This window comes from Medicago sativa, chromosome 4, assembly GCF_051527215.1.
Source record: "Medicago sativa cultivar Bolivia chromosome 4, Bolivia_mono, whole genome shotgun sequence".
Classification (NCBI taxonomy): Eukaryota; Viridiplantae; Streptophyta; class Magnoliopsida; order Fabales; family Fabaceae; genus Medicago; species Medicago sativa.
In genome coordinates, this window is record NC_140752.1 from 95,968,325 (window position 1) to 96,028,929 (window position 60,605).

The 60,605-nt window shown below is 34.1% G+C and overlaps 5 protein-coding genes, 1 long non-coding RNA gene, 1 other non-coding gene and 2 pseudogenes across 25 annotated transcripts; 2 read left to right on the forward strand and 7 right to left on the reverse strand.

Moving 5' to 3' along the window:
* Positions 1-493: 493 nt before the first annotated feature.
* LOC146934194 (puromycin-sensitive aminopeptidase-like) lies at positions 494-9,250 on the reverse strand (annotated as a pseudogene). The gene is made up of 30 exons (XR_015007684.1): positions 8,154-9,250; positions 7,854-8,010; positions 7,668-7,740; positions 7,515-7,591; positions 7,146-7,259; positions 6,951-7,025; positions 6,742-6,849; positions 6,452-6,664; positions 6,279-6,337; positions 6,104-6,131; positions 5,939-6,025; positions 5,801-5,826; positions 5,630-5,694; positions 5,446-5,526; positions 5,226-5,273; positions 5,128-5,146; positions 4,949-4,953; positions 4,842-4,853; positions 4,702-4,758; positions 4,476-4,585; positions 4,327-4,407; positions 3,994-4,178; positions 3,558-3,706; positions 3,306-3,444; positions 3,060-3,206; positions 2,870-2,951; positions 2,435-2,610; positions 1,717-1,954; positions 1,045-1,105; positions 494-928 (listed from the first exon to the last, which is right to left on the reverse strand). The product of XR_015007684.1 is annotated as a puromycin-sensitive aminopeptidase-like (transcript).
* A 1,860-nt stretch (positions 9,251-11,110) lies between these two features.
* LOC146934195 (cytochrome P450 89A2 pseudogene) lies at positions 11,111-12,765 on the reverse strand (annotated as a pseudogene). The gene has a single exon (XR_015007683.1). The product of XR_015007683.1 is annotated as a cytochrome P450 89A2 pseudogene (transcript).
* Positions 12,766-18,664: 5,899 nt separating this feature from the next.
* Positions 18,665-22,910, forward strand: LOC146934196 (Disease resistance protein (TIR-NBS class)). Of its 3 annotated transcripts, none has more exons than XM_085706064.1 (3): positions 18,665-18,863; positions 19,103-19,186; positions 19,779-22,910. In XM_085706064.1, exon 3 carries the CDS (start codon positions 19,839-19,841, stop codon positions 22,818-22,820), a length of 2,982 nt encoding a protein of 993 aa, XP_085562190.1. In that variant the 5' UTR covers positions 18,665-18,863; positions 19,103-19,186; positions 19,779-19,838; the 3' UTR covers positions 22,821-22,910. The 3 variants fall into 3 exon arrangements, with proteins under 3 accessions (XP_085562190.1, XP_085562191.1, XP_085562192.1); XM_085706065.1 differs by having other exon boundaries at positions 19,103-19,182; XM_085706066.1 differs by having other exon boundaries at positions 19,103-19,178.
* A 1,915-nt stretch (positions 22,911-24,825) lies between these two features.
* TRNAT-UGU (transfer RNA threonine (anticodon UGU)) lies at positions 24,826-24,897 on the reverse strand. The gene has a single exon. It is a non-coding gene; the product is annotated as a tRNA-Thr (tRNA).
* A 1,251-nt stretch (positions 24,898-26,148) lies between these two features.
* LOC146934198 (ubiquitin-conjugating enzyme E2 4-like) lies at positions 26,149-29,776 on the reverse strand. The gene is made up of 6 exons (XM_085706083.1): positions 29,668-29,776; positions 29,479-29,558; positions 28,856-28,970; positions 28,590-28,642; positions 28,331-28,459; positions 26,149-26,539 (listed from the first exon to the last, which is right to left on the reverse strand). The coding sequence occupies exons 1-6, from the start codon at positions 29,709-29,711 to the stop codon at positions 26,409-26,411; spliced, it is 552 nt and encodes a 183-aa protein (XP_085562209.1). The 5' UTR covers positions 29,712-29,776; the 3' UTR covers positions 26,149-26,408.
* Positions 29,777-29,924: 148 nt separating this feature from the next.
* Positions 29,925-33,298, forward strand: LOC146934199 (uncharacterized). The gene is made up of 6 exons (XR_015007693.1): positions 29,925-30,399; positions 30,538-30,634; positions 30,826-30,967; positions 31,056-31,100; positions 31,490-31,560; positions 32,687-33,298. It is a non-coding gene; the product is annotated as an uncharacterized LOC146934199 (long non-coding RNA).
* A 1,725-nt stretch (positions 33,299-35,023) lies between these two features.
* On the reverse strand, positions 35,024-36,012 carry LOC146934200 (uncharacterized; the record flags this gene model as incomplete). The annotated part of the gene is made up of 1 exon (XM_085707886.1): positions 35,024-36,012. A coding segment is annotated over one exon (918 nt), but the record flags the coding sequence as incomplete, so codon positions are not given.
* A 64-nt stretch (positions 36,013-36,076) lies between these two features.
* Positions 36,077-39,560, reverse strand: LOC146934201 (ubiquitin-conjugating enzyme E2 5-like). Of its 15 annotated transcripts, none has more exons than XR_015007687.1 (6): positions 39,146-39,541; positions 38,965-39,044; positions 38,279-38,393; positions 37,791-37,887; positions 36,569-36,744; positions 36,077-36,434 (listed from the first exon to the last, which is right to left on the reverse strand). XR_015007687.1 is itself a non-coding variant. In XM_085706080.1 (5 exons), the coding sequence occupies exons 1-5, from the start codon at positions 39,193-39,195 to the stop codon at positions 36,429-36,431; spliced, it is 348 nt and encodes a 115-aa protein (XP_085562206.1). In that variant the 5' UTR covers positions 39,196-39,541; the 3' UTR covers positions 36,077-36,428. The 15 variants fall into 15 exon arrangements, 7 of the variants coding, with proteins under 7 accessions (XP_085562206.1, XP_085562207.1, XP_085562202.1 ...); XR_015007685.1 differs by having other exon boundaries at positions 37,791-37,892; positions 39,146-39,536; XR_015007689.1 differs by having other exon boundaries at positions 39,167-39,533.
* An 11,395-nt stretch (positions 39,561-50,955) lies between these two features.
* Positions 50,956-56,299, reverse strand: LOC146934202 (AT-rich interactive domain-containing protein 2-like). The gene is made up of 6 exons (XM_085707887.1): positions 56,136-56,299; positions 55,949-56,028; positions 55,508-55,622; positions 54,611-54,640; positions 53,073-54,477; positions 50,956-51,759 (listed from the first exon to the last, which is right to left on the reverse strand). The coding sequence occupies exons 5-6, from the start codon at positions 54,021-54,023 to the stop codon at positions 50,956-50,958; spliced, it is 1,755 nt and encodes a 584-aa protein (XP_085564013.1). The 5' UTR covers positions 54,024-54,477; positions 54,611-54,640; positions 55,508-55,622; positions 55,949-56,028; positions 56,136-56,299.
* Between the last annotated feature and the right edge of the window lie 4,306 nt (positions 56,300-60,605).

Consider the following 60,605-nt stretch of genomic DNA (forward strand, 5'->3'; position numbering starts at 1 on the left):
ATAACTCTAACAAAATTACAATCTTAGTAGCAACAATCTAAAATTTAGACCAAGCTTGCACACAGGTTCATATACTTATAAGTCTAGTGTGAACTAGTGTTTCATATCTCCCCACTTTGGGCGAGTTATGTGAGCCGTTAAATGTGCGATGTTCTACAGATTTATCATGATGGAAGGTACGCTCCAGTACCATGAAATTGATGCATGAGTAGTTTAGAGGTTCTCTTCCTATTTAAATCCGCTTTCCGCCATAATAAGCTGAATAAATAACAAATCTCAAGACCTATTTCATAACAAAGATCCGGGTGACCGGAGTGATCAGCAGTAGATGAATGCTGTGATTGACAATGGTTTTTTAATATAAAAAACCTATTTAAAGGTAGAACTATGGTACCAACGAATGCTGTTTCAGCGTGTATGTTTGGATTCAATATAAAGAATACCGTAGTGATTGTGCCTCCTATAAAATATGATTTCGATCGATACACATATGTTCTGTTGCTGTCAAACATTATTGATTGTCTCTAATCCTCGATTAAAAGTGATAAAGAAATATTTTGCTAATGATATCAACAACATGACTGCAGAGGTTTCATAAAAATAAAAAAAATAAAAAACAACATAGTTATCACAGTCTAACTTTTGTTATAATGCTAAACCCCGAGAAAACTAATAAAGGTAAACTTGCATTATACATCCTTGGATGATCTGTATAAAACTCAAGTAAAGGAAACCACTCCAATACAAGACATGCAGCATGTGAACAGCTACCATTGGCGGAAAGCATGTACAAGATATTTGGATCACGTATAAATAAGCCAGAACAGGTTGAAAGGCACAGCTTGGTACTTTTTCTTACAGGCCATTGGCACTTTAAGCAGCTAAGCTCTTTGAAGCAATTAGTAGACACAATCTTCTCCAGCTGGGCCTGCAACAATATAACAATTATTTTAAGAAAATCATGACAGCCAGAATTAAAATTATGTTATTCAATAATAATTTAAGAAAATTACAGCTAATGTAGCAAAATAATAACTTTATTACCTTTGCAAGTTTTTGTCTGATATATCATAACGCCTCCATCTTGAGAAGTTTGACACCATGTGTGAGGCAGTCTGCAGTAGAAAAAATCCAATCCAACATAAGGACCATCTAACTGACAATACACACTGTCACCAACTAATTTTTCCCAAAATATTTTATAAATGTTTTCTACCTTCATTTTTTATTGTAAAACCACCCGTTGGTTTCACTCAATTTCATTTATTGTAAATGTTTGTATAGCCAACAGTGCAAACAATTTTGTTTTCACATAAAAAAATTTAAGCAAGAAACAAAATGAAAAAGAAAAAAAAAAACGAAACGTTTTCTTAAACAGAATAAGCAAGTGGTTAGATGAAAGCATGTGAAAGTTTTATGTTGTTTCATGCTAGAGCCATTGGGCTTCAGATATGGATAACGAACACGGATTATGAAAGACACGAGAAATGCAAAAATTACTTTAAGCGTGCATTGAAGGGAACCAATCTAATCTCTTCATATGCTTTCGTGTTTTCAGTCTTCAAAAGAACGAGCATTTTCTTTGATATTTAACTTTTTTTTTTTAAAAGAATGTTATGAGCCAATTATCCCAAAAAAATTTTAAGCTTTTAGGTGAAACGCAAATTTTATATATAACATGTGAATAGAAGAACCCATAATTTAAAGACGGGTAATGTGAAAAGATCCGAGGGTTTATTTTGTCAAGTTGCAGTACAATATCTCCCAAAAACTTGTAGCCCGACCCATCCTTTGTATGGAAGTTCACAGGTGACCGACAGAAACCTCCAATGAGAGAGTACACGTTGTTGGGATTGTGCAAGTCAAATGCTGGATAGTTTAACAGTTTCTGCACATTCTCAACATTACCAGAAATGTCGGACATTGCTTGAAGAAAAAACCATTTGTTCAGTACCTGGAAAGGAAGATCACTATCAATCTAAAATACTCCACTATGTAATAACACAAACTCACAGGTTGGACAGAGCAGTTTTATAAATAAATAAAAAACGGAACTGTGCATATTTTTGGGGGAGGCAAGTACAAGAAATTGCAATAGCAGTCAGCAAGTCAAAACATAAAATATTTTGCAAAGCTATAGGTGTCAAGAGAGGAATGGTGCTCATCCTAGATAATGTGCCAAAAAGGAGGAGAGCTTCTCTTCATAATAATGGTTGGGAAATAGCTGTGAAAGTGCACATTGAGTGTGTAATCAAGCATCACTATCATCTTAAGAAGTTACATCTTACTAACAATGATATGTTGCCATAGAATAGAGGAAACATGGCTAACTACGACTAACACATAATCGGCTAAAAAGATTGAACAGCGTCATAATCCTAACAGAATAATATCAATATTTATCTTCAAAATAGTCGTAGAGATGGATATTTACCAAGTAATTATTCTGCCACTTGTCATAAAAGTCAGCAAGAACATCATCACGAGTTTTACCAGGGTTCTGAGATAGGGAAGCCAATGCTGCAAACTGCTCGGTCATATTTGAAGCAGTTTTGTATTCTTGAAGTGCTAGGTTCGTGAATTCTTGATCCTCAAGGGATGCAAGTTAAGCTACCAATCAGAGAAAAACAAAAATTAGAGATGACCTGCTACCAACATGAATGAAAATTAAACTTGTATGTAAAATTGTTAAAAAAATATATAAAACCTTTCTATTTATTATATGATTAAAATCATAGCTAAGGATTTTAATAGCAAATTATATCAATTAGCATTATTGTATTTATTCTAAATGCTTTATACATAGAGGTGAATGTGGTCTGATTTAGACACACAGAGATTGCAAATTCTAGAATAATAAAAGGTATACCAAGAGCAACATTCTTCAAAGCTCGTCTGGCCATGTTTGAATGATCGAACACATATTGTTCTGAGCTCCTATTATTTTCTACCTGCAAAAAGGTAAACAAACATACACATTAATTAAGAGATTCATATACGGAAGAGTAGAAGTTATTTTTTTTAATAATTCCAGGCAGCTTCAGACAAAAAGGCATTACTATATTAAGGAACTCTGATCTCAGTTCACTCGCAAGCTGCTTCCTGATGAAAGACTGAACAGTATGAACAGCATTAGGGTATGCAACTTCCATCATGTCCATTATTTCTCCCTCACCAGGAAGAGTTATTGCCTTAGCCACAAATTCCTAGATAATAAAAGAGCATAATGTCCGATCAATGCAATCAAATGCTAAAAAATCCCACACGAAAAAACTGAAAAACTTAAAACAGGTTCCTTAGCATACTTTGTCCAGACTTGAGTCAGATAGTATACGTTTGAACCCATCAACAAAACAGGAATTCAGAACCAATGGTTTGTTATGCTGGAAATCATCCACCGAGGTTAGCATCAACTTTCGTGCCAAAATTTGTCCAGCGTCCCATCTACATAATTTAAACAAGGTTGTAAATGAATTTCCACTATGCTACCAAATCAAAAAGAACAAAAATCCAATGTTTTCTACAGATAACAAAATGCAACTTTGAAAAACACAAACCAGTTGAATTCATCATAATCGTTGGCTAATAGGAAAAACAGGTCAGCATCAGTGAGATCAGATTCAAGATGAATAGGAGCACTGTATACCCTCAACAAAGATGGAACAGGCCTCTCAAAGATATCAGTGAATACAAACTCTTCTTCTTTCTGCAGTGAATACAAATAAATTTGTCATTCACATGAATGATGAAAAGGCTCACCACCATGATCGACATTTTATAACATTTCAACAAAAATAGTAAGATATTTCTTTCAGAAACTTTGACGAGTGAAGGGACATGTGACATGGTAATATAATTAACTGATATGTAGTAATATAATTTTTCCAAATTTGGAAGATATGTTGTTGTCAACACGGGACATAAAACTTCTGTTGTTGGAGAGCTGCTTAAAACATATGAGAAATTCATATCAAAAGAAAAGTTTCAAACCACCTTAGTGACTCTAAGGATTGCAGTAGAGACTGATTGGTCATTGCTTGAAACAGATTGCAAAGCCCCGTCATGATAACTAGAGGAAAGAGGAATGTCCTACCCAGTTGAATCTAGCAGACCTACTGCAATAGGAATGAACATGGGTTCCTTAACCCTACTGCCCTGGAGTTGGCGGTATCTCTTGACTGCAAAAATGTCCCCATCAAACATGTTAACAGAGATAAATAAATGCCCTGGAGAAGTTGCGCATCCAAATATTTTTAAAAATGTCCCCATCAAAATTTGGTTACCTTCAACCCAATCAAAAAGAATGAAAAGTTAAAGTTCGTATACCTAATTTTCAAAGAAAATGTACGTCCTTCTGGATTATAAGAAGTATTTACTTTGACAACAGGAGCCCCAGCTTGAGAGTACCTGTCCATTAGTTGATCGATCAGTATGAAATTAGCATAATGCTAGAAAAGAAAACCCAAAATACAAACCACAATAAGAAATTTGCAAAATCTGCATTATTTGCATCTCTCATGGCAGCGTAAAAATCATCACACATTACGGCTTGCCCATCATGTCTCTTAAAATAAAGATCCATGCCCTGAAGTACATAGAATCTATGTGAGTTCAATTTTATATTAAGCACATCAGATTGCTAGTAGCATGACATTGAAAGGACGCGATTAATGTAGGCATTGGATAAACAACCAATCTTACTTTTCGGAAACCTTGACTCCCCAACAAGGTTTTGTACATTCGAATAACTTCTGCCCCCTGATACATAGGTCGTAAGAACAATCTGCTCGAGAAACTAATGGAGATGGAGGGATTGAAAATTTTAGAAGTAAATATCACACCTTCTCATAGACCTACAAAAAAAGGTATCATTATGAACATGTCCACATCTTGGTGAGAGAAACTGAACCAAGCTGGTCTAAATCTGAAACAAAAACCGCAAACATACCGTAACTGTATTTTAACATTCATGACACGGTCGCATCAGAAATTAACCATGAAAGGTTGTCAAGATAATAGATAAATTAGCAACAACAGAACAAGAAATTATCATACAGTTGAGTAAAATTTCAAAATTTCAAATATGATATTGACTCAATCTGAAATTGTAAAAATAAAGAAGCTTACATGTGTAGAAGTTGCGCATCTGCCAAGGAGGAAATAAAATATGAATACAAACTTATAAGGCATTTATCAAGGGGTTGGGGGGGTATCCAGATTCTAACCTGGATGTAAGAGTGTGGCCGCACCGGATGGGCCATGGGACCTGCATCCTGGTAAATCAGTATAAAAATCTGAGAACTCTAGTTAAAGAATAGTAAAAAGTATTAATTATAATAATAATGATGACAATACAGGTTAAAAATAACATCGAGACATGAAATCCACGAAAACAGAACTCAACAAAGCAATAATTAGAAATGGAAAATGAAAAGGATAAGTAACCTCTGGAAACTGGTAATTTCGAAGTCTTGAAACATCATTAATACGCTTTACAGTGCGGCTTCCCATGTCAGATGAGAATTCCTGCCGATAATTAAAGCAGCTCGTTATATTAAAATACTCAGTGGATGAAATTTACTGGCAATGCTCCAATTGAAGCATAGCAACTGAGATCAAGAGTTGGTACCTGATCACGAAAAACGGTGAGACCTTCCTTCAGGCTAAAGCTGGAACCAGTCGCGACATGTCACTCTGTAAAAAAGCACCACCTGTTGAAGCATTATAAAATTAAATGACCAATAATAAGAGCATATAAAACCCTTAGTTGAAAGGACAACAAGAATATCAGAAGCACCACCTGTTGCAAGTCCAATTATGGAAATACTGCATAATAGATAATAAATAAGCTTCAGTTACAATTAACAAAAGCCAATGAAGTTGAATGTTTCAAAAATTAAAGATCCCCCACATTTACTGAAATGTGATAGTTACAAACCTCGTGACCAACAACTCCTAATATTAAATCATAATCTGCATCTGTAGCAGTCTCGGGAGAAGCTAATAAAACCCGGGAATTGAAAATCTACAAACAAGTCAAAGGAAGTAAAAATGGCAGGGTTTAGCAAACAGCCCACCAAGACAAGCAGATGAGGAGACATACATTCAAGCTTTTGTTTTCCATGGCGCCCCTTACCATTACAAAACAAGAAAACAATATTACTTTCTGCAACCTAATCTCTTCGTGCAATCTCATCTCATAAAATGTACAAAGTGCTCGCAATAAATGCAAAGCTACATTAAGAAATTCACAAAAACAAAGGGTAGACAACAATTACGCTTTAAAATCGATGCCAACAACATTGAAGAGATCCAAGTCATATTCAAGTCCAAAAACCTGTTTGCAACACATACAAAGAGATAGAAAAATTCTTCAGAATCTGAAACCGTGTATTTGTAATCTCAATAGCTAATCTGATCAAATAAAAGTGAAAACCAAATAATGACTGACATCTTCATCCCACTTCATAGCTGATTTTAGAGAATACATAGCATGTGCAGTCTTCGGTATATCCTCTGCAGACGTCCAGATCCTAAGGGACACCTTCCTTCCTGAGCGGGTAGTAAATGTGTCATCTCTGCTCTCCAGTTGCCTAGCGACAAAGGCAAACAGATAACAAGGCTTTTTGAAAGGGTCCTCCCAAACAGCATAATGTTTGCCGCCCTGCAGAAAACATAATTAATGTCAATGAATAGTGAACTAACCACCAATGAAAACTATGCAATTCAACAAAAGATCACCTCCAAGTCACCCTGTCCAACCAGGTTTCCATTAGACAACAATACTGGATACAGTGATTTCTCTGCCTCAATATGAACCGTATACTTTGCCATTATATCAGGCCGATACTGTTGGATGAAAGGTTATTATGATACATTAATTTGATGTGGAAATAAATTTTAAGAAAGTTAAGATCTGATCATCACAATAACTTCTCTAAGATGCAAACCTGATAAAATGTAATTTTACGGAAGCCTTCAGCCTCACATTGAGTGCAGAAATTCCCAGATGACTTGTAAAGACCCTACCACAAATCAAATTCATAGTAAGTAAGCACATCCCCCGCCCCCTCTGTTCAAACGCTGAATTGAAGTGACTGAAGCAGAAAATAATACAATTATAAAAACCAGAAAATTTCATTTACCTCCAATGATGTGTTTTTCTGTGGGAGAATCTCGGTTACAATTTCATGATCATATTTACCACTAGGAGGTGATTGTATTGTTAAATGGCGTGCATCCAAATGATAATCTTCCTCCTGTAGATAAACATAAGAGAATATGTTTAAAATAATTATACTCAACACTACAATCATCCATGATTGCTACTCATGCAAGTGTTTCCGAAGTGAACAACGCCTAAGGTTTCAGATAGGAAGCATACAATTAAATTCATAATATTCAGCATAATGAAATCAGGAAATATAAAGTAAACAACATTGCTTGATAAACTAGCAAGATGGCAAAGAAATTTCATCAGATGTTCAAAGATATATATATATATATATATATACCTTCAAGGCCTTGCCATTAATATGAACTGAAACTAAAGTCAATTCTTGTCCATCTAAATCTAGCGGGGGAGTAGAACCTGTTTCATAAAATAGGATGACTAATACTGCATATATAAAAAGTTACAAGTAAATAATGGAACTATAAAGAGCTACCTTCGACACGAGGAAACACGGAAATTTTAGAACTAACTATTGTCTTCTCTCCCAAGGAAAATTTTAGATCCACCTGCAATTGTTTGATGCAACATGGGACAAAAGAAATGTAAAAAAAAAAAAAAAAATTAAATTTGTCAATGACAGTGTGAACGAAACATAATCTAAAAACTCCTATAAACATACAGTTTCGAAGTAGTAATCGGGAATTTTGTAATCCTTCAAGAATGTTTCTGTTGGCGTCGTCATTTTGGATTCTTCAACTTGTTTTCGTTCAGTTAGTAACCGAACAAATTAGCTTGCTACTGCTTTCTTGATCCTCTAGTAAACAATATACAAGAACCTAAATAATAAAGTAACCAAACACAAAAACTGTACATAATTGCATAGTCTCCTAAGGTTTAAACATTAATCAATCAAGTACAGTCATGAACTAAAATTAAATCATAAAATCATTTTTTTTAATAAAAAAAGAAATGAAGAAACCTCTGATGCAAGAAAGTGTCTGTATCTAACACTACTTTTCAAGATATTCCGGAAACAATTATCGCTTCAATTAATATGAAGCTGCAAAAAATGAAGAAAATGAACATCAAATTCCATAATAAACTCAGTAATAAACCTGATGATAGGGAAGGGAGAAAGTGACAGGATGGATGAAATGAATAACGTTTTTATTGTCTAAAAAAAGGAAATAATTTTATTGAGCATAAAAGTCATTAAATAACAATGTCTCATTTTATTTTCTCTTAATAGCCGCCATTAAAAGAAATCAATTACTCCATATCAATTCTTTGCGTTTCAATAACTTAATTACAAAGCTTTGCAATCTTCGGTACATTCATAAAATAAACTTTATTACAGAGCTGATGTAATAACTAATACCAACTGATTTTGCTGAAAAATGCGACAATTTATTTCCTTTCAAAGAACTCGTACAAAAGTCAACCAAATCAAATGTACCGAAGACATCATTTTTATAGAAACACTTGCTAAGCTTCCAAATTGAATAAGATAGTCGTAAATATGCGAATTAATGGCCCACATCCCACAAACATATGATCAACACTTCCTCTTTCCCACAACCACTCGAACAACCGTCAAGCAAACAAAGAAACCTTCAAAAGAGACACTTTGTTCCAAACTAAATCATAGATGTCGGGAACGATCAACGTGCTCCACAATAGGCAGCATATAGTAGACGCCTCCAACAATGTAAACCTTTGTCGGGATCTATATTTCAATCTCATTTGTCTTCCAGACCATCCTGCCAAAAATGTTAGATAATAATATAATATACCGCACTCCCTTATCTGCTCCTCCTCCAAAGCTGATAAGCTCCTTTGCCACTTCCAACCAAATGAATCTTAATTCAAAAAGACGCATATACCTACTACACAAGGGACCACCCTCGAACAACTGATCTAATTTTTAAAATTTCTTTCATTTTTTCTCTCATTGCTTATAAATTTTTTATGTAGAATTTATCAATTATACTTTTTCTTTTCAATTACTCATACTTATTTATTTTCAATAAAACTGAAAATAGTTTTTTAGAGAAGAAGAAGAAGACACACGGGACCTCATCCTTGCTCCCTGGTCTTCATACAGCAATGACAAACGGTCCAACAAGAAGTAGAGAATGACTGAGCTTCTGGTGGGACCAATATATCCTATATATTTGAGTGGATTAATCCAACTTAAGAGATGGTGAGCATCGTCACTTGTAGGACCACTCCGCTTATACGAGACTACTCATATACTACAAATTGTCATCTGCCTTAAAAAAAATATGGAAAAAATCATAAAAATTAAAGTGTATTCCGATTCGAACCAAATAGTTTTTTTATTTGGATAATTTTGCTAGTATTTCATGCAAGAGGGGGTATTTAAAAAAGGACTTATAACAAGTATCTCATACACTCTTTAAACATTCTAATTAAAAAAAATTAAAGACTTCAATTTCCAATCAAATAAATTCACAACTTTATAAAATCTTATCATTTTAAATGCTTACAGAATATGTTCAGAATTACTAAAAAAAAAAGAATATGTTCAGAAATACTCGTTAACATTTCTCATCTTTTATTTATTGGTATTTCTCTTAACTTCACATGTCAATGGAACATTATACATACCATACTCTTGTATACATATAAGTTAAACACTTGTATGCTATGATTAGGACTCATGTAACATTGTAAGATAACACCATGAATAAAATAATGAAAATACTCTATTTTTCTTGCTTCTCTATTTCTCTCCTTCTTCTTTGTTCTTTTAATTAATACAATGTTATGTTATAGTTTTTTTGGTTACAAAGCAAAGCAAAACAGGAAAAAAAAACACAGAAAAAAGAGAGAAAAAAGCTACGCCCTTGGGAAATAAGTTCCCATAGCGTCGGTCCTTAACAGCTCCATGAGATCAGATGGAGGAGAGGAGTGAATAACAATGTCAATATCAGAAGCAGCCCCTAACTTTGCCATAAAATCTGCACTCTAGTTACCTTCTCTGAGAGTGTGATGAATTGAGATGTTATGTTATAGTTTTAGTTAACTTCAAAACAATCGTATATAATTCGAATTTACTTAAAGAATATTTTATTTCATATTAAATATTTATAATTTTGTTTTTAGTTCCGTCAAAAAATTGCATTTTTTAGTCCCTCTAACATTTTCATTTCACGTCTTTAGTGACCAAAATGTTAACGGAAAATTTTATAGAAACTAAAAATGCAGATAAATTTTTTTACTGAGATTAAAAATGTTAACGGAAATTTTTACCGAAACTAAAAAATACGATTTTTTTAAGGACTAAAAACGAAATTCTAAATATTTATGGAGACATTTGCTTGATTAAGCTTAAAAATATCACAAAAACAATAGACAAACATCAATTACCTATTTATTTTATTAGATATGCTAAAGAATTAAGATCTTAGCAATGGACATATTTATTTTTACGATGATGATGATGATAATTTTTAAAACATTTCACGCTCATTGGCACATAATTTTTTATTTTTCAAACTCCTCGTTTACCTACATCAAACCAAGGACCCCAAAGTTGAGGCATAAACATCAAACCAAGAGATCACATAGAAGCAGGTAATGGCACATAATCTTGAATACACTATTGTTGGCAAGGCCGAGCATCTAGGTAGGTTTTGCACAACATTGAAAAAAACACCATACATTAATTTTACTTCGACTAACAACTGAATCAAAATGTTATTATTATATAGGGTTATGTTACAAGACACCTTCATAAAAAGTAGTGTGGTGTCTTTTATCAAGTCACACCTCAAGGTGTGATTTTCACTTTTTTAGTTATAACTTTGATAAAAGACACCTTCATGAAAAGTAGTTGGTGTCTTTTAACAAATGCCCATAGAGTAACTTGATAAAAGACACCTTCACAAAAGGTGTCTTCTATCATAACCCTATTATATATACCTGCTCAAAGAGTACAGGCACACATCACATAATTTAGATCCTAGGAGAAATATGAACTTGCAGTGGATTTTTCATAACCACGGTGAATTCAGTTTTTTCCGACAAATCAACATGCCCTCCCTCTGGAATCTTCCAATTAAAATTCCAAACCAAATTAGCCACAAAGTATTCCAAATGGAGCAAAGCTAAATTATATCCCGGACAAATTCTCCTCCCAACTCCAAATGGCATCATCTTTATCTCTTTGGTTCCGGTAATATCAAAAGCCTCATCTTGCAAAAACCTTTTTGGTTTAAACTCCATTGGATCTTCCCAAACACGAGGGTCTCTTCCTATATCTGCCACCATGAAATTCACTACCACATTTTTAGGCAGCAAGTAACCTTCGAAAACCACATCCTCCTTCACCGCGTGGGGCAACACAAAGTGCCCCGGTGGGTGACGCCTCAACCCTTCCAAAATCACACATTTTAGATAGGGTAGGTTCTGCAAGTCTTCCTCTTTAATTTCCTTATTCTCTTCATTTCGATCAGCGCCAATCACCTCTCTAATCTCCTCCACAATTTTGTCTTGCACATGTGGATGCTTCACCAAATTAGCCATGATCCACTGCAGCGCGGTGGAGGTTGTGTCTGTGCCAGCATTCAAAAACTCTGAACAAAGGCTGACCATTTCATCTTCACTCAGCTTGCGTTTCTCCTCGGGCAACTCCAATTCCAAAAGAGTGTCTGCGTAGGAAACAACATTGTTTTTGCTCAATCTCCTTTCCTTGGCTTCCTTCCTCGCTCTTATTAGCGGAAGTAGAACATCTTCTTGATCTTTTCGCAACTTCAACAATTTCTCCCATCGTTTACGGAATAAAATCCGAGTCACTTTGGGATAAATATTCAAAATGTTGAATTTGTTGAGACCTAACAGAAGTGCCCTTTGTACACGTTCGATGTCGTTGATTTTATCATCATGTACACGTTCACCAAAACACATGAAAACAAGTAAGCAAAACATTGCATACTGAAGGTGGTCAACAACTTTGATCGAATCAGTGGATTCTGAAGATAATTTCAGACGGTCGAGGAGGGTTTGCAAGACCCACTTGCGAATTTCGGAGAAGGACTTGGCACGAGATGGATGAAGCATCTCAGAGGCAAGGTTACGACGTAGGGTACGCCATGTAGGTCCATAAGAAGCAGTGTTGATGGTGTGTTGATTACTTGAAATGAGATTGATATTGGGAAGTGGTATAGGGCGGTCAGAGAAAACAGATGAATTTTGGATTAGGGCATGGTGGGCAAGGGATCGATCAGCAATGAATACGATTCGACGGAAAATGATTTGGAGACTAATGATTGGACCATGTTTTGCATGGAGGGTTCGAAGAAAGGGTACAAGTTGGGTTTGGGTGAATGATTTTCTAAGCCATAAGAGGGTTGTGATGATAGGTATGTGTGGAGGGCCAGGAGGGAGGCTCACACTCTTAGTAGTGATGGAGAGGGTGGCTTTGATCAACCAACACACACATAGAGAAACTAAGACGATGAACCATGTCTCCATTCTGGTTTCTGGAATATACAATGTTGTAAAGTGTTGGTGATTCTAAAACAAAATTGATAAGGATGAGGAGATAGATATGTGTGCAAGTGGAGTAAATAAGACACACCTTTGAGTCATATAAATAAGGATAAAGACACACCTGTTTTTCTTGGAAAATTCTACTATGGACACAAATATAAATAAATAGTGTTTAGGCACACATACATTAAAATATTTTTTTTAATAACAAAAAACAAATTGATAATAAAGTGATTTAGTAGTTTGAGGAAAAGAGTTGTGATGTGTGTGTGCCCAAACACTATACATTTATGTTTGTGACCATGTAAGAATGTCTCGTTTTTCTTTTTGTTACAGATAAATACACACCTTTGAGTCATATAAATAAATAAATTAAATACTAATTGATTGCACAAAAAGTAGTAGTTGACGGTGATAGCTGTAGATGGAAATAATTTCAACCATCGAAAATGACACATATGTTTGATATTTCTCTCATAAAAGAAACTTTGATTATTTCGTTAGCTATTAAAAAACTAGCTAATCAGCTATTTTTTTTTTCGGTTACATTTTGAGAGGGTTTAAGAGTTAATAAGCTATGTTTATTAAAAAAAATGGATGTAGACATATTTGTAATTTCAAACCAACTAACTAATTAGTCCTTCAAAAAAAAAACTAACTAATTAGTCAAAAAAACTAAACTAATATAATTTTTTTTAATGATCATAACTTCCTTCCATCAAAAACTAATATACATTTATATATGCGCGAGTGTGTTTATTTAAGAATAAATTTATCATTTTCAAAATTAGAAAAATACCTTTTTTTTCTAGGAAATTAGAAAAATTAAAAATACTTGACTTTATTTCGTTTTTATAGTATACTATAATTTAACATTAGGTAGGATTTGATTATATTTCATTTGAAATAATATTGTAATTAAATAATTGTATTTATTAACCAATTTTTCAATAACCTTATTCAGGAATTTCAATAAATGTATCCACACTGTAATTCTGGTATGATTTGATTATATTTGGATTTGAAATAATATTGTAATTAAATAATTGTATTTATTAACCAATTTTTCAATAACCTAATTCAGGAATTTCAATAAATGTATCCCCACTGTAATTCTGACTTGAATCAAATTACAATATTGGAAAAATAATTGTATTTATTATGGAATTTTAATTGTATTTTTTCTTACTTAAAAAATCCAGTGTATAATTGGAAAAATAAATTACTCCTAATCAAAATTATAGTGTGAATTAGGGGTGTTCAAAATCGAAACAATTCAATAAAAAAACTGCAAACCGAACCAAACCTAAACTGAAACTGCAAAAAAACGGATTTTGTTCGGATGTATTCAGATCATTATTTTACTTAACCATATGGTTTGGTTTGGTTTGCGGTTTTTATTTTACCAAACCAAATCAAACCGCAACATAAGAAAAATATCAATTAAATATATGTCACTTAAACCAATACTTATAGAAACTCGATGAAAACTTTTATAAATGATATATTTTTTCTTTTGATAAATTTCTTCTTTGCTTTTTAATTCAAAAATGTATTTGTGTACTACTTGAACTTTTAGTGAATGTTAAAATCTTAGTCTTTTGTAGTTCTTGCAAAATAAGATTACTTTTTGTTCACATTTTATGTTTGGTCTATGTAGTTGGTAAATTTTTATAGTTGAAAATGAAACAGTAATATTAGATAAAATTTAAAACATTGCTGAAAATATTTTTTAACTTGATTTTAATGTTGTAAAAAAAATTGTATTGTCTCAAAAAAAAACTACACCAACCGATCCAAACCAAACCACATTAATTTGATTTGATTTGGTTCGGATTTTATTCTAAAAGTCAACCGAAACAAACCAAACCGCTTGTTTTTTTTACCTTACGACTTTTAACCTCAAAATCGAACTAAACCGAATCACACAAACACTCATGTAGTGAATACATTTGATTACGTTATTTTGACTTAAAATTTCTAAACACTAAGCACGAATTTGCCACATCATACACGTAAGCACGAGTATGCCACATCATAAACTGTGACGCTGAATTCATGAAGAACGCGAGAAGATTTTTGGACCTAAATTTGAATTATGTCGCCCTTTTAACTGATTTTATTTTGATTTATATGACTCATAAACATGAACACTCAACACAAGTATGCCAAATCACACAAGGCCATATCACTAAAAGTTTGCAACATCACTTTTTAAATAAAAACATAGCACTACAAACCAAAAACAATAGTTTTTTTTTTGTAAAAAACAATAATTTATGATATTGCGTGGTTAAAAAAATAAATACAAGGACAAAATCAAAGTTCACTAAATTGAAGTTCTAGCTTTAGAAAGAGCTCCTGCGCGTCATTATTTTAGCTATTTATTAGAGAAGGTTCAAAATCATTTAACTGGATGGAAAGCTAAACAATTGACTTTGGTTGGGCGAGTCATTTATTCAGGTTATCCTGGTGTATCCTATGACGTGTATGAGTATTCTGAACTGAAGAGTATTCTAAAATAAGATAAATTGAAAGAGTATTCTAAAATAAGATAAATGATATTTGTACATCCATTTTTTGAAACTTCAACAATGATTTTATTGGAGTGATAGTGAAGAGGGAAGGGAAACACATACTATTGTGTGGAAAAGTTTAACGTTACCTAAACATATGACAGGGTTTGGGTCTTTGTACGTAGCTTACCCGTTATAACTATGGTATGTGTTATAAAACTTAAATGGTCATTGAAGACGGGAAATGCAAGTCTTTGAGCTCATGTTATGAGGTGGCAGAATGATTTTGAGTCTTCATTTGGTAAGCCATGCACAACATGCTATTAACTAATTTCTTACTTGCTAAATGAAGTGTGAGAGAGCCGTGTTGCAACTATTGTGCTAATTGGGATGAAAATTTACTTCGTGGCTTGAGAGATTGTCCATTAGCTACTTCTTAAAGGATGACGATCGAGCTATTTTTGTTGTTGTGTGATATTGTGAATTGATTCAAACTCAATTTATTTAGCCAGATTGATCGGATGGATGGTGGTAATTGGATTGAAGTGGCTACAACTTGTTATTGGTTATGGAGGTGGTGTAACCAATAAGACTACTGTGACCCTCTCTATGTGTTTGTCAACGACCAATATGTGATTTTGTGCTATCTATAATGACTTATTGCCATCACACTAAGCATGTTGATTGATTGTGGTATGATCAAGAGAACCAAACCTATAACCAGTTGATTTTGTTTGAATACGGATGGAACATCCAAAGGTAGCAACAGGCTTTCTAGCTGGGGTGGACTTAAAATGTGCGATTTTACTAAAAATTTGGGGAAAACTAACACATTTATGGCATAAATATGGACGTGCATGAAGGCTTGAGTATGATTAGGAGTGAATATATTTCAAATTTGATTGTACAAGTGAATTAGGAGGTGGTTGTTCGTAGTACCAACAATTGCAAAATTGGAAGTTCTATAGGATGAGGCATCACGAGGAAGATTAAATGTTTGCTTTCTCTAAATTTGAATGTTAGATTTATGCATATTTACGAGGAATCAAATAGATGTGTTGATGTGTTAGTCAATATGATTTGGGTGGTAGATGCAAATTATCTATATTTTCGGTCGACGTCTATTGAGGTGTCTCGTTACCTCACCTAATAGCAGGGCCGACCCAACGTATGTTCAGGCCTAAAGTGAAAATTTAGATGAGGCCTTTTCAAAATAATAATAAAGTTTTTTTATCATGTTATTTAATTTTATTTCTTGAGGCAATAATGAAGATGAATTACAATAACTATAAATTATAATGATGATATAAAAAAAATTATAATGAATCTCGACTTATTAAGTATGTATAATGAATGTTGTCAATAAAAAATGAAGCATTTTCTCCTTAAAAAAAAATGAAGCATTTCTATTTCTATAAAAAAGTGAACTTTGTAATGACATAGTGTGAGTGTCGATCCTGTGACTTGTCTACAAAATAGAGGTAGTCTATCACTATGCTATTGATTTTTTTTGTCAATGACATGGAACGAGTCTATATATTATTTTAATTGGAGGCCGATTTTTAAGACACAAAAATTTGGGCCCTAAAGCCGTTACTTCACTTGTTTTAGGCTTGGGTTGACCCTGACTAATAGACTCTCTGGTTTTTATTTTCTTTTGAGTTTCGGCCCCTTTGTATTGAAAAAAAAAAAACTCATCCAAAAATGAGATTTTCTATAAACAAAATAAAATAAAATTGGGATTTCCTTTCAAAAACATAAAATAGAACAATGGGATTTGATTTAATTTAATTATTATTATATAGCAAGTTATAAAAGAATCTGTTGTCAAATATTCCAATGAGAGAAATTTTATTATGAGGGGCAAAGAAAAACCATAAAATTATTATTCCTCCTTTAGAACCTCAGAGCTCTATGCATCGCAAAGTACAAAACAATTGTTAAAAAAAAACGGAAGTAAAGTACAAAACCCCACGTTTTGCTCCAGACTATCGTAATCAAAGCTTATGCCTTTCAAGCTCCCATAGAGACACACAAATAAACAAACAAAAGGATCCCGAAAAAGGAGAGAGAGAGGAGTAGGTTACCAAATTACCCCATCACAAAAAATATAAAGTAAATATAGATCATTTTGTTAGTTTCTTATCGAACTGATCAGAAGGTGACTATCGATGTTGTGTTTTAGGGTGGTTGCTTCCTCTGAAACGGTGGGGTGTGTCGTGTGTGTACCTGTTGAGTTTTAAAACAGGGGTTAGGAGAATAGAGAGAATATAACCTTGGGGCTTGCTAAGAGTCCCCTTTATATAGTGTGGAGGTGCAAGAACCGTCATTGTAAGGCAGACATGGGCGGTTACGGATTCGTGGGTATCGTAACCGTAGAGTGAAATTCGCAGGAGTCATGGGAGGAAACGTTATCATTCGGTTTGACCGAGTCTCCGTTTGCTCAAAGCACCCCCCCCCCTCCCCGCGTAAGGGGTGTGTTGCGAGTAAAAATGGCACAAACACTAGATTTAGACCTTTTGGTATTGGGCCTATTGAAATGCGCACGTTTGCTCGGTCCATAACAGTTTCTAAAAATTAAAAATACAAATTTGATTATTAAAAATCTAAAACATGGATAAAATTACTAACAAGACAAGATTGAGTTTTTTTTTTTTTGTGGTAGCTGAGATTCGAACACCGGACGTTGCATATATTATACATTGTCCATACCAATTGAGCCAAGCTCACGATGACAACAAGATTGAGTCTATCAAAAGAGTTTAAACTCCTTTCTTAAAAAAAAATCTAAATTCTTATAACGTAACGAATCAATATTTGAAAATATTTGTATTTAATATCAATTAATAATGCGTTAAAAGAAGTTTTTTTTTTTTTTTTTGACAAAAAAGAAGATTATTTTAGAAGGCCTTAAATAAGATTGTTCCGAATACATAGAACCAAAAGAAATTATAGATCAAATTAGATTTTTTAAGTTAATTTTTAGAAACAAATTTATTCTCTATCAGAAATTAATTTGATTTATATTTGATAATTCATCAAAATAAGTTGATTTATATCTATATAGAATCAAATAGATTTTGTTGTTGTCAACGAATATCAACTCAATTCATAAAAAGTTGATTCAAATGATATAAAAGGCGTGTTCAACTTTCACTATCAAACATGAACATATTTTTTTTATTGTTGATCTATTCATGTTGATTGAACTTTGATGTCTGACCTAGCCGGATGAATCTTCCCAACTCAATTGGTCTAAACTTTGTATTATAAAAATAAAATAAAATAAAATAGATCTAGTTGTTTTGTGTTTGTACCAATTTAGACATTGACACACACTAACTAGAAAGAAAGAAAAAAAGTGTAACACAATGTGAATCCAAATGCTAAAATGATAGTGGCCATCATCAACATTTAACACTTGTATATAAATAGTTGTGGAGCCTACTTCGTTTTCACCATACCCAACTCAGTCAGATCCATTGCCTTCTTCTTCTCCTTCCCCCCTTTCTCACCATTTTCTTAATCAATCAATCAATCTTCCATACACAAATCATCATAACCAATCATAAATAAACATTCAAATATTTGTTTATTTAAATCAAGAAAAAAAAAACTAGACTTTTTTTTTGGTTTTTTCTCCGTTTCTTATAAAGGTTAGTGCTTTTGCTTTCATTATCAATGAATTTATCGTTTTCTATTAATTTTATTAAATGGGTCATTGAGTTTGACATCATTGTTGATTTTTTTCACTCCACTCATTGCCATTGTTAACGTTTTTGACAATAATAGTAATGTTATACTTTTTCTTAATTTTTTGTTTTTTTAGTTTGTTTTGAGTTAGTTGTCACTGTTTTGTAATTTTATTGTTTTTAATCTGTTTTGACCTTTGCAGAGATTCGTTCGTTGGTTTGTTGGTTGAAAGCAAAACAGTAAATGTACGGTCTGGTGTGTTACAGTTTCTCAGACTAGTAAGTAAGTAAGTATTATTCAGATCTGAATCATAAAATGTAGTTGTTTTTTTTCTAATCAATTATATTAGTATCATATAGTTTTTTTTATTTGAATTTGGGTGGTGAATGAATTACTTTACAAAGATTTGTGTTTTTATGATTTTTGTACTCATTTTGTGTAATCAACAACAGTAAATGTCTCAACCTGATGTTACATTTTTGTTTGATTGTACTGTTTAGTTTCAAACTCCTTTTTCTAAAGTTAAATTCCATTTGAGTTGACTTTGTTGTTTCCCACTAATGATAATTACTGTTTATGAATTGACAGTGTTCAATTTTCTTTTTCTTTTTGAAAATTTGGAGATCTATAATAAGATTGATTTATATAACCTTAGATGATGGTTGTTGCACTATTAACTTTTTGTTAAAAGACCCACTTTGTCTGGCTTTTTCTTCCTTCTTTTACTTTGTTCTTTTAATAATGACTTATTTTTTAAGTGACAATGGCAACATAAACATAGTACAAAAGTAGAACATTCAGTTTTTTTTTTTATATGGTATGTTGGATGATTGAAAATGCATATCATGACACTGATGAAAACATTATCTCAACTACAGTTGGTGCATGGGATTTGATATCTTCCCTAATTGGGAGACAGATTATTTGCAACCGCAAGTATGGATATTCAAGAAGAAAGTTCCTCCACCTTTGGACCTTTGGCAGCAATGAGTTTAAGGAATATGTCTTCGTCGTCTTCGGCATTCTTTTCAGCCAATCAGTCACCGTTTTTCTCTCCAAGAACGTCGTCGTGTCATTTATCAGATACTTTGAGACCTGAAGCTTCAAATGACAGAATTCATCTAGATGCTGCTGCTGCTGCTGCTTCCACTAGCACAAGTTCAGTGGTTCCAGAACAAAAATGTACTATCTCTGATGTGGCTGCTGCGTCTCCAGCTGTCTGTACTTCAGGTGATATGCAGAGACTCGACCGTATATCTTCCTCGGTAGGTATCTCTAGTAGCACCATATCTGGTTACTGCCATCCCTATGATGATTGCTATTCTGGACAGAAAGAGAGGCGAAGTAAGAAAGGTAGAAACCAAAAATCATCGTCAACACCACCAGGTTCAAGATCAATTTCTTCTTACAGATTGACGAGTTGTGATGTTTTCATTGGATTACATGGGCGAAAGCCTCCTCTTGTAAGATTTTCCAAATGGTTGTGTGCTGAGTTAGAAATTCACGGTATCAGTTGCTTTGTATCAGATAGGGCCTCATGTAAGAACTCCAACAAGCTTGTCATTGCAGAGAAGGCTATGGACGTTGCTTCTTTTGGTATAGTAATTATAACAAAAAAGTCTTTCAAGAATCCATATACCATTGAGGAGCTGAAATTTTTCTCCAGCAAGAAGAATTTGGTCCCGATATACTTTGATCTGAGTCCATTTGATTGTCTTGTAAGGGATATAATTGAGAAAAGGGGTGAGTTGTGGGAAAAACATGGAGGAGAACTCTGGCTTTTGTATGGAGGGTTGAAGCAGGAGTGGAAAGATGCTGTCCATGCCCTCTCTCGGGTCGAAGAATGGAAGTTGGAAGCTCAGGATGGAAACTGGCGAGATTGTATACTTGAGACTGTCACATTGTTAGCAATGAGGTTAGGCCGAAGAAGTGTCGCCGAGCATTTGAGAAAATGGAAAGAGAAAATTAAGGAAGAGGAGTTACCTTTCACTCGTAACGAGAATTTTATCGGTCGAAAGAAAGAGCTTTCTCAGTTGGAATTTATGCTTTTTGGTGATGTTACTGGAGATTCAAAGCAAGATTATATTGAACTCAAGGCAAGATCGAAAAGAAGGCATTTGACCATTGGTAGGGGCAAGAGTAGTGTGTTAGATGAAAGAAATGAAAGTAGCAGGGAGGAGAAAGAACCAGTTTTGTGGAAGGAGTCAGAAAAAGAGATTGAAATGCAAAGTGTTGAGTTTGCTCAGCGGCACTACCGTTCGAGGCTCAAACGCAGTGGTAAGTATAGTAGGAAGAAAAGAGGAGTGAAGGTTTTGTATGGGAAAGGTATTGCATGTGTATCAGGAGATTCAGGAATTGGAAAAACTGAACTCATTCTCGAGTTTGCTTATAGATTTCACCAAAGATACAAGATGGTGCTATGGATAGGAGGGGAGAGTAGGTATATAAAGCAAAACTATCTAAACCTCAGGTCATTTTTAGAAGTTGATGTGAGTGTTGAGAATAGTTTGGAGAAAACAAGTATAAAAGGATTTGAAGAGCATGAAGCAGCAGCTATTTCTAGAGTTCGCAAAGAAATGATGAGAAACATTCCGTATCTTGTGATCATTGATAACTTGGAAAGCGAAACTGATTGGTGGGATCACAAACTTGTGATGGATCTTCTCCCTCGTTTCGGGGGAGAGACTCATGTGATCATATCAACGTGCCTTCCTCGCGTCATGAACTTGGAACCGCTAAAACTTTCATACTTATCTGGAGTTGAAGCAATGTCTCTAATGTTACCAAGTGGAAAGGACTACACAGTTGCTGAGATTGATGCTCTGAGAACAATTGAGGAGAAGCTTGGAAGGTTAACTTTAGGCCTCGCCATTATTGGTGGAATTTTATCAGAGTTACCTATAACACCAAGCAGACTCTTAGATACCATAAACAGGATGCCCTTGAAGGAGATGTCTTCATGGAGTAGTAAAGAAGCTCACGCCTTCCGGAAGAACACTTTTCTTCTGCAGCTCTTCGATGTTTGTTTCTCGGTATTTGATCACGCAGACGGCCCTAAGAGCCTAGCAACAAGAATGGTACTTGTAAGTGGATGGTTTGCATCCAGTCCCATTCCAGTTTCATTGTTAGCACTTGCTGCACACAAGATACCGAAAAAAGATAAGGGAACTTGTTTGTGGAGAAGATTGCTAAAATCCTTAACCTGTGGTTTCACTTCCCCACACACCAAAAAATCTGAATTAGAAGCATCTTCACTGCTGCTAAGTTTCAACATTGCAAGGAGTAGTGCTAAGAAAGGATGTATCCAATTCAATGAACTCATCAAACTATATGCTAGGAAAAGAGAAGTTATTGGATCTTCACATGCAATGGTTCAAGCTGTGATCAGTCAAGGGTCAATATCTCAACATCTGGATCATTTGTGGGCTGCATGTTTTCTGTTATTTGAATTCGGTCATAACCCAACGGTTGTTGAGCTCGAGGTTTCTGAGCTCTTGCATCTTGTGAAAAAAGTGGTTCTGCCTCTTGCAATTCAATCTTTCATTACATACTCTCGATGCACGGCCGCTCTCGAACTCTTGCGACTGTGCACAAATGCATTGGAAGCAGCTGACCAAACATTAGTTACACCGGTCGATAAGTGGTTCGACAAATCACTCTGTTGGAGATCCATTCAAACTAATGCTCAGTTGAATCCTTGTCTTTGGCAAGAGCTAGCACTATGTAGAGCCACAGTACTTGAGACTAGAGCTAAGCTTATGCTAAGAGGGGCACAATTTGATATAGGGAGTGATCTAATCAAGAAAGCCATTTTTATCAGGAGTTCAATTTGTGGTGATGATCATCCGGATACTATATTTGCTCGCGAAACATTAAGCAAACTCTCTAGACTAATTGCAAATGTTCAGATTCATTCTTGAGATTAGATTTTGCATTTTTGTAAGAAACTTCAGAATTATACAACAGATTTAATTGATAATAAAACTACCCATTTATACTGTTTCATGGAACTTTCTACGGCTTATTTTATAAGTCCAATATGAGATACCTTACATTTTTGAAAGCGTTTCATCTCCTCTTGATTTGGTTGTCTTACATGTTTAGTGTGTCTCTTTTTTCTACCAATATTGCAATTAACCGTCGGCAGATGTTTTTTTTGTCTATTGCTATGTTTATTCCTACTGTTAGTTAATGAAACACACTGGACCAAGTAATATATATATATATATATATATATATATATATATATATATATATATATATATATATATATATATATATATATATATATATATATATTTTTTTTTTTGTTTTGAATATTATTTTCATCAAGGCTCGAACTTGGGCACTCTTGATTGATTCGATTTTAATGAAAGCCGGTCAAATAATTGTATTTTATGTCGGGGAATTTGAGGCATTAATGTGCACCATCAATGTGCATCACATGTCTCCTTTCAATGGAGGTTATCTAATTGGAAAAGTGATTATCCAAAAAAATATAATTATAAGAGTCGCCAGACACTAAATTTAGCCAACTCTTACGGTATCAATTCAAATAGAGATTTGACATATTGTAAAAGACTAACTCCTTCCACCAAATCAACTTATTGTTGGTGCTATGTTGGTGGACTGTAGGCGTTGTTGTACACTAACATCTTCATATTTTTATGCATTTTATTGATGTCATCTTTGCTATGTAATTTTTATCTTGGTTATTTTAACATATGCTTATTTCCTGTTTATAATAGTTGATCTTTAATGTATGTCTGTTTTGAGAAAACATTATCTCTCTTTACTTTTAATTACAGTGTTTTCTTATGCCTTTTCACGTACACACTTCTTGAAAATAATATTACAATAACAATCATGGCCCCTCTAATATGGACCACATAAGAAACGTGTGCCATTACTCAACTAGCATGTCTTCCCAACTAAGATGGATTTTTGTGCGGCAATAAAAATAGATTTTGAATGATTTTAGCTAAAGTGAATTGAATGTGAAATACTTTATGTTTGGTTTAAGTGTGAGTTGAACAATAATTTTTTTTAAACAGCATATATAAATTCAAATGTAAAAATCAAGTTTAAAGTCAAAAACTACAAATTTTAGAGAATCAATTCTACTTAAGAATATCCAAACATATAAAAATAAATTCTACTTTTTTTCTTGAGCAAAATAAATTCAACATTTCTAAAAAACAATTTTACCCTATCTAAAATTAAAATCAAACATCCACTAAAGTTAAGGTTAGTTAATATGAACTGACGGTACTTGCTATTTATAAAGAGAACAATTATCGGTGGAAGTTTATGAAATCTTGCCATATAAAATAAGTAAGGGTTGTGTTAACCAGTGCCCCGGGGGCACTAGTTAAGAAAGTTAAAAATAATTATTTTTTTTAATTAAAGACAATAACTTTTTGACTTTTCTAAAGTGAAACATTCCTTTTTTCATCATTTCTCAATGCAAAGTTTGCATATTAATCACCTTAACTAGTATCCCCAGGGCGGACACTAGTTAACATTTCCCAATAAGTAAATAACCTTAAAACAGATACTATGTTGGGTTTCTGAGTTTTCTCCTTTGTCTCAACTCAAGAAACCCGAATGGTAACATATGCTACGTTGTACATATTACTGTATGTATTGTTAATGTTCCTGATTAGAATAGAGGTAGCTTTTTGGTTAATAACAAAAGAATAGAGGTAGCTTTTTGGTTAATAACAAATAACCAAAATAATTCTTAAGAGTTAAATAAACATAAGCAATGCACACAAAGGCCAAAGCTCAAAGCACAAGAGCAAAATATTCAGAGAAATATTTCACGTTTAAGTCTTAAAAACAGAAGAAAAAAAATTAAAAAAAGGAAATGCCCTCACGCTTTAAGTCTTAAAAACAGAAGAAAAAAAATTAAAAAAAAGGAAATGCCCTCACGCAGGATCGAACTACGGACCTTCAGTTTACAAGACTGACGCTCTACCACTGAGCTATAAGGGCTTCTTGTTTATTACGGCTACCAGAGCAATATATGAATCATATAATAGATCGTGTTTTTCGTTCACCAAATAATTTGTTATACTTTTTATACGCAGAGGATTCTTTATTTTGTTTTTCCATGCATAAATCCATATATTTTTATTTGATGATGAATATTTCAAATCGCATAACATTTGTATCTAATTTACGAATTGCACCGTTCATAATCTTTCTTTAGTACATAATTTTCTCATGATATAAGTGAAAAGCAAAAGAAAACTATGAGCGCATAATATAAGTAAATAAATTCATAATTTTACATTTTGGTTCTTTAACTTAATTTTACCAAATAAAAAAGATAAGCGATTTAGTTTGTACCAGATAAAAAATATAAGCGATTTAGTCATCTATATTTTTTTCATGTAATTTTTGTCCTTTTAATTTGTTTTGTTTTGCATATAAATTTTCAAACTTTAAATCTAAGATTCATATGCAAATATGAGTGAATGACCATAGATATAAAATTCGAGAACTCGTGGAGAAAATAAATAGATTTTAATCTTAAAAATTCATATGCAAATTGACTAAAATGATCAAAATGAAGTAAATAAATAAATGACCAATTCGTTATCTAAAATTAAGTTGAGGGACCACGAAAATCTATGTTATGTTTGCCAATCCCTTTTATATTTGTCTTTAGATGTGGATGAGATAACAAACACCACCTAAAACTCACAAACATAACCGTATTCAAGTCTAAGTGAAGATGTCTATCTTTACAATATTGTCAATGTCGGTTAATTCTTTGTGCGTGTATTCTTAAATTTATTTATGATTATGACATTTTTTTTATATTGTCATGAAACTAGTCAATTTTTTTTTTAAACTTCTGTGTATATTTAATTGCAATTTTTTGGCCAAACCGTTGTAATTAGAATCTTTGACCTCCGATAGGCACCTCAAGGTATTCAAATGGCTTAGGTGATTTGGTTCCGTTATAAGACTAATCCTCGAGTATGCAGCATGACATTTGATTTATTTATTTTTTTGGCAGCACAACCAAACTACCTGCTAAATGGAAAACTTCAGAAATTGAACCCAAGTTATTTTCCTGGGAGAGTCATGTTGGTGGTAATACTATCCCAGGTAAATACATCTCTAACTACTTATCTAGAAAGTATATCGTTTGAAAAGAACTTTTTCCAAACACAATATAGTAGAGAAAGTCATTGACATATATCTTCAAGTTTTCAGGAAAGTTGAACCAAGAAGGGGAAAAGGTCAATGCATTCATATGCAAAACCAGCTTTAAATAACTCTTCTGAATTTGGACCTTGTAGTCACAAAAGTAAAAATATGAAACATTTAAACAATCAATAAATTTACACAACCACCAAGGAATAGAAAGATAGAAAGGTGAGGGTTTTTCCTTCAACCTTCAGAAATTGTCTCTTTCAATTCCAATACTTTCAATATCTTATCATGTAGACATGTACAATCATGACTATAAATAAGGCAGACATTGTAACAATCTAGGGATCAGGTTTGCCAGCAATGCCGTCGTCACTCGAGGCATAATCATCTTCACTCAGCTCATCGTCGCTAGAAATTTCCTCATGAGAAGCTCCAATATCTTCTGGCTTGGCATATTTTTCACAATATTCTGTTCATTGTCTCGCCCAAATTAATATATAATTATAGATGAAAATAGGGAAATAGAATAGAACAAAATTTTGAGATATGATATTAGGCTTGGCATTTAATTGACATGCACAAACAATGTAAAGTCTAAGAGGAGACACCTGGCATATTCCTTAAAATATTTGACTCTAATAATATCAACCTTAAAAAGTTTACAAAGGATTGTTTGTTATTGGTTGACAGTGTAAAAAAAATTACACTGACACCGCATCAAAATTAATCTCTTAGACTGTTATGTCAGTTTCTCCATTTAGTCTTCAATTAATGTCTAACTTGATGCAAGGTCTTCGAATTATACTTCCTGAGCATAAATATACTAGACTACAACATCTAAGGTTTATGCGACCATGATTTACCCTATACAAAAATACATGTTTATATGTTTAAGCATTAAATTTTCTTAGACGATCCAGCCTTGCAAAAGGGAACAATGTGACTGGTATATCAATGACACAATACCAACTTAGAAGCTATAAATTTTAATGAATGACAGAAACACGGTCAATGAAATTGTGTTGGCTGTAACTAACTTTCCCGCATTGCTTCTAAAGCTCACAGTGTCTTCCAATTAGTTAATGGTAAATCTTTGAGCCATGGAGTACTGACACTTCCGATTGAAGGGTGTCAGACACGACACCACACGTGTTGATGTGGCTACATTAAATCATATCATTTTTTCAAATTATTACTGGTGCCAACAAATGATTTGATGTGGCTACAACAAATGTACACTGATTATCATTATTATCAAGTAGTACTGATCAATACATATAATGAATACAGTGCAAATACGTCATTCAGCTTACTATTTATCCAAACAAAAGATGAAACAAGAAAGTATTTGATGAGTGATCCCACAAGATTAAGAAAGGATTATAAAAATGTTCATTGAGGACCAAACCAGGGTAGAGTCCATTGTAGAGAAAATGGTAGAATCTCGTCTAAGATTGATAAAAGCAAGATTGTGAAGCAAAGATGAAGGATAATCTATTAGTTAGAGGTCGAGGGTGATAAACAAAAAAATATAGGTCAAATCATCAACTGAAATTTAGAGGTAGATGATCTATCTTTGGACCTAATACATGACAGGACTATTTGCATCAATTGATCCATATAGAAATACCACCTAGTAGGAAAAAGATTGGTTGTTGTTTTTTCTTCACTATCCGTGATTGCTTTCTGAAAAATGAATTAATGATGGTTGCTATAAATTATAGGCAGGTATACTTGACTACATCATTAAATTGAGAAATCTAATTTCCCGTTCCAACCCAAAAAGAAAACAGTAAAACTCCAGCTCCCAACATGAATACAAACCTCTAGAGCTTATAGCACATAAATTGGTAAAACTACGATAAGTGTGTGGATGCTTCTGACATCTGTGTTGGCAAGTGAGGACATAAGACATTCATATTCTATTGGTTTCTGGAGTGGTTTCAGCAGGGGATCATTAATGTGAAAAGAAAAAAAAAAAAACGAATCTTCATCTAACATTACTTTTTGTGTATTATTTGAGGTATTGGGTGGGAGTCGATGCATTTGATATAGAACATGAATCATTTTGCACAATCTTGCGCTATCAAATATTTTTATTTACCAATTGATGATATCTCACCCCCAATTGAAATCATAAGAAAAATGACAACTTACGGTCAACAATAATGAAGAAGCTCTCGTACTTTTAACACAGAATACCTAAATCTATAACAGGCATAACAGTTTCCTACAGGAGAGAATAAACAAGGATTACTACCTTTAACTTTCTGTTCATATGCAGCACGATCTCGCATCATCAAGGAAGCAGCCTCATCATTCAATGGATCTGATGCATTGGGGTATATAAGAAGTTGAGGAAGAAACACTTCGAACACATTAACAAGATCTGATTGAAAATAAGGAAACTGCAAGTTAGCAAAAATAACAATCAAACAAAGTTGAATCAAATGCATAGCAAGCGCACTTATAGTAATTTCATCACCACCAATATATGTAAGGTTGTTAATAATACTTACCAAACATGGGACTCCAAGTCTGGTTAATAACATCTAAGCAAACTGAACCAGAGCTGAATATCAGAGAAAAAGATTTCAATCAGCTGTTGAGTATAGCAATTCGTTAGAGCAACAGCCAATAGAGGTTCCATTGAGGACAATGGTGTTGCTTCAATATGATATTAAACAAGGAAGCTGTTTTTTTTTTTTTTTTTTATAAGAAAATGTTATTAAGTTAGCAGTTATGTTATTAAACAATGAAGGTTTGGTTGCTATGGAAAACTCACATTTCATCAACATTAGGATGGTAAATTTTGTTGACAAAACCAATAGAAGGCGACTTATAAGGATAAGCATCAGGTAGTTCCACTCTTATCTTCCATACACCTTCTTGATAAGGACCTGCAATGAGTCCCAATATAATTGAGTTTAAACAAATAGAAGAAGATAAACTCACTTCAGTTCAACCTTTAGAGATGCAATTGTGTTATTTGATCATCAGATCAAAATACAGACGCGTATGCGACACTTTAAATGCTCAACTCTTTATCTCTCTTTCTTAACTTTTTACCTTCTGTAGTTTACACACATTTCAAAAATAAACACAAACTAAAGGACACACTCAACAACAAAATTTTGATGTTAAGAAATAATTTGTGTTGGAGTTAACCAGCCACAGATCCTAATGCAATTGATCCTCATTGAGGAAAATGAGCAAACAAGTAAGGTACACAATTACAAGACATGATCCATAGGTCGGCAGCAGCTGTTGACTGCTGATCCAAATAGATAACAGCACACATTGAATTGAAGCATATAAAATGTATAGTACTAAAGGAAGAACATTTTCAATTGCAATGATGAGACAAAAAGGGTAAAAAAATTGATAGAAGGGATGCAAAAAAGTTACTGTCTTTAGGGCCATGAAATTGAACAAAAAACTCTTGCATGCAATCATTGATCATCTCCACCTTATAATCAGTCATCATCCTGATTGATTCACAACAACCCGATTAGAAATTGAAACAAAAAACTCTGTTTTGAAATCAGAAAACGAAAAAGAAAAAAAAAATCGAAAAAGAAAAGTGACAGGACAGACAGCTTCATCAAGTCCATGTCACGGCGTTTGGTTGGGGAAGACATTGTGATACTCTCTCTATCGTTGGTGTTGTGTTCTGACTGATATTGTGTTTATACCGTAGATAGATAGAGAGAGTGATATGGCTGCTGATTACCTAGGTTAGTTCATCTATTCTATATATAAAAGTTGTCCCAAGCCAATTTTGAAGCCCTAATTTTTCCTAAACCCTAGCAAATAAAATACCTGTTTTAACCCTGACCTAAACCTTAATTACGAAACAGCTATAGAGAAAAAAAAGCCAAACAACTGTACGCGCACTCAACAAGCCTGTTTCTCTTCCTTGAAAACAATCATTCTGACCTAACCCTCCATTTCATCTCCGCCGCAGCCATATCACCACCATCACTAACTCTGGCCTTCTCTTCTCTCCTCCTTCATTACAATCTAAATCTTCATCGTCGGTGACCACGACCGGCGACGATCCACTCTTCTCATTCTCACTACCAGCCTCCTCTCTCTCTCTCTCTCTCTCTCTCTCTCTCTCTCAAAACCGAATATCTTCTTCCACCTCTTCTCCAAAACCCATTTTCAATTTTTCCTTCTCAAATTCAAACTCCCTCTCTCCGGAACTGATACGGCAGTGGCAACATAACAAGCAGAACCGAGAGCGATTCAGTGAGCGATTGATGGTGTTTGTGGTAGCGAGAGTGGATTGCGGTGGAGTTAACTGGAGGAGATCAATTTTTACAGGTTTTTTCGATTTCCATATTTCCTTATGCTTCAATCATTTGATCTTTTTTTCTTCGTTTCATTATTTTAGTGGGTTGATTCATTTTAGAAAATTTGATTTATCATTATTGATTTGTTCTGAAATGAATTTGCCAACAGTTAGCTATGAATGTCAGTGATTGTTGATCGAATTTATGGAACTGTGAATTGGATGGATTGAAGACTGTAGCAGAAGATGACTAGAAAGATTACAGATGTAGGGTTTGTTGGTTCCTCAAAGGATTTTCATGAAAGGATTTGATGTTAACCCTTTTTTTTCCTTATTTATGTGTAAATAATTTATCTGAATTTGTTTATGGTTTCTCCGGTTTATGATTTGGTATTTCATCTTATATTTGGAAGTGAATTGAGATTTTAAATAGTAGTTCTACTAATTTTATATTTCAGGATTGGTTCTCTTGGTGGTTTTGACGAACACATTTGGAAGTTAATTTCTATTTGGCCATTGTTCTTGATCAGATTTTCAATGTTGAGCGCTCTAAGTGCATCACTATGATGAAAGCATTTTTTTGTATGTTAGGACTTCATTGTGAGTATTATACAATCACTTTTTTTTTTTTGGTTGATGATTCCATTTATGATTTTGGTTTTTGATTGGTTGCTACTTTACGTTTTAGATATCACGCACCATGTTGCAATGGATGGGATGATCAAGGCTGACAGTGAGTTAGTTTATCCTTCTTTTTGCAGAAATTTCAATCATTATTCTTCCATCCTTTGCGCAAATGTTGATTAAAAAGTTGGTTTGGCTGATATTAGTAATAAGTTTATGTTTTCATTCAGTCCCTTAAATTTTGTGAATACCCTAGATTTAACAACTTTATGAACGTTAAATCAATTGAGACCCATTAGTTGTATTGATGATAATCTATTTATTATGTAGCACTGCTATTTTTTCTTTCAAGCAAATAGAGCATCGAAATCTGTAGATTCTAAAGTTTCAGCTTTGAGCAATTGATCTATCACACATATTTCAGTTTTCCATGTATATAGTTTACTATACTATGTTTAATTCACTAAGACATTTTAATGGTTCCCGATATGTCTCAAGTGATTTGCTTGGCCGCGCACCAACCACACCGTGAGACATAACCGATAAATAGATGAAGGAAGAGAATTAAGGTATGTGATTTTTTGACGAGATATATCGACTTTATTTGTGTTTATGGTATGTGATATGTCTCAAGTGATTGTGCTTATAGCTGGAGAAAATAATAGGTGCAGTTGTGATATGTTGGCAGTTGCAGTCACATGACAAACATTGACATTGACAGTCGCAGACATAATTATATTCGAGTCAGAGACATATCCAAATCTCTATCATATTTAATCGTTATTTTTTATGACTTATACAAACCCTAATTTCTCATCTTACTCTTAATCTACCATGTACAGACTCATATTTAATCGTTTCTTTTTCTTCTCCATCCTCCTTCAATCTCCTTTGACATTATCTCTTATATTGAGTACTGCATATTAAGTTGATTCGTTTTGTTTGTTGGAATTTTAAACTATACAACTATTATTTTTGTCTGTGATTCTTTTAGTTCTCGATTTGATTCATTTGCTGGAGTTTAGAAATGCTTGGTAGTATGAGATGAGTTTTTTTATGAATTTGGTTCTTCATGTTAAATGAATACTAATAGTTTCACTCATATCCTACCATGTATGAAATTTGCAGGCTTTTAATGAGAAAATTTCAGTTTAATGAAGTAATGAGAAGGCCTATTTTGAAATTGTGAACCACCAAAGTTAGTTAAACCAAACTAGAACTTGGATTGAAGTATGAATGATTTTTAACTGATATTTCTTAAGTTATTGCATTTATCTACTATTGATGAAGTCATGCTGGTGTATGTTCAAGCCATACTTTGTGGTTCTTTTCTTTCTGCGATCATATATTGAGATCAGAACTTTTTAGCGCTATTGTTAGTTTTGAGGATTTATAGGTTGTGACCGTGTTTGAAGACATCATAAGGTCCAAATTTTAGTGTATTTTGTTATAGTTTTGGCAGCTGGGTTGTTTTCTCTTTCCATGTTTATGTTGCGTAGTTAGTCATCTTGACAGTGGCAGGTTTAAGTTCTTTCATAGTTTCATGGCAGTGGGAGGTTTTAGTTATCTCCATGCATCTTTAAATGCTTGAACCCTTAACAGATTGTGTTTTTAAAAGTTAATGGTTAGTCACCCTTCCTTTATTGCGCCGTTAAAAAGTTTCAAGGACTTATGCCATTTGTTTTTTATCTGCAGGTAGCGTAGCCATTGACTGAAATAACAAGTTTGATCTGGTGCTAACAGATTTAGAGAAAACACCAAATAGAAAATCAATTAGAAAATCAACAGGGGCTGCAAGCGGTTTTAGCATAGTTACGCAGCGGTATTCCTTTTGGTGAGGTGGTGCTGTGGGATTGTCCGGCTGCTGGTTTTTTGGTTTTGTGTTGAAGTTTGTTGCTGACCGGTTTTAGGTGCAGAAGGTGGAGTTTCACTGTGATGCTGGAGTATTCTCTTTTTTGGTTTCGGTTTCAGCTAGAAGCTTGCTGTTTGGCTCAAGCAAGTGTGCGGTTGTTTTAAATTGTGTTGGAATATGTTAGCATCATAGTTAGATGTGGTGGGTTGTTTAGTGGTAGCTGGTGTGCTTTTTTTAGTTAGGTTGTGTTGCTGCTTCTGTGATATTTTCCCTTTAGCAGCAACTATTTTTGGGCTATAAAGCTTATGTTTTTAGCTTTGTTATGGGTGGTTATCATAGGTGTTTGTTTTAGTGTTCATGTGTACTCTTTCTTCTTGGTTGTTTTGGTCCGCGAGAATTTCGTGTTGCTTACACAATCTCGACGAGAATAATATTTGCCGATTTAAAAAAATAAATGATTGGAAAGAGACCACCATCAACCCAAATGAAAATTTAAAATTATTGACACCCGTTTATTAACTAAAGACATGAGTTATTGTATATCTATTATAATTGTCAATCTACTATAATTTTATTTTTTTTTGACAAGATCTATCTACTATAATTGTTAGTATCATTTTTTTTTTAGTAAATTGTTAGTATCAATTGAGTCTTCTAACTATTAATATATCGAATGTCTATTCACTTTTCATTTTTATTTATCGTACGACCAAAAAATCATTCTAAAATCATTGTTTTTTTTGTTGGTACAAATTGTAAAATCATTGTTACTAACATATTTCTGGGAATGTTTTTGTTTGATATAATAATGTAATATTTTTGTTTGGTACCTCAAGTTCCTATGTTTATTGTACCTTTTCTTACTGCTGCGTAATACTTTATCGTTCTTATAAATTGTTTTTAATAATTTTCAAAATCAGTGTTGTGAGTACAAATAAGACACTTATTTAAACAGATTGTGAGAGCCATCAAATGAAATTTAACTGAACTAAGGAGAATTGAGCGAGGGATCAATTTGGTATTGGTAAAGGCATAAATTTTACTATAGTATGAATTACTTTGTGTGCATTGGTAATGAGATTTTACGTTGTTGTCATTGAAATACAATGTTCTTTACATTTGTAATCACCTTCGTTGTTGCAATAAGCTTCAAATTTGTAATAAGCAGTTCTAATTATTTGTAGCGAAATTGATTTATGTATTCTAGATTCTAGATTCTAATAAGAGTAAGGGCAATCTCTTGAATATGTTGTAATATATCTTCCAACGTATGTGCTTTCACATGATCAACTATACGTTGCAATTTCAAGAGTTACTTCACAATAAAAATTGAAAATATCAATAATCAATGAAGATGGTGAAAATGCTACTGTAACTTCAAATGTGGTCTAAAAAGAAGTATTTCGTAATTATGATAACTAATTTTGTCTGCAACTCATTCCCAAAAAATACGAATTGATCCCTCGCTCAATTCTCCTTAGTCTTATTAGAATAAGGACATTTACGTTGTTAGAATGAGATTTTACGTTGTTGCCATTGAATAATTACAAAATACGTACATTGGTAATTTTATTGAATAATTACGAAGCACTTGCATTGGTAATTTTATGCACTAAGATGTTCAAATGCACTAAGATTTTCAAACTTCAACTACCAATTTTTTTTAATTATCAACGACTATCCAAATTTATTATTACTATTTTCAGTCTTTCTACAAATTCATTTTTGTTTTAATTGTATAGTACAATGTAATATCTTCATTTATATTTTTTACATCCACCAACTATTGATTGCATTATACTAGCTTACAAGACCCGTGCGGCGCACGGGTCATCATTCTAGTTAGACCTATAGCAGTTAGCAAGCTTAGATTTTGGAATTTATGTATATTAATTATTTTAGGAAAGAAAACGATAGATTACGATCAGTGGCGTATCCAAGACCCTGAGTTAGGGGGTGCGAAATTTTAATTTTATTAATTATTATTAATAATAAAATTATAATTATATATATATATATATATATATATATATATATATATATATATAATTTTGATCTAGCATTTTTCTTAGGATTTAATTAATGTGCGATAATGTAACATGAATATGCCGAATTAAGTACATTATAATGCTAATCATAAATACAATAAAAAGATAACTAGCCATTCATGTGAAAACATTCTGGTTCAGGATATGAAACACAAAAAATCCAATGTGTAAAATCATGTATAAAATCATCATGTGCATTGAAATTATACCTTTGATGATGACCCATTGTTTGGTTCTGCATGCTTTCTGACCAACAGAACATCTCTTGCCTTCAGCATCTGAACAAAAAAGTCATGGCCTCCTTTATACTCCTCAGGATCAAATAGGTGTATTGCGATATTCTTCGTCCAGTCTATCATTTCCGATAATGATTCCCTTTTACGTTTGCGAGCATGAAATTCAAAAGAAGCGGCTAGATCATCCTTGACACCAGTGCCGAATTTTTCATTGTCATCCTCATTACCATCACCGTTAAAATTTGGGACACCCTCACATTTGTTGTTTTGGTTTTTAGTGTCCAATAAATTACCATCACTCTTGTGGTTAACCAAATCAATGTGCTTAATTATGTTACTTGGCTCTAACGTGACAAAATGATCATCTTTGTCCTTTAGATTTGAGAATGAAAGGCTTTGGAGCTCTTTTTCTAGATCTATTGGCAATGAATTCAAACACCCACCATTCCAATTTTTGAAACTCTTTTCTTCGAAAGTTTTGCTGAGCCAACCTTCGAAATCACTCAGATATTTTTCATAAACTGTTTTCACTGAAGCCAAAACATTAAGGTCCAAACCCAGATCAACTATCACAGAGTCCCACAACCCTTTTCTCGATACTGCAGCATACCCTCCTTTTTCCTTCACAAGGGAGAAAAGTTGGTATAAATCAAGCAATTGACTGACACCGAGCATCACCGGCTCAGGCCTCACATTGCCTCTAATACAATTCTCCTCTTGGTAAACCGAAAAAAATTGACAAAACACAGATTTTTGTCTAGGTTTGTGAGGATCAGCACTATCAACAGGATCCTCGACAAGACAATCGCCATTTGCATGAAATTTAGTGAAAGTTTCAGTTTCAAGGCGATCAAGGGAAAGACCCGTTTGCCATGAACTTGTGACTCTCTACTTCTATAAAGATATGAGTTGAATTTGATCACAAAACTAGAGGCAAAAAAAAAAACCCTAGCTTGTACTTTTGTATATGTTGATGGTACAAAACACAGAACAACAATTTACAGTGAAAGCTGATCAAGACATAACATTAACATATACTGGTGAAGGAGTAATGTAATAAGTACACAAAATTGATAAAAGAGTATGAAGGGTTGTGGTGACCATTTGATATTTTTATTAGCAGATTGACCAAGACCTCTAGCTGGTAACTAATACATAAAAAAAAATGGCGGTGACAACAAGGAAATGAAGGGTTTCATGGCAGTGTGAAGAGATAGGCACAATTACGTCACAAGATCGAAGTTGAAAACTGAAAATTATTGAGAATTGATGGTGGTACTAACTGGCGCTGCTGTTGAATTTCAATGCTGCAAATGAAAAAAGTGAGCTGAATATTAGGTTAAAATTCAAAAGGATGATAAATACATCGCGAAAACAAATGATTAAGGTTGAAGAGATTATGAGAATTAAACCCTCCTCTTCTCTCAGGGTATTTTGTTACCTTTATTTCATTCCCCTTCTTTGAACTCCCAACAAAATGATTTTTTGACATTAAAAACATCAAACACTTCTTGTTGTTGTTCCTTTATAATGCTAAATACTAGGGTTGTTAATTGGTGGGCCAGGCCCATTTTAGTCCGGTCCGATAAAGCCCGAATCGATTAGGTCAAGTCAAACCTACGATGATAAAAAAAAAAAAAAATCAAACTTGGGGGGATGCACGGAATCTATTTCCTTAATCAAACTTAGGGAGATGCATTTGGTCAGATCTTAAAAGATTATTTTGACATATGAAAATCTTATATATGGTAAAAGACAATATAAAGTTATAATGATTTATAAGATTTTGTAATTTTAAAATGGAATTTAATAGATCTAACTTGTATGAATTTACAAGATTTGAGAAATGACTTCTGAACTTATAATTTCCCAAAGGCCCCCCCGTTAATTTTTATCAAATATATTCGAAGTTACAAAAGTAAATGAAATTATAATAATAAAATAATAATGTGTAGAGAAAGAAAAAAAAAGTATAATCAACACAACTTTTTCCTCGTATATAATTTAGAATTTGAGTTGGGCCTAACTCAAGCTTATTAAACCGGGTTGTAAGGTGTGAGCTTCCCAAGCTTTATAAAAACTACACATGCCATACCTCTAAGCAATGTGGGACTATATCCCACCATTCCCATCCAACACAATGAAAGTGTTGGCGGTTGCAAGAAGGCAACCAAATGTCGCAATTAGGCCGCCCGCAATGAAAGCGGGATTTCCAACAAAATATATTAATCTTTGTTGTATTGTTGATAATATTGTTCAATAATGATAAAATCTAACCTGGTTGGGTCAGGTATGCGATAATCAAGCGTAGGAGAATGTATTGGGTAAAATCTCAAGATTATTTTGACATATAAAAATCTTTTTTTTTTTCAAGTCTTGTATATTTTAAAAGGAAATATAGAAATATAATGACGTATACTATTTTGTAATTTTAAATTGGATTTTAAAAGATCTAACTCGTAAAAATTTATAAGATTTAAAATGATAATAAATTTTGAATAACTTTTTTGATAGGAAAATATTATCAAATTAATGTTCGTTTCCAGCGTTTGAACCCTGAACTTCTTAAAACTCTTTAGGTGTCCCTTGGAAAACAATAAAAAAAACTCACATTGCATAACATTAGGATGGTAAATTTTGCTGACAAAAAAGATTTGACTCACCTGCAATGTCGTGGGTTCAACTCCCATTGCCAGCATGTGGAGCTCTTTGGAGGGTGATTTGCAAGTACCTTTCTTGACGCTCGGTGAGCCTTGAGGCCTGCCCTGAAGAGCCCCCGAAGCTCAACTCACTTAAACTTTTTCTCATAAAAATAAATAAATAATAAAGTCTGACCTGATTAGGTCAGGTATGCAATAATCAAACTTAGGCAAATGTATTAGGTCAAATCTTAAAATATTTTTTTGACATATAAATCCTTGTATAGACAATATAAAAATATAATGAATAATAAGATTTTGTAATTTTAAAATGGATTTTAAAAGATCTAACTTGTAAAAGTTTATAAGATTTAAAATGACAGTAAACAAGGAAGCTTTTTTTTTGATAGGAAAATGTTATTAAGATAGCAGTCATGCTCGTTTCTAGGGTTTGAACCCTGAACTTCATTATTAAAAATCTTTTGTCCCTTAGAAAATAATGAATAACTCACATTTCATCAACATTAGGATGGTAAACTTTGTTAACAAAACCCATAGAAGGAGACTTATAAGGGTAAACATCAGGTAGCTTCACTCTTATCTTCCATACACCTTCTTGATATGGACCTGTAATGAGTTGGAATAAAAGTGAGCGACAACAAAGAGAAGAAGATAAACCCACTTCAGTTCCCCCTCTAAAGTCACAGTTGTGTTATTTGAGCATCAAAATACAAACACTGTATGCGACACTTTATAGGCTCAACTCTCTCTCTCTCTCTCTCTCTCTCTCTCTCTCTCTCTCTCTCTCTCTCTCTCTCTCTCTCTCTCTCTCTCTCTCTCTTAACTTTTAACCCTCTGCAACTTACACACATTTCAAAAATAAACACAAACTAAAGGAAACATTCAACAACAAAATTTTGATGTCAAGAAATAATTTGTGTTGGTGTTAACCTGCAACTGATCCTCATTGAGGAAAATGAGCAAACAAGTAAGGTACATAATTATAAGACATAATCCATAGGTCAGCAGCAGCTGTTGACTGCTGATAACACCACACATAGAATTGAAACATATAGAATCTATAGTACTAAAGGAAGAACATTTCAATTGGCACAAAGAAAAAGTTGTATAAATCATATTCAATGAAATTCCACACAAAGAGGGGAAAAAATTGATACAAGGGATGTTAGAAATTTACTATGTTTAGGTTTATGAAATTGAACAAAGAACTCTTGCATGCCATCATTGATCATCTCCACTTTGTAATCAGTCATCAACCTGATTCACAACAACCCAATTACAAAAAGATTACAAATTTAGAGGGGGAAAAAAAACTCTGTTTGAAATCAGAAACAAAAAAAATCAAATTTTTTTGTTACAGAGACAGCTTCGTCAAGTACATGTCTCGGCCTTTGCTTGGGGAAGACATTCTCTCGCTTCTCTTTCGTTGGTGTGTTGCTATTTTTGCACAGTAGAGTGAGCTTCTGCTTGAAATAATGATATGATTAAGACCAAAATATGAAACACAAGAAGAAACTTTGTGACTATGTTTAATTTTTTTAAGTGGAGTATGATTGGTCCAAATGAGAAAGTTTTCACTTTTCGTGATATATTTCGCCCTAAAATAAAAAATATAGAACAAAGACTCAAGTGGGATGCACAAAAATAGAAATTACAGTTTTGTGTAACAAAGACTTAAATGGTCTAATACGCTAATTTTTGTAGAACAAATAGAGTAATAATATTATGTTGACAAACAATATTTATTTCCACTACCAAAAAAAAAACAATATTTATTTTGAGACAGTTTTGTTTGGATATGACACTTATTATGCGATAAAGGAAATATATTTTTCTACTAATAATAACATTGCATTAACCATCCAAAGCGAAGGAAGTTGCACCAAGGGAATCATTACATATGAGAATGTCTAATAAAACAAAAGAAAAATTCCACAAATAAGTTGAAAGAAGTAGGGTGAGTTCGATGTGCAAAGGTTTGTACATTTATTCGCGTCGCGGCTAATAAGATGTGATTCAAGGTTCATATTAGGAGTTTGGAGAATGTAGATGATGTCTGCGAGTACAAGTTGCAGATAAGGCAACCTACCTGTTTGTTCCACGCATGATCCACAAACTCTATAGGTGCTTGAGGAGTGATCTCTAGGTGCGTTAACTCTTGATGTGCATGTTTGGATGTTAAGTGTATGTTTGACATTGTGTTTACAAAACGGAGTTTGATAGAAATCACGGCAAAAAACCACGTTAATGTAGAAGTAGTATTTGGAGCTTCCAAGAATCACAGCAAAAACATATCGGAAAGCGTACAAACGTATTTTTGTGTTTTGCAAACGGGAAACCAAACATATACTAATACTCATTTGATTGTAACAACTTTCTCTCTCATACTCACATTATGTTTTTCCTTTCTCTTTCTATTGTTTTGGTTTTTGTGTCAATACCCCTTTTTCTTTGTAAAATTATGGTTGTCTCAAAAGCTGTTAATCAAATGGTTGTTCAAATAACAAAACTCTTCATCAAACTCCTTAAAAAAAAGAAAAAAAAACTCTTCATCAAACTCTTATGTGCATTCTTAAAACAATCTAACCAAAAGCAAACCTAATACAAAAAGAAATTTCGCAACAACGACAAAAACTGTCAAAACTAAAATCTTTACCTACATTTGTTTGTTTTAGTACAAGTAGGATATGAGCTAATGTAGAGCAGCAGCGGTGGGTATCTTCACAGAATGCAGCTGAAGGCTTGATTCGAGCGAGGAAAATGTGGTGATTGTTGGCAAAGGGAAGATATCCATAATGGATGTTGCCCGTAGTACAACGGGACGAGGAGTGGAGCTGATAGTTGCTGCCGTAAGGGTTCCACAAGGTTTATTTCATTACTCAAGCCTCGTCAATTAAATTTTTTATTTTTTCTAGTAGAAAAAAACCTCATGAAAAGAAAAAATTGGGTTCTATTCCAAAGTCAAATACCTGCCACAAAAAAAAGGTCTTTACAGCACAAATGCTGTCCAAAAGGGGAAGAAAAAAAGTTTTACAGCACTAAATGCATTCTTGATAAAGGAGAAAGCAGAAAGAGAGTTGTATACAAGTCTGATCTAAGAAGTTATTTTTTTCAACCTCAAAACGGCTCACTAAACAGTTTTGTCTACTCAAAATCAAAGCATTGCTCGTTCTCTGTACACTCCATGAATTCCATAGATGGATGCCTGATAGCTTTCCTTCCGAAACCATCATCAAAAGATCCAAATTCCACTTCGTCATTGTCGCGTCATTTTTCGGACGGTCGAAATGCCATTTGACTGACGTTTGACCCGCTTTTGGTTTCACGACTGAACATTTAATTCTTTTCAAAAGAAAGTGGGAAAAGGTTCAAATACCACATTTTTTAGGGATTAAGGGTTCGGGGGTTGGTTATATTTAGGGAAGGTGTTAAGCACCCTAAATATTCGTAGTACTCTACGAGAACCTCTTGATTTTATTTAACTTTTGTGCTATAAACTTGCTTGCTTTAAAAAATGGAACTTGAAATGATAAAGAAAATAGAGACCTAATTTATCTACATTTTTATTGATTTGGAAAGACGTGTGTCTTTTGCCTACGTACCCGTGAGGGATCAAAACCTCGTAGTTCGGGGTAGAAATTGACGTTTGATTGGTTTTGGGTTTTTTATGGTTTTTGAAAAAGGTTTAAAAATGAAAAGCCAAATGGCAAATTGGAATTGGTTTGTATTTTTTAATATTGAAAGGAATAGACTTGAAGTAAGATTAAATTGATTGAAGTTTGATTAAGAAAATAAAAATGAAAAAGACGGTCACTTGATTTAAGATCAAGGTTTGTTTATGAAAATATTTTTGTGATTTTAAATGCAAAAAAGGGTTTTTTATTATTGTGCTTGACAAGAGTTTCATCTTGCTCCTACGTATCTCCAGGTGCTATGGAGAAATCAAAGCTACGTAGTTCTAGGTAGAAATTAAAGCTGAGGTCGAGCAAGACAAACTCAACCTCTAGAAATTAGAGCTGAGGTTGAGCAAGACAAGCTCAACCTCTAGAAATTGAGCAAGACAAGCTCAACCTCTAGAAATTAAAGCTGAGGTCGAGCAAGACAACCTCAAGATTTTTGAAAGAGTTAGAGTTAAGCCTGGATCTAAGAAATGAAATACTACCTTTTCTTGAAAATGGCTTCTGCTGTGACCGGCTTTGTGCAGGTTTCAAATCGGCTTGGTGGACTTGGATAGAGTTGTGATGCGGTTTGGTTTAGGGTGTGATGGGTTATGGATTTGTGGTGGTTTAAGTGGTGGTTGTGTGACTGGTTTTATGATGTGAAAATATGATTTTGTACTGTTAGAGTATTTTTGATCTTGAGATTGCTTGATGAATTTATTGCTTGATTGTAGGTTTGAGAGTGTATTTCCAAATCTTTCTCCTTTTTTCTCTTTTTTCCCTCTCTTCTTGTTGAGAGTAAGCTTCTATTTATAGCCAACCTTCAGCCTTCAATATCTGCAGCTGTTCATCCTTGTGTAGAGACCCTTGCTGTTGATAGGAATTGCAAAACTGCCATTGTCTCATACTTTTGTACACTGAGCTTGAGCTTGTCAGCCTCGACCTCAGCATTTAACACTAAGAGCTTGAGCTTGTCTTGGACCAGGAGCGTGTGTGAACAGTGAAAAGTACATGAACAGTAAAAATATCTTATCTTTTTACAGCTGTTTCATGCTTGTTCTCCAAGATGCATTGCTGTTAATGTCCTTGCATTTCTTAGCCACTAAGACACCATTATTTAATTATTTAAGCACACTTGGTCACCAAGTCTTGTTCCTTTATGACTTTTTGCTTGCTTGCTCATCAAGATTCATCTTTAAGGCTTTGTCATCATCTTTATCTTTACCAAATGATTAGCACATGATTGAAAGATAATTTTCCTTTGCATTAGCGCATGGCTTTCCTTTGTGATTGCTTTATGGATTTAATCAATAATGAATTATCATCACAATGTTCATGAGAGCTTGAGCATGATCACAAAGTTCATGAGAGCTTGAGCATAATCACAATGTTCATGAGAGCTTGAGCATGATCACAAAGTTCATGAGAGCTTGAGCATAAACACAATGTTCATGAGAGCTTGAGCATGATCACAAAGTTCATGAGAGCTTGAGCATTAAAGAGGGTACATTAACAGGCAAAAAAAATACTCCGGGCCAAAAGACAAATGAAATGGGATCTTAGGTCAAAAATTGGGGTATGACAGATGCCCCTATTTAAGTTTTCTTCGTCCGGAGGTTTTGAAGATGGAATCTTTGATTCGATCGGACCGAAGAGACTTAAATACCAAAAGTGCACCAATTTTGACCTATGATGTTATGAATGCAATGCTCATGAATATAGTGGTATGCATGTATGCGATACAATTATGAATGCAACAACGACAAACATATGCAGACTGAGGGACAACACTGACAATGATTGCTGGGGAGGAAAGAATGCCAATTACCTTTGAAGTGATAATAGCGGACATTACGAGGAAAGAAACCGTCAATTACTTTTGAAGTAGTAAAAGACAAATGAAACACTGTCTATTACTTTTGAATTAGTTAAAGACAAACGTAACAAGCAATAAAAGTGTCTATTACTTTTGAAGTAGTAAAAGACAAAGTCTTGTGACCTTTGAACTGGTAAAGAGGAACATGACAGGAAATAAAATTGTCAATTACTTTTGAAATAGTAAAGGACAATGTCTGTTACCTTTGAACTGGTAAAGACGAACAAGAACTAAATTTGTCTATTACTTTTGAATTAGTAAAGGACAATGTCTGCTACCTTTGAACTGGTAAGGACGAACGAGAGATAGATTTGTCAATTACTTTTGAATTAGTAAAGGACAATGTCTGTTACCTTTGAACTGGTAAAGACGAATGAGAGATAGATTTGTCAATTACTTTTGAATTAGTAAAGGACAATGTCTGTTACCTTTGAACTGGTAAAGACAAACATTAAGGAATGAAACTGTCTATTACTTTTGAAGTAGTAAAGACGTGTCTGTCACCGTGAATTAGGTGAAGATGAACATTAAGAAATAAAACTGTCTATTACTTTTGAAGTAGTAAAGACGTGTCAGTTACCTTTGAAATGACAAAGACGAACATTAAGAAATAAAACCGTCTATTACTTTTGAAGTAGTGAAGACGTGTCTGTTACCTTTGTTGTGGTAAAGACGAACATTAAATAAAAGATGAAACTGTCTATTACTTTTGAAGTAGTAAAGACATGTCTGTTACCTTTGAAATGGTAAAGACGAACATTGCAATAAAATTTGTCTATTACTTTTGAATTAGTAAAGGACAATGTCTGTTACCTTTGAACTGGTAAAGACGAACGAGAGATAGATTTGTCAATTACTTTTGAATTAGTAAAGGACAATGTCTGTTACCTTTGAACTGGTAAAGACGAACAAGAAGTAAATTTGTCAATTACTTTTGAATTAGTAAAGGACAATGTCTGTTACCTTTGAACTGGTAAAGACGAACAAGAAATAAATTTGTCAATTACTTTTGAATTTAGTAAAGGACAATGTCTGTTACCTTTGAACTGGTAAAGACGAACAAGAAATAAATTTGTCAATTACTTTTGAATTAGTAAAGGACAATGTCTGTTACCTTTGAACTGGTAAAGACGAACAAGAGATAGATTTGTCAATTACTTTTGAATTAGTAAAGGACAATGTCTGTTACCTTTGAACTGGTACAGACGAACGAGAGATAGATTTGTCAATTACTTTTGAATTAGTAAAGGACAATCAAGATAAGGTTTGAACAATTACTGGGGAAATTTGGATAGACATTGGTAAAGATGAATATTTGGTGGGACCTGCCACTTGAAACAAATTTTATTGGTGACAAACTCTGAAACAGACACATTGGGGATGACACCTTTTTTTTTTTTTTTTTGAAAAATAAAATGTGATTTCAAACTGTTCCTCGGTTAGGACTAACCGTTTGAGACATGATAAGAGGTAAACTTAAGTGGTCCGTTGGTAAACTTTGTGACTTGAAATGAGATAAAAAGGTAAACTCAAGCGTCCGTTGGTGGGCTGGCAGTTGGACGTGATTGATATGTGAAGTGTTAATTTTTGTTCATTACCATGAGGTGATTTATCTGTGTGTACCGTTTGAGCCTCCCAACAGCTAAATAACGGCTACATTCCCTCCTTTAACAATCATGAATAGTGAAAAGTAAACCCCTTTTTCTTTCCACCTAACGGCTATATTCCTTCCTCCATCCATAAATACTTCACATTCATCTCTCATTTTTCACAACCTTCATCCTTATTTTTCTTAAAATGGCTATCTTCATTCTCATTGTTATCACTCTTCTTGCATTCGTTCTTCTACTCATTGGCATCTTCCATTATGAAAAAATAGATGAGGAAATGGCGTTTCTAAGAGAGATTGAAGTCGCAATAGCGGTATTGCTTGGTTTACCGTTACTGGTCCTGGCTTGGACTATGGAGATTTGTTCCCGTAGAAATCGCGGTTAGAATAGAAATGTGTTCCCCCCTTTTTTTTTTTTCTATATGTTCTTGCTGATGTTTGCGAGAATCTACTCGGTTTTTGATAAAAGCTTGCCAGAATCCACCGGGCCAAGTAAGAGTTCGCCGGAACCCACCGGGCTCATAATGAGTGACATCTCTGGGCCAGACACACTAGGAGGACACTTTTGATGATAAGAAGGTAAATGTAAGATGTTTATTTGTAGAAACTCGTGGCTTGACGCAATGATAAATAAAGACCGAACTGAAGAGATACGGCCGAACATGACTCTGGGTGACTGATGTAATCATGTATGAATGACTTTGTGTATATGTTGTGTATGCATGAATGTATGAGTGTATGAATGTTACGAGTGTATGAATATGTGAAAGTATCAATGTATGAATGTATGAACATGTGAAAGTATTAACGTATGAATGTATGAATGCATGAGTGTATGAATATGCATGAGACTCATATGACAATACGATGGTAAGATTGATGAGACACAGCTGGGCAGGTCGAAAGGAAAATTGCCCGACATCACGCTACAATCGTTCAACACTCTTCATTGGGGATAACATCACTTGGGGATGAATCAAGCATTGACGGGGTACAGCCCTTCAAACAAATCACTGGCAGAAGTCGCCATTAATCAAACCAGCATAAAGTGCATTCTTTCATTTGGCTCACTTGAAATGTGATGCCTCTGTCTTTTTCATCATTTTTTCATTCGTTTTTTTTTTTTTTTTGAATCCCTAATTTTTGCCTGGACCGCCCTTTCAGGTTTTCGATCCACCGGGACGCTCATTTTTGCCTAAGTCACCTTTTCAGGTTTTCGACTTAGCGAGCTCTCTTTTTTTTGATTTTTTTTTTTGACAGAGGCATCTCCCGACATTTGGTCATACTTGCAGAGTTTAAATGTCCTTGAGACAGATGTTGATGTATGTTTCACCTATTCATATGTTCAACGAAAATGTACATGTTGTTTATGCTTTTCAAAAGACATAAAAAAGGTTTTGAAATTTTTTTTTTTGCTTTAAATATTAACATCAAAAATAGAAGAAAATTTTACGAACCGAATAAACGAGAATTTCAAATAAATGGGCACATGCTCAAATTAATGTAATGGAGTGGTAGCATGCCAAAGGCGTGGCTCCACGGATTTCAAAAAAGTTTTGAAGAATGGTAATTATAAAGGGAAAGATACATTGAACATAATAACCATTATACTCCCTCACAACTTTGAATTTCATTGTACCGAGTCATTGATTTGCAGATGCTTCATATCAGAGATTCTTTTGACAGTTGAAATGCCCCAGATGAATCATAACTGACTTGCTGCAGTTATCTTGCCATATATTGGAGGTCTTTTTTTCGACTGAAATGCCCCAAGCTTCAAATTGGATGTTCTTTGATAACAGGTATGCTCCGAGCGGATTGTTACTGACTGGATGCAGTTACTTTGTCATGATCCTTAACTTTTGCATAGATCGCCCTTTCGGGTTTTCAATCTATCAGGATAATCATTTTTGTTCGTGTCTCTAATTTTTGCCTAAGCCGCCTTTTCAGGTTTGCGACTTATCGAGCTCATATTTTTGACAGAGTATTTCTTGACTGCACCAGCCTTCATAGGATGTGTGTGTTTGTCACCATCCATAGTTGCGAAAGACATTGCACACGAGCCTTCATAGTTAGGCGTCCACTTGCCCCTGGAGTCTGTTTGGAAAGGTAGCGTCTCTTTGAGCACAAAGTCTCTTCCTTGAATTTCATGGGGACGAACCTTCTTGTTGGAAGTTTGTTTCAACCTCTTTTGATATAGTTGTACAAGGTCGTCATGCATTTTAAGTTCAATCAAGTTTGGACTTTGGCAGAACTCCTATCGACGGGACTTCGACCTCCGTGATGTATACTGAGTGAAGGAGGGGGGATTGCCCCTGTTGAAATGTGTACTGAAGCATGATACTCATGTAAAGTAACGGTAACATCTCACGTCTGTCTTTGTAAGTGAATGTCATCTTCTGGGCAATCTTCTTTTTTTTGTTTGCAGTTTTGACGGCTAAGATGCCCCGGTATGCAAGAGATCTCATCGGGAGTCTCTTCATTTTCCTCTTCTTCATCTTCGGACATAGAGAACTCAAAGTTGGAAGAGAGTGCATGGTTATTGTATTCAACGGGTTTATTAATGCATGATTTGATTATTGATTTTGACAAGTATAAGTTATGATTATGCAGATATTTGAGAATTTTTTTTTGGTTTTTTTTTTGTATTACCATTTTTTCTAGAAAAAAGCACAAAATAAAAGCAAAGTCGGGATCGAAGCGACTTTTTATTAATGATGGAAAATACATGAAGCAAAAGGCCCTAATAAAGTCCACTTTCGTCTCAGGCGGGACGAAAGGATTTATTTATTTTTTTTTTGAAAAACATAAAAGAACAAACAAACATGTTATTTTGAACAAATGAGTAGTAGAAATAAACATCAGCAAATACCCAATCACAGCTAAACATTCCATGTACCACCCGAAGCTTATGGACCTCTTGCTGAAGTTGATCCATCTTTTTGTGTTTATACGAGTGTTTGCATATGCAAGTTGAACTTGGATGAAGACATTGGACCACTTTACTGACGGATGGACCTTTTGTAGACAAAGTATGAGACACGGACTAGAAACTATGAGTGCACATGATGTATAAAATGCTTATGCAAGAGATGTACAATTTTGTTATCGAAAGATTTGTCAAGGTGAATTGTAAACATTGCAGATGAATCATGATTTCATTTGAAAATTTGTAAAGATATTGCAATCGGTTCTATTTTCAAAAGGTAAGAACGAAACCAAGGAAAAAGTTCTTAACAAAATTAGAAGCTTAGTTAAGATTTTTAAAGTTTGTATTTCTTGGTGTTCCTCCTTTCAAGGTGGAATATCTCTGATGTTTACAAAAACTTATCCAAATCATTCGATGTTTTGATGAGAAAAGTTTTTTTTTATGCATGTATGCATGTATGCATGATTATGCTACACAAACAGTGAAAATGTGGTGAGGTTTAAGTCCATATGTTGGAGCCAAGGATAACAACGCCATCTGGTAAGGACTATGGTTTCATTTGTACCTGTATCACGGGTTCTACCAAGTTCCCAAAGTTTTCAACCACGTCCGAACATTTGTTAGGTGACGAGAGTACTCTCGTTCCAATAATATTCATCGGTTAATCTCGTTTGGGTGTAGTATCGCGTGACGACCAATACGAGAGTACTCTCGACTAGCCACCGCACTACGTCTTAAAAAGCCAAGATGGGTTAAAGGTGACTAATGGTTCTCAACTTCGACGGTCACTTGAAAGTAACATGCCATACGCGAGTACTCACGTCGACAAACGTATACCTCCAAGATACCTCCATTGAGTGGGTTATCACATGTACCAATACCGAAGAGTACTCTTGGTATGGATACTATGATTATACCCGATCCTATCTTAAGTTCCGTCAAGTCCGGGTGTATGACTTATCTCACCACTCACGTTTAGAAAGGAGATAGAAGAAAGAGAAAAAATATACACGTAATTTCCATCTGATATTTAAATCATTTTTTTTAGCAAGTTTATAGCGCAAATTTTAAATAACACCAAGTTAGGCTCAACCCTCTTACTTTTATTCCCCAGTGAAGTCGCCATTTCTGTCGCGTCATTTTTCGGACGGTCGAAATGCCATTTGACTGGCGTTTGACCCGCTTTTGGTTTCACGACTGAACATTTAATTCTTTTCAAAAGAAAGTGGGAAAAGGTTCAAATACCACATTTTTTAGGGATTAAGGGTTCGGGGGTTGGTTATATTTAGGGAAGGTGTTAAGCACCCTAAATATTCGTAGTACTCTATGAGAATCTCTTGATTTTATTTAACTTTTGTGCTATAAACTTGCTTGCTTTAAAAAATGGAACTTGAAATGATAAAGAAAATAGAGACCTAATTTATCTACATTTTTATTGATTTGGAAAGACGTGTGTCTTTTGCCTACGTACCCGTGAGGGATCAAAACCTCGTAGTTCGGGGTAGAAATTGACGTTTGATTGGTTTTGGGTTTTTTATGGTTTTTGAAAAAGGTTTAAAAATGAAAAGCCAAATGGCAAATTGGAATTGGTTTGTATTTTTTAATATTGAAAGGAATAGACTTGAAGTAAGATTAAATTGATTGAAGTTTGATTAAGAAAATAAAAATGAAAAAGACGGTCACTTGATTTAAGATCAAGGTTTGTTTATGAAAATATTTTTGTGATTTTAAATGCAAAAAAGGGTTTTTTATTATTGTGCTTGACAAGAGTTTCATCTTGCTCCTACGTATCTCCAGGTGCTATGGAGAAATCAAAGCTACGTAGTTCTAGGTAGAAATTAAAGCTGAGGTCGAGCAAGACAACCTCAACCTCTAGAAATTAGAGCTGAGGTTGAGCAAGACAAGCTCAACCTCTAGAAATTGAGCAAGACAAGCTCAACCTCTAGAAATTAAAGCTGAGGTCGAGCAAGACAACCTCAAGATTTTTGAAAGAGTTAGAGTTAAGCCTGGATCTAAGAAATGAAATACTACCTTTTCTTGAAAATGACTTCTGCTGTGACCGGCTTTGTGCAGGTTTCAAATCGGCTTGGTGGACTTGGATAGATTTGTGATGCGGTTTGGTTTAGGGTGTGATGGGTTATGGATTTGTGGTGGTTTAAGTGGTGGTTGTGTGACTGGTTTTATGATGTGAAAATATGATTTTGTACTGTTAGAGTATTTTTGATCTTGAGATTGCTTGATGAATTTATTGCTTGATTGTAGGTTTGAGAGTGTATTTCCAAACCTTTCTCCTTTTTTCTCTTTTTTCCCTCTCTTCTTGTTGAGAGTAAGCTTCTATTTATAGCCAACCTTCAGCCTTCAATATCTGCAGCTGTTCATCCTTGTGTAGAGACCCTTGCTGTTGATAGGAATTGCAAAACTGCCATTGTCTCATACTTTTGTACACTGAGCTTGAGCTTGTCAGCCTCGACCTCAGCATTTAACACTAAGAGCTTGAGCTTGTCTTGGACCAGGAGCGTGTGTGAACAGTGAAAAGTACATGAACAGTAAAAATATCTTATCTTTTTACAGCTGTTTCATGCTTGTTCTCCAAGATGCATTGCTGTTAATGTCCTTGCATTTCTTAGCCACTAAGACACCATTATTTAATTATTTAAGCACACTTGGTCACCAAGTCTTGTTCCTTTATGACTTTTTGCCTGCTTGCTCATCAAGATTCATCTTTAAGGCTTTGTCATCATCTTTATCTTTACCAAATGATTAGCACATGATTGAAAGATAATTTTCCTTTGCATTAGCGCATGGCTTTCCTTTGTGATTGCTTTATGGATTTAATCAATAATGAATTATCATCACAATGTTCATGAGAGCTTGAGCATGATCACAAAGTTCATGAGAGCTTGAGCATAATCACAATGTTCATGAGAGCTTGAGCATGATCACAAAGTTCATGAGAGCTTGAGCATAAACACAATGTTCATGAGAGCTTGAGCATGATCACAAAGTTCATGAGAGCTTGAGCATAAACACAATGTTCATGAGAGCTTGAGCATGATCACAAAGTTCATGAGAGCTTGAGCATTAAAGAGGGTACATTAACAGGCAAAAAAAATACTCCGGGCCAAAAGACAAATGAAATGGGATCTTAGGTCAAAAATTGGGGTATGACAGTCATCATCACTGTCAACAGCATTCGGAGTCACTCGATTCTGATAGCTTCTTAGTTGAATAAGATATACATTGAAGTAATACCTCACCAAGTCTTTTCTTGCCTTCCTTCGAAAGCATCTGGATGGATTGTTCCAATAAGACTTGTTTTGAGAGGGGATTTTTAAACCCATTGCATCCTTAAATCTCTTTTCTTCATCAGTTGTCCATCGAAGTGAAACTTCCTCGCCCATTTTATCAAATCCCCAATGATAAAACACAGAACGCAATTCAAGCTTCAGCTTCATCCTGTTATCAGCAATATGGAATCTGACACAGTCAACAGAACCTTGAACGTTGCAGTTACACTTTCCTCGTCTTCCTCTCCCAACAAGATCTGTTTCGGTAGTAGAATTTGAATCATCTTTAACAGGCCACACCTGTGTGCCTAACCATTTAGAGTCACTCTCAGAAACTACACCAGTCCATTCCGAAACTTCCGCTTGAAAAAAGTTGCCTACAGAAACAACCTTTTCACGAAAATCATCCATAGATGGCTCAGATTTTTTCTTTTTGATCACGACATCTGGTTTGCCAGTTGTTTTCTCCAGAGGACACTTTTCTGATTTCATCTTGACTGGACCATGCAATTTAACACAGATAGGAAGCCTTTCACTACGTCTCAAATTCACCGTACCTTGGTGACCAAGAGAAACAGGATCCTCATACATGGCAGGATGCATCTTCACCTTCTGTAAAGCATACAGTTTCAGAAAAATTAGTAGATATTTTCCACATAACGCTTGAATAAAATTTCATCTTTTAGATCTTGTCTACTAGTAGAAGCATTTCTCAATGTTTTTATATCAGAGTAATAAAACTACAATGATTCATTGAAACATCTATTGTGATTTTTGTAAGGAATTATAAGGATTAAATACATTTTGACCTAGTGCATATCAGAATTATTACTCGCCTCTTCTGTGTTTTATAAAAATCCATAAAAGTAAATAATATGACTATGTGAATCAAAAGAGCTTGGAAAAGACGGGAAAGAAAGACAAGAGACGTGGATCAAGTGAAGTGTATTAAGATGAAGAAGATAAAGTTTTGGTTCAGGAAAAGGATACAAAGGATAAGTGAAAGAAGTATTTCCACAACTTATTTAGCGATGGGTATGAGATTTTACCGAACACTAACAGGCTAGACATCAGTGAGGAGGATCGAAACTATAACTACTATCGTCTAATTCAAGAACACATAGGAAAAAAAGCGTTGAAAAGGATGAGTAATGACAAGGCAATTTTGAGGTGTGGAAAAGCCTCAGAGATAGAGGCATTGGGTGACTTACCAAACTTTTCAACAAAATTATGAGATCAAAGAGCCGGATGAGTGGAGAAGAAACACTTTAAACACGATTTATAAGAAAAAGGGGATATACAAAATTGCGTATATGATAGGGGGATTAAACTTATGAGTCATACCACAAAGTTATTGAAAAGAGACTAAGAAAAGAGATGCAAGTTACAGTTCTTAATGGAAATTTCATAATCGATATACAACTCGCTTATATCATACGATACTGATAATTAGGCTCAATAGTGCAGTTGCAGTTTTAATGTAAATTTCATAATGCAAATAATCTTTTTCTCACTTGTTCATAAAGATGGAATTTTCTTTTAATGTTTGACCATGATATCTTTAGCGCGGTCATTTTGTAGACTGGACCAAAGCTATCCAATTTCCTATACATTATTGTAAGCTGAGATTTTGGAATTTATGTAAATTATTTTAGGAAAGAAACCGATGGATCGAGAATATACATTTTGCTGACCTATAGGAGTTAGCAAGCTAAGATTTTGAAATTTATGTAAACTATTTTAGGAAAAAACCGATGGATTGCGAATATATATTTATTACGTTGGCAGAATTAAGTACATTGTAATGCTAATCATAAATACAATAAAAATTTAACTAGCTACTCATGTGAAAACAATCTGGTTCAAGATATTAAATGACACAAAAAATCTAATGTATAAAATCATTATGTGCATTGAAATTATACCTTGGATGATGATCCACTGTTTGGTTCTGCATGCTTTCTGACCGACAGAACGTCTCTTGCCCTCAGCATCTGAAAAAAGAAGTCCTGGCTTCCTTTATAGTCCTTCCACTTTGATATTTCTGGTAATGGTTGAGCTAGAGGATCAAACAGATGTTTTGCGATATTCCTTGTCCAGCTTACCATTCCTGATAACGATTCCCGTTTACGTTTGCGAGAATAAAATTCCTTCTCAGAAGTTCCCGCACAAGAGGTGGTTAGATCATTCTTAACACCAGTACCGAATTTTTCATCATCATCCGCATTACCATCACTGTTAACATTGTGGACAGCTTTGCATTTGTTATTTTGGTAATTAGGGTCCAATAAATAACCATCACTCTTGTGGTTAACAAAATCAATGTGCTTTATGATGTTATTGGATTCTAACGGGACAAAATCATCATCTTTGTCCTTTAGATTTGAGCATAAAAGGCTTTGAAACTCTTCTTCTAGATCTATCAGAAATGAATTCAAATACCCATGACTCCCATTTTTGCAACTCTTCTCTTCAAATGTTTTTCTAAGCCAACCTTCGAAATCACTCAGATATTTTTCATATACTAATTTCACCGAAGCCAAAATACGAAGGTCCAAACCCAGTTCATCTATCACGGAATCCCACAACCCTTTTCTCGATATCGCATCATACCCACCTTTTTCCTTCACAAGGGAGAATAATTGATATAAATCAAGCAATTGACCATCACCAAGCATCACTGGCACATGCCTCACATTGCCCTTACTACAATTCTCCTTTAGGTAAACCCCAAAAATTTGAGAAAACAAAGATTTTTGTTTATCTTTAACATGATCAGCACTATCAAAATGATCCTCAACAAGACAACCACTGTTTCTATGAAACTCAGAAAAAGTTTCAGCTTTGAGGCAATCAAGGAAAGACCCATTTGCCATGGACTTTTGACTCTCTACTTCTATACTAGATATGTTGAGTTTGATCACAAAAATAAAGGAGGCAAAAAAAAAAAAACGAGCTTGCTCTTTTGTATATATTGATGGTACAATCACAGAACAAGAACAACAGCTTACAGTGAAAGCTGATCAAGATATAACATTTACATATACTGATGAATGAGTAATGTAATAAGTGTACACAAAATCGATAAAAGGGTGTGAAGGATTGCGACCATTTGGCATTTTTATTAGCAGATTTACCTAATGATCAAAAGCTCTAGCCGGTAACGAATACATCACAAAATGGCGGTTACAACAAGGAAATGAAGGGTTGCATGGCAGTGTGAAGAGATAAGTACAATAAAATCACAAGATCGAAGTTAAAGCCTGAAAATTATTGATAATTGAGTGTGGCAATGATGGTACTAACATGTGCTGCTGTTGAATTTCAATGCTGCAAATGAAAAAAGGAAGCTGAATTAGAGAAATCATTCAAAAGGATGAGAAATACAGCGCGAAAATAAATGACTAAGGTTGAGAGATTATGATAGTAAAACCCTCCTCTTCTCTCGGGGTATTTCTCTTACCTTCGTATCATTTCCCCTTCTTTGAACTCCCTACAACAACAAAATTGACATCAAAAACATCAAACATTTTTTGTTGTTCTTTTATAATGCTAAATACTAGGGTTGTTAATTGGGTGGGCCAGGCCCATTTTAGCCCGGTTTGATAAAGCCCAAATTGATTAGGTCAAGTCAAGCCCACAATAAAAAAAAAAAAAAAAATTAATCCACTGATGTGGAGAAACCATACAGTTACACCCTGTAGCTAATCTCTGACATTGATTTGAGATCAGACAGTTAAGATTACAGATTTATTATAAAATCATCATCTCATTCATCAATTTTAAATTGGACAGTCGAGGTGAAGGTGAGTAACTGTCACGCAGTTACTGCACCAAATCCATTTCCTAAATCAAACTTAGGGATGAATTTATAAAATTTATAAAATGACTTATAAATTTATAATTTCCCAAAGGGCCCCCATTAATTTTAATCAAATAATAATGTGTGGATATTGAAACGATCATGAACACGTTTTTTTCCTCATACATATGTCATTGTTACATTGTCGATAATATTTTTCAATGATGATAAAGCCTGACATAGTTAGGTCAGGTATGCAATAATCAAACTTAGGCGAATGTATTGGGTCAAACCATAAAAGATTATTTTGACATATACTTTAAAAGAAAATATAAAAATATAATGAATTATGAAATTTTGTAATTTTAAACTGGATTTTGAAGTATCTAATTCGTAGAGATTTATAAGATTTGATTTGAAATGACAGTGAACGACGAAACATTTTTTATAGGAAAATGCTATCAAGTTAGTACTCATGTTCATTTCTAGGGTTTGAACCCTTAACTTCCTTCTTAAAACTCTTTCGGTGTCCCTTAGAAAACAATAAAAAGAACTCACATTGCATCAACATTAAGATGGTAAATGTAGTTGACAAAACCAATAGAAGGAGACTTATAAGGATAGGCATCGGGTAGCTCCACTCTTATCTTCCATACACTTTCTTGATAAGGACCTGCAATGAGTCCCAATAAAAGTGAGTGAAATCAAAGAGAAGAAGAGAATCCCACTTCAGTTCCACCTTTAAAGTTACAGTTGTCAGTTGTGTTATTTGAACATCAAAACACAGACATTGTATCCAAGAACACCGAATTCAACATCAAAGTTTGATGTCAAAAAATCCATTTTGCTTATAGTTTACCAGTCATAGATCATTATTCAAACAAGGAATCTAATCTCTGGTAGACATATCAATTGGCACAGAGTATCAATCATATTCAATGATGAGACATAAAGCTAAAGAGTGATAATAATTTGAAACAAGGGATACAAGAAACTTACTGTGTTTAGGTTTATGAAATTGAACAAAGAACTCTTGCATGCCATCATTGATCATCTCCATTTTGTAATCAGTCATCAACCTGATTCACAACAACCCAATTACAAAAAGATTACAAATTTAGAGGGGAAAAAAAAAAATCTGTTTGAAATCAGAAACAAAAAAAATCCAATGTTTTTTGTTACGGACAGCTTCGTCAAGTTCATGTCTCTTCTCTTTCGTTGATGTTTGTTTTGTTTTTGTGATTGTGTTTGTTTGCTATCTTTGCACAGTTAGTTAGTTAGTTCATCGGACCGAAAGAGAAACATAAGGAAAATTTTGCGACCAAAGTTTAATGGAATCAAACAAGCATTTTATCCATTTGTTTCTGCTTTATTTTATTTATTTTTATAAATTTCTTAGTTTAGTAGCTTAAAAAACACCCTATTACTTGAAAAAAAAAAAAAAAAAAAAAAACACCGTAATAATATTCTTTGAAGTTTGAGGGCCATAGTTTATTCCTCGACATAATCTTTTAAAGACAATTAAATCACAATTGAGACATATTAGTTAATATCTTGATTAGCTTTCCATTCAACCACAAATTTGACACGTCCCATAAAACAATACGATCAAAACTACTTCAAAGTTTAGTTCGCCAGGTCACAACTGTTTTTTGTGTATACACTTGTGTTATGGTAAAAGTCTCAGCATTACGAATCAATCATCATCAAAGGGCCTAAACAATGCAATACCTTGAGACACTTACTGCGGGTCAAATATCATAATTATGATAGATTATAGTAAAAAGATTATAAATAAATGAAAGATAATGATAACTTTATCATATTATCATAATCAAACATTAGTGTATTCATCATTATCATAAATACAAAATGTAATACAAAGATTTGAGAGTGATGTGCATAGTAATTAATTAGAAATAACAACTTGGGAAAAACAATTATCATGTCTTATAATAATTGTCATATATGCAAAAAATTGTGTCACGTTTGGTTTACAATGTAATTTTAATTGCTTTTAATTATTTTACTTCTACTGTGTCATTATTTTTTTACTCTTTAACTGCACTATCACCTATTTTACATCACTCTTAAGTTATTATTTTTTACTTTGTATTTGTGATGATGAGAATCGACCAATAACTAATAAGATTAAGGCCAAATACCTCCCTGAGTCCTTTAAGTTTCAAAGGTTACAGATAGGTCCTTTAAGTTTCTAAGGTTTCAGATAGGTCCTTAACGGAGGTTGATAGAAAGGACCTATCTAAAACAAACTCGAAACTTAAAATTGTTAGTTTCATGTTTGTCTAAATAAATTACATGTTCGGAGACCAAATGATAGTTGGAGAGGATGATTGACTATGAAGACCCGATACCGAAAAGAAAAAAAAAAAATAAGAATGTATTAGTATTGAATAGGTATCAAATACCGATACTCGTTGAATACACATGCAAAAAAAAATTATTGGATACTTATGAGATACATCGCAAATATGTGTCCAAGAAAAAATATGTATCCTAAAAAAGATGAAGGGCATAAAAAAGGGGACACAAAGGTTGTGAAAATTCATTGAAGATATACATGATTCAAGTCTAAATATGAATAAATAGAGTTGTCTCTTAACGAACCAGACTTAATAAAAGTCTTATTTTTATGAATGGGGTGATAATAAGAGTGAAAAGAAAAAAAATAAAGTATGACTTATACGAAAAACTCTACACAATGTTTTGATCACAAATACTATTACTTTTAAAATTGGTATCTCTATAGATTTACATTAATGAAAAATAAGTATTTTACATGGATACAATATTTTGTTATCGTATCTAACATGTATTGTATTGTATCATGAATTTCAACAAAAAAATTGTGTATTCGTATTGCACTCGTACTACGTATCAGAACATCATATATGTTTAGATGGGTGTTAGACATGTTTGAATCTTCATACCAATGTGAAACTCTAATGGAGCATTTGATCAAAACTTATATTCCCACAAAAACACTTCATAGAAAACATAGCCCCGACAGGAACGCTGACAAAACTAACATTTTACCTACATACAGTTGGCTTTAGTAGAAGTAAGAGAAGAACTAGATATGAAGGCAAGGAAGTATCAAATGGGGAAACGACGGTCTCTAAGTTTGAGCTCAACGATAACAAGCTGATTGTTGTTCTCATAAGGGTTCCACATGGTTCATTTCATTACTCAAGCATCTTATATTAAACTTCGTAGTTTTTATAGTAGAAAAATCCTCTTGAAAAGCAAAAATTTGTTCACAATTTTATTACCAACATCTAGTGGCTTCGATAGAGGTCAGATGTGACCATGAATTGAAACTGGGAAAGTGGAAGAGATGCCTTCACAGTTTTTCTTTTATCCAGTGGTGTTCACTCTAGTGGAGATCGTTTCTCATGGCCAAGAACCGGTGGTTAGCAGCGAGTTAAAATGCAGCGGAAGACTTGATTTGGTCGAGGAAAAACTGGTCGTTGTTGGCAAAGGGAAGGAATCCATGCAGGATATTGGTGGTGGAACAAGGTGAGAGGCAGTGGGGTTGAAGAGGGGTGAAGAAAATGGAGGAAATCCCAAAGGATAGGAAAAGAAGATCTCAACCACCGTTTGGAAAGTTGAGCCCCATGATAACAAGTTGATAGTTGCTCTCTAGTAAAAAATTATCATGAAAAGTAACACAGCATGCAGATAGTTTAGACAATAACTTGCGTAGCAAGTTATCTTAGTCAATTAGCTTTAGTTAGTTTTCAGTTAGTTACATGAGTTTCTATACTCTATGCCATGTCCCATTGTAATATAGTGCTCCTCTTAGAGGCTATATAAGATGTAACAAACACTCTTTCACAGTTTCAATGAGAACATTATTCATTCATTCTTGCTTTCATAATATGGTATCAGATACTTTTCCCACACCGTTGGAAAAGTTTGTTACGATTCAGTTACTCTGCTTCCGCCATTAAAGCTTCATCTTGAAGCTTCGTTTTTCTTCTCTTTCTTCTCCTTGCTTCGCTTTGAAGCTTCTTGTTACTCTTCTCTGCGTTTTTCATCGCAGATTCTTTTCTTTTTTGCGTTTTTCACGCTCTTCTTTTTCTCTTTCCTTCTTCTCTGTTCTTCTTCCATGGCGCCTCGCCAAAATTCTCCAGATACTGACTCACCGTTCTACGTGCATCCGAGTGAGAGTCCTACTTCTCTCAACATTTCTCCAAAATTGGATGGATCCAATTATCTTGCATGGAGTCGTTCCATGCAACGAGCTCTTGGCACGAAGAACAAATTGACTTTCATTGATGGATCTACACCTATTCCTGATTATGATGATCTTAATCGACGTGCTTGGGAACGCTGCAATTATCTTCTCCATTCATGGATCTTGAACTCTGTTTCAGAATCCATTGCTCAAACCATTCTGTTCCATGACACTGCAATTTCAGCTTGGGAAGATCTTAAGGAGCGCTTTGCTAAGGTTGATAGGGTTCGTATTTCTTCTTTACGCTCTACAATCAACAATCTTAAGCAAGGTACCAAGTCTGTTTTGGAATATTTTCTTGAGCTTCGTACTCTTTGGGATGAATTGAATTCCCATAGACCTATTCCTACTTGCAATTGCACTCATACTTGTAGAACTGATTCAGTTCGCATTGCAAAACAATATAGAGTTGAGGACCAGATTATGCAATTTTTAACTGGTTTGAATGAGTCCTTTTCTGTTGTTAAGACTCAGATTCTTCTTATGGATCCTTTACCTCCTATAAACAAGGTATATTCCTTAGTGGTTCAGGAAGAGAGTCAGAATTCTTTGCTTCCTACTCCCATTTCTCTTGATGAATCCACAGTTTCTGTTAATGCTTATGATTCCAAGAAGTTTAATGGTAACAAAGGTAAAGGTCCATCTGGTGCTTCTACAAGCAAAGCTGGTGGTAGGTTTTGCACTTTTTGCAACCGGTACAATCACACTATTGAATTCTGTTACTTGAAGCATGGACACCCTAATAGCACTAAGTCCCATAATTCAATCAATGCCACCAATGCTGAGGTTTCTGAAGCTAGTAAACCTTCCTCAACTCCTGATATGGCAGCTACCAGTTCTGGTTTTAGTTTGACACAAGAAAAGTATGATCATCTTGTGACTTTATTACAGCAGGCAAATTTACTCTCTTCAGCATCTCCTCCTTTAGGACCTGTCTCCAATCATATCAATTCCTCCTCATTACTAGGTCCTTCACCTAGCAATGTTTCTCAGACAGGTATACACAGTGTTATTTCTTGTTCTATTAATGCCAATTCTGATTTTTGGCTTCTTGATTCAGGAGCTAATGATCACATATGTTCTTCTTTAACTTCCTTTTCTTCTTTCTACAAAATTAAACCAACAAATGTTAATTTACCAAATGGATCTTCAGTAATAGTTGATCATGCTGGTACTGTCTCTTTTTCTCCACATTTATACTTGACACATGTCTTATACTCTCCAGTTTTCAAACTCAATCTTATCTCAGTTTCAAAAATGTGTGAATCTCTTTCTTGTTTTATGAATTTTTCTTCTAATAGTTGTACTATTCAGGACTTGAATACCAAGAGGATGATTGGTTTGGGTGAGAAGATCAATGGATTATACAAGCTGGTGGTGAATACTTCTGCTTCT

Bases quoted from the DNA above. Each gene is read 5' to 3' on its own strand.
- LOC146934196 (XM_085706064.1), top strand. From the start codon at position 19,839: ATGGATATTCAAGAAGAAAGTTCCTCCACCTTTGGACCTTTGGCAGCA.
- LOC146934198 (XM_085706083.1), bottom strand. From the start codon at position 29,711: ATGTCTTCCCCAACCAAACGCCGTGACATGGACTTGATGAAGCT. The intron at 28,971-29,478 runs GTAACTTTTTTG...GACTCATTGCAG, and splicing joins ATTTCATGGCCCTAAAGACA to GTCCTTATCAAGAAGGTGTA. The intron at 28,460-28,589 runs GTAAGTATTATT...ATTTTCAATCAG, and splicing joins GACTTGGAGTCCCATGTTTG to ATCTTGTTAATGTGTTCGAA.
- LOC146934201 (XM_085706075.1), bottom strand. From the start codon at position 39,195: ATGTCTTCCCCAAGCAAAGGCCGAGACATGTACTTGACGAAGCTGTCT. The intron at 37,888-38,278 runs GTGAGTTATTCA...TCTTCAGGGCAG, and splicing joins CATCCTAATGTTGATGAAAT to GCCTCAAGGCTCACCGAGCG. The intron at 37,713-37,790 runs GTGAGTCAAATC...TTGTTTTCCAAG, and splicing joins TTGAACCCACGACATTGCAG to GGACACCTAAAGAGTTTTAA.
- LOC146934202 (XM_085707887.1), bottom strand. From the start codon at position 54,023: ATGGCAAATGGGTCTTTCCTTGATTGCCTCAAAGCTGAAACTTTTTCT. The intron at 51,760-53,072 runs GTATAATTTCAA...TATGCTTTACAG, and splicing joins ACAGTGGATCATCATCCAAG to AAGGTGAAGATGCATCCTGC.